Source organism: Stegostoma tigrinum, chromosome 46, assembly GCF_030684315.1.
Source record: "Stegostoma tigrinum isolate sSteTig4 chromosome 46, sSteTig4.hap1, whole genome shotgun sequence".
Classification (NCBI taxonomy): Eukaryota; Metazoa; Chordata; class Chondrichthyes; order Orectolobiformes; family Stegostomatidae; genus Stegostoma; species Stegostoma tigrinum.
Window position 1 is genome coordinate 7,344,848 of NC_081399.1, and position 70,000 is coordinate 7,414,847.

Here is a 70,000-nt window from a genome sequence, read left to right on the forward strand (position 1 = left end):
TGAACCCCCCAGCTCCCTGTACTCAATGCGCTGACCCATACAGGTCCCTACTCATGTCCCAAATTCCCTCCCAACATCTCGCCCCACCTCACTCTGAACCCAGTCTCAATCATTAACTATACAGAGATACAATGTCTCTACCTATGCCAGTCGGGGTGGGGGGTGTATTGAGTGTCGATGACCCTCACCACCTGGGGACTGGTTTGTGCAGAGTCAGAAATCGAGCAGTTCGACCCCCACAGGACACTGGGTCCCCCACTGCCCCGACACAAGGCACGCTCAATTCATCAGGAGGGTCTCCGCAAACTCTACACTCGATTGAGTGGTCGCTCTCACACTGCGGAAGGACTGAAAGCAGGGACAGTGTAGAGGGAGCTTCACCCTGTATCTAACCCCGTGCTGCATCTGCCCTGGGGAGTGTTTGATGGGGGACAGTGTAGAGGGAGCTTTACTCTGTATCTAACCCCGTGCTGTCCCTGTCCCTGGGGAGTGTTTGATGGGGGCCAGTGTAGAGAGAGCTTTACTCTGTATCTAACCCTGTGCTGCCCCTGCCCTGGGGAGTGTTTGATAGGGGACAGTGTAGAGGGAGCTTTACCCTGTATCTAATCCCATACTGTCCCTGTCCCTGGGGGCGTTTGAAGGGAGATAGTGTAGAGGGAGCTTTACTCTGTATCTAACGCCGTGCTGCCCTGCCCTGGGGGTGTTTGACGGGGGGGAGAGTGTAGAGGGAGCTTTACCCTGTATCTAACCCCGTGCTGCCCTGCCCTGGGGAGTGTTTGATGGGGGGTGGGGGTAGAGGGTAGAGGGATGATTTTGCCTGCCCTCTAACAGGAGATGTACGGATCAGTGTTTGGAATGAATGCTGCGATGGGACGATGATGCAAACGCAAAGCATCGAATACAGATAGCAGAGAGAGGTTGTAATGTACTGTAGTACAGGCTGTAATGTAGTGTAATGTACTGTAATACAGGCTGTAATGTAGTGTAGTGTACCGTAGTACAGGCTGTAATGTAGTGTAATGTACTGTAATACAGGCTATAATGTAGTGTAGTGTACTGTAATACAGGCTGTAATGTAGTGTAATGTAATACAGGCTGTAATGTAGTGTAGTGTACTGTAGTACAGGCTGTAATGTAGTGTAGTGTACTGTAATACAGGCTGTAATGTAGTGTAGTGTACTGTAGTACAGGCTGTAATGTAGTGTAGTGTACTGCAATACAGGCTGTAATGTAGTGTAGTGTACTGTAATACAGGCTGTAATGTAGTGTAGTGTAATGTAATACAGGCTGCAATGTTGTGTAATGTACTGTAGTACAGGCTGTAATGTAGTGTAGTGTACTGTAATACAGGCTGTAATGTAATGTACTGTAATACAGGCTGTAATGTAGTGTAGTGTACTGTAATACAGGCTGTAATGTAGTGTAATGTAATGCAATACAGGCTGCAATGTAGTGTAGTGTACTGTAATACAGGCTGTAATGTAGTGTAATGTACTGTAGTACAGGCTGTAATGTAGTGTAATGTACTGTAATACAGGCTATAATGTAGTGTAGTGTACTGTAATACAGGCTGTAATGTAGTGTAATGTAATACAGGCTGTAATGTAGTGTAGTGTACTGTAGTACAGGCTGTAATGTAGTGTAGTGTACTGTAATACAGGCTGTAATGTAGTGTAGTGTACTGTAATACAGGCTGTAATGTAGTGTAGTGTAATGTAATACAGGCTGCAATGTTGTGTAATGTACTGTAGTACAGGCTGTAATGTAGTGTAGTGTACTGTAATACAGGCTGTAATGTAGTGTAATGTACTGTAATACAGGCTGTAATGTAGTGTAGTGTACTGTAATACAGGCTGTAATGTAATGTACTGTAATACAGGCTGTAATGTAGTGTAGTGTACTGTAATACAGGCTGTAATGTAGTGTAATGTAATGCAATACAGGCTGCAATGTAGTGTAGTGTACTGTAATACAGGCTGTAATGTAGTGTAATGTACTGTAGTACAGGCTGTAATGTAGTGTAATGTACTGAAATACAGGCTGTAATGTAGTGTAGTCTACTGTAATGCAGGCTGTAATGTAATGTAATGTACTGTAATACAGCTGTAATGTAGTGTAATGTAATGCAATACAGGCTGTAATGTAGTGTAGTGTACTGTAATACAGGCTGTAATGTAGTGTAATGTACTGTAGTACAGGCTGTAATGTAATGTAATGTACTGTAATACAGGCTGTAATGTAGTGTAGTCTACTGTAATGCAGGCTGTAATGTAGTGTAATGTACTGTAATACAGGCTGTAATGTAATGTAGTGTAATGTACTGTAGTACAGGCTGTAATGTAAAGTACTGTAATACAGGCTGTAATGTAGTGTAGTGTACTGTAATGCAGGTTGTAATGTAGTGTAATGTACTGTAATATAGGCTGTAATGTAGTGTAGTGTACTGTAATACAGGCTGTAATGTGTGTTGTGTACTGTAATACAGGCTGTAATGTAGTGTAGTGTACTGTAGTACAGGCTGTAATGTACTGTAATACAGGCTGTAGTGTAGTGTACTGTAGTACAGACTGTAATGTAGTGTAAAGTACTGTAATACAGGCTGTAATGAAGTGTAGTGTACTGTAGTACAGGCTGTAATGTAGTGTAATGTACTGTAATACAGGCTGTAATGTAATGTACTGTAATACAGGCTGTAATGTAGTGTAGTGTACTGTAGTACAGGCTGTAATGTAGTGTAGTGTACTGCAATACAGGCTGTAATGTAGTGTAGTGTACTGTAATACAGGCTGTAATGTAGTGTAATGTACTGTAATACAGGCTGTAATGTGTGTAGTGTACTGTAATACAGGCTGTAATGTAGTGTAATGTACTGTAATACAGGCTGTAATGTGTGTTGTGTACTGTAATACGGGCTGTAATGTAGTGTAATGTAATGCAATACAGGCTGTAATGTAGTGTAGTGTACTGTAGTACAGGCTGTAATGTACTGTAATACAGGCTGTAGTGTAGTGTAGTGTAGTGTACTGTAATACAGGCAGTAGTGTAGTGTAATGTACTGAAATACAGGCTGTAATGTGTGTAGTGTACTGTAATACAGGCTGTAATGTAGTGTAGTGTACTGTAATACAGGCTGTAATGTAGTGTAATATACTGTAATACGGGCTGTAATGTAGTGTAGTGTACTGTAGTACAGGCTGTAATATAGTGTAATGTACTGTAATACAGGCTGTAATGTAGTGTAGTGTAGTGTACTGTAGTACAGGCTGTAATGTAGTGTAATGTAACACAGGCTGTTGTGAAATGTAATGCAATACAGGCTGTAATGTAGTGTAGTGTACTGTAATACAGGCTGTAATGTAGTGTAGTGTACTGTAGTACAGGCTGTAATGTGTAATGTACTGTAATACAGGCTGTAATGTAGTGTAATGTAACACAGGCTGTTGTGAAATGTAATGCAATACAGGCTGTAATGTAGTGTAGTGTACTGTAATACAGGCTGTAATGTAGTGTAGTGTACTGTAGTACAGGCTGTAATGTGTAATGTACTGTAATACAGGCTGTAATGTAGTGTAATGTAACACAGGCTGTTGTGAAATGTAATGCAATACAGGCTGTAGTGTAGAATGAAAGATGTTTACAGTTCCACGTTCTGAAAAACACACTCCCACATGGTCCTGGGGAACAGCACATCTCGCTGCACTCCTCCTCACTCAGTAAACAAAATCACTTCACCAAATGAGATCCTCTCACAAGCTGAACGATCGAGCCTGCGGCACACCCTTGGGGGTTGTGTTTGGAGTCTGCGTGCTGTTCTTTTCACATCTGTGGCCACGTCTTCGGGCTGTGCAGTACATAAACAAACCCTTCAGCGGAACTCGTCCACGCTGACCCTATATCCTACATTAATCCAGTCCCATTTGGCCCATGTCCCTCTAACCCCTTCCTATCCATGTCCCCATCCAGATGCCTTTTAAATGCTGTAACTGTACCAGCCTCCACCACTTCCTCTGGCAGCTCACTCCGTACACGCACCACCCTCTGCGTGAAATAGTTACCCCTCAGCTCCCTTTCCCGTCTCACCTTAAACCTATGTCCCTCTCGTTTTGGACTCCCCCTACCCCTGGGGGAATAGAACCTGTCTATCCCCCCTACCCATGCCCCTCATGGTTTTATAAACCTCTATAAGGTCGCCCCACTGCCTCAGCCCCCGACGCTCCGGGGAAAATAGCCCCAGCCTCTCCCTGTAGCTCAAACCCTGCAACATCCCTGTGAATCTTTCTGACCCTTTTCACAACATCCTTCCTGCAGCAGGGAGACCGGGATTGAGCGCAGTATTCCAGAAGTGGCCCTCACCAATACAGCCGCCACGTGAACCCCCCAGCTCCCTGTACTCAATGCACTTACCCATACAGGCCAGTGTACCCAACCCCTCCTTCCCCGCCCTGTCCACCTGCGACTCCATTTTCAACGAACCATGAACCTACCACCACTGCCCCCCCAAGGTCTCTGTGTTCAGTGACTCTCCCCAGGCCCTTCCCATTCAGTGTATAATTCCTGCCCTGAAGTCCCTTTCCAAAATGCAGCACCTCACATTTATCTAAATTAATCTCCGTCCGCCCCTCCTCGGTCCATCTGATCACGGCCCTGCTGTTCTCTGAGGTAACCTTCCTCACTGCCCACTACAACCTCCAAATCTGGTCTCATCTGCAAACTTACTAACCGTCCCATCTGTGTTCACATTTATATAAATGATAAAAAGCAGTGGACCCAGCACTGATCTGAGCGGGACGTCGCTGGTCACAGGTCCCCCAGTCTGAAAAGAAACCCTCCCCACACCCCCACCGCCCAACCTCTGTCTCCTACCTTCCAGTCAGTTCTGTATCTGAATGGCTCGTTCTCCCTGGATTCTGTGCGCTCTATCCTTGCTAACCAGCTTACCGTGAGGAACCGTGTCTAACATCTGGCTTAGAAGTTCTTACATACAATATCCACTGCTCTGCATTCATGTATCCTCTTGGTCACCTCTTTTGAAATCTCAAGTTAGTCAGACATGATTTCCCACACACAAAGCAATGTTGACTATCCCTCATCAGTCCTTGCCTTTCCGAATACACGTAACTCCTGTCACTCAGGATTCCCTCAAACAACATGGCCATCACCATGAGTCAGGCTCACGGGGCTCTACATTCCTGACTTTTCCTTACGGCCTTCCTCAAACAGTGGCATCATGGTGGATACCATCCTGTCTCACAGTACCTGATCTGCGGCTGTCGACCAGTTATCTCAGCAAAGTGGGTTGGGGGGAGCCGCAAAAAACACTTCCCGAGCGTCCCACACAGCTCTGATCAGGCCCCAGGGATTTATCCAACTGTAGGGGGTTCAGTACATCGAGGAGCAACTCCTCGACAAGATGGGCACTTGGTAGGATGACGCAGTGTAATCGCCAATTTCTTGAATGTTCCAGACACTCCTCCAGTGTAAGAGAGATAATGGGAACTGCAGATGCTGGAGACTCCAAGATAATGAAACGTGAGGCTGGATGAACACAGCAGGCCAAGCAGCATCTCAGGAGCACAAAAGCTGACGTTTCGGGCCTAGACCCTTCATCAGAGAGGGGGATGGGGAGAGGGAACTGGAATAAATAGGGAGAGAGGGGGAGGCGGACCGAAGATGGAGAGAAAAGAAGATAGGTGGAGAGAGTGTAGGTGGGGTGGTAGGGAGGGGATAGGTCAGTCCAGGGAAGACGGACAGGTCAAGGAGGTGGGATGAGGTTAGTAGGTAGCTGGGGGTGCGGCTTGGGGTGGGAGGAGGGGATGGGTGAGAGGAAGAACAGGTTAGGGAGGCAGAGACAGGTTGGACTGGTTTTGGGATGCAGTGGGTCGGGGGGAAGAGCTGGGCTGGTTGTGTGGTGCAGTGGGGGGAGGGGATGAACTGGGCTGGTTTAGGGATGCAGTGTACGCTGGGACGCAAAACACATGCTTGGAATTGCCGCCAGCTCCTACTGCACCACAGAGATGACATTGCTGATCTAGAAAGAACCTTATTCCCTCCCATGGCAGTCGTGTTTCCGAAATCTGTTTGCTTGAATACTTGCAATTCTGTTTAACCCAACTTGCTAATATTAAATCATCTCATGGTCCCGTCTGCGGACATATCCTCATGGAGTTCTCTCAAAACGAAACCCAACATTTGAGAAAAACAGCGGACCAACTCGACTCGTGGCTTGGCCAGCAATGTTTCAGCAAATTATTCACAACATCACATATGATTAAATACCCCCGTCACTGCCCCTAATCCTGTCGTAATATTAAATAACCCCGTCACCGTCCCTAAGCCTGTCGTAATATTAAATATCCCCGTCACCGTCCCTAAGCCTGTCGTAATATTAAATATCCCCGTCACCGTCCCTAACCCTGTCGTAATATTAAATATCCCCGTCACCGTCCCTAACCCTGTCGTAATATTAAATATCCCCGTCACCGTCCCTAACCCTGTCGTAATATTAAATACCCCCGTCACCGTCCCTAACCCTGTCGTAATATTAAATATCCCCGTCACCATCCCTAACCCTGTCGTAATATTAAATACCCTGTCACCGTCCCTACCCCTGACGTAATATTAAATATCCCCGTCACCGTCCCCAACCCTGTCGTAATATTAAATAGCCCCGTCACCGTCCCTAACCCTGCCGTAATATTAAATATCCCCGTCACCGTCCCTAACCCTGTCGTAATATTAAATACCCCGTCACCGTCTCTACCCCTGTCGTAATATTAAATATCCCCGTCACCGTCCCTAACCCTGTCGTAATATTAAATATCCCCGTCACCGTCCCTAACACTGTCGTAATATTAAATATCCCCGTCACCGTCCCTAACCCTGTCGTAATATTAAATATCCCCGTCACCGTCCCTAACCCTGTCGTAATATTAAATATCCCCGTCACTGTCCCTAACCCTATCGTAAGATTAAATATTCCCGTCACCGTCCCTAACCCTGTCATAATATTAAATACCCCTGTCAGGGTGGGTTGGTCATGCTAAATTGTCCCATAGTGCCCAGGGACGTGCAGGTTAGGGTGGGTTGGCCGTGCTAAATTGTCCCGTAGTGTCCAGGGATGTGCGGGTTAGGGTGGGTTGGCCGTGCTAAATTGTCCCATAGTGCCCAGGGATGTGCGGGTTAGGGTGGGTTGGCCGTGCTAAATTGTCCCGTAGTGCCCAGGGATGAGCGGGTTAGGGTGGGTTGGCCGTGCTAAGTTGTCCCGTAGTGCCAGGGATGTGCGGGTTAGGGTGGATTGGCCGTGCTAAATTGTCCCGATAGTGCCCAGGGATGTGCGGGTTAGGGTGGGTTGGCCGTGCTAAATTGTCCCATAGTGCCCAGGGATGTGCAGGTTAGGGTGGGTTGGCCGTGCTAAATTGTCCCGTAGTGCCCAGGGATGTGCGGGTTAGGGTGGGTTGGCCGTGCTAAATTGTCCCATAGTGCCCAGGGATGTGCGGGTTAGGGTGGGTTGGCCGTGCTAAATTGTCCCGTAGTGCCCAGGGATGTGCGGTTTAGGGTGGGTTGGCCGTGCTAAATTGTCCCGATAGTGTCCAGGGATGTGCAGGTTAGGGTGGGTTGGCCGTGCTAAATTGTCCCGTAGTGCCCAGGGATGTGCGGGTTAGGGTGGGTTGGCCGTGCTAAATTGTCCCGATAGTGTCCCAGGGATGTGCGGGTTAGGGTGGGTTGGCCGTGCTAAATTGTCCCGTAGTGCCCAGGGATGTGTGGGTTAGGGTGGATTGGCCGTGCTAAATTGTCCCATAGTGCCCAGGGATGTGCAGGTTAGGGTGGGTTGGCCGTGCTAAATTGTCCAGTAGTGCCCAGGGATGTGCGGGTTAGGGTGGATTGGCCGTGCTAAATTGTCCCGTAGTGTCCAGGGATGTGCGGGTTAGGGTGGATTGGCCGTGCTAAATTGTCCAATAGTGCCCAGGGATGTGCAGGTTAGGGTGGCTTGGCCGTGCTAAATTGTCCCATAGTGCCCAGGGATGTGCAGGTTAGGGTGGGTTGGCCGTGCTAAATTGTCCCGTAGTGCCCAGGGATGTGCAGGTTAGGGTGGATTGGCCGTGCTAAATTGTCCCGTAGTGCCCAGGGATGTGCAGGTTAGGGTGGATTGGCCGTGCTAAATTGTCCCGTAGTGCCCAGGGATGTGCAGGTTAGGGTGGGTTGGCCGTGCTAAATTGTCCCGTAGTGCCCAGGGATGTGCAGGTTAGGGTGGGTTGGCCGTGCTAAATTTGTCCCGTAGTGCCCAGGGATGTGCAGGTTAGGGTGGATTGGCCGTGCTAAATTGTCCCATAGTGCCCAGGGATGTGCAGGTTAGGGTGGGTTGGCCGTGCTAAATTGTCCCGTAGTGCCCAGGGATGTGCAGGTTAGGGTGGGGTTGGCCGTGCTGTCATTTCCAGGATGTGCGGAATCATTGGATGGGTGTTGGATGCTCTGTGGGCGTGTGTTGACATGTTGGGCTGAAGGGCCTGATTTCATACTGTCGGGATTCTCCCAACTTCCCTGGCCATCTTCCCAGGCGTATCATCCCAGAGTGCACTCTGATCAAAAGTACCACTTCCCCTGCTCTCTTGGCCCTCACCTTTCTGTCCTTCCTGTCGCATCGAGACCCTGGAGCATTAAGCTGCCAGTCTTGTCCATCCCTGAAGCAAGTCTCTAGAATTGCTGTGATATCGCAGTCCCATGTTCCTCACCATGCCCTGAGTTCATCTGCCTTACCCGTTAGGCCTCTTGCATTGAAATAACTGCTTTTAATCAGTCCTACCTTGTTCTCTACGTTGATTTTGACTGTTGGACTTTCTCATTTTCCCAACTATTTCAGCCTCAACCTGACCTCTTTCCTCACTGTCTTCCAGGGTCCCAAAACCCCTCTCCCCACCTTACTAGTTTCTATCCTTCTGGGCAGTTCTAGCAAATCTCTCTGACAGTATGTTAGTCCCCTTCGAATTCAGGTCCAATCTGTGCTTCTAATACCGGTCACTTCTATCCTAGAAGAGATTCCAAGGATCCTCCTCCACACTACCAGCTTTTCAGCCGTTCATCTGCTCTATCCTCCTATCCTTCCCCTCACTGGCTCATGGCACTGGGAGTAATGCAGTTGTTACCACCCTCAAGAACCTTCTTTTTCAAGTCCTTCCCAACTTCCTATACTCTTCCCTCAGAACTTCATCCTCTTCTCTCTTCCTATGCTGTTAGTTCCAAGGTGCCCGACAAACTTCTACAGGTCCCTCCCCACTTTGGGAATATTCCGCACTCTCTCTGAGATATCCTTGACCCTGGCACCTGGGAGGCAACATACCATTCTGATTTCTCGCCGTCACCCACAGAAATGCCTCTGACTGGAGAGTCCCCTATCACGATTGGCCCCTGGGAACCTAGCGTACCCCTCATTACATTAGAGTCTCGATCCCAGAAACCTGACTGTCCGTGCTACATTCCCTTGACAGTCCATTATCCTCTACATTTTCCAAAGCAGCATACTTGTTTGAGATGGGGTTAGCCTCGGGAGACTCCTGCCTCCCTCTCCTCGAGGTCACCCATTTACCTGACTGTGTCTGCGATTTTTCTCCTTCCCGACAACTGCCATCCATCACGTTCCCTAGCTCCTGTAAATTCCTCATCGCCTCTAACCGCTGCTCCGACAGATACATCCAGCCCAGTAGGATTCACGGCCAAACACACTTCCTGCTGACATAATTGGTTGACACTCAAATGCCCTCCAGGCAATTAGGGATGGGCAATAAATGCTGGCCTGGCCAGGGAACAGCCACATCCCACAGAGAAATGATTGGAAATGCTCCACAACTGGGTTCCCTTCAGCTGGCAGACAATCCCAGAGCTGGATCGAGGTAGGTCAACCAGATGGGAGCGGCAGTGGAGGGAACGCTGAGGGGTCAGCGGTCGTTGCTTGGTGAGGCTGAGGACAACGGTGCTGGAAAAGGGCCGACCTGGAATAGGAACAACCCGCTGGCCGAGAGCAGGTCTCAGCAGGGCGGGGAACAGAGCTGGGGCCGAGTAGCCTGGAACTACTGCGTGGCGGGAGAAACAGCAGCCGAGCACCAGGCTACCTTCAGAGAGAGACAGGAACTGGTTCGGCAGCAGTCGACGGTCGCTCCCGGGAGAGGGAGGACAAACCAGAGGTCCTCGGCTGACAAAGGAGGTGGAAATTAAGAAGTTGTACCCGAGTCGATAAAATCAAGACAGAACGCAGCCTAACACACGAGAGAGAGAGACCTGAAGGCGCAAGGTTCCACGCAGAAGGAGCAAAGATGGATGATAACATAAAGAAAGAATCTCAGAAGTCTCCCACTGGCCCACCAACACTAAAAGGAGCAGAGCTAATTAGGAGTGGAAAAAAATTTACTCATAGAGGCAGTGTCAACAGTTACGGTATTAGCACACTGAACATAGAAAAGTACAGCACGGTACAGGCCCTTCGGCCCACGATGTTGTGCCGTGGAATAATCCTAATCCAAAAATAAAATAACCTAATCTACATTCCCCTTAATTCACTGCTGTCCATGTGCATGTCCAGCAGTCGCTTAAATGTCACTAATGACTTCGCTTCCACGTCTACCACTGGTAAACTATTCCCTGCTCTCACAACTCTCTGGGTGAAGAACCTCCCTCTGACGTCTCCTCTATACCTTCCTCCTAACACCTTAAAACTATGACCCCTCGTGGCAGTCAATCCTGCCCTGGGGAAAAGTCTCTGGCTATCGACTCTATCCATGCCTCTCATTACCTTGTACACCTCGATCAGGTCACCTCTCTTCCTCCTTCTCTCCAGAGAGAAAAGTCCGAGCTCAGTCAACCTCTCCTCGTAAGACAAGCCCTCCAGTCCAGGCAGCATCCTGGTAAACCTCCTTTGCACCCTCTCCAAAGCCTCCACATCTTTCCTATAATAGGGCGACCAGAACTGGACACAATATTCCAAGTGTGGTCTCACCAGGGTTTTGTAGAGCTGCAGCATAACCTCGCGGCTCTTAAACTCGTCCCCCTGTTAATGAAAGCCAAAACACCATATGCTTTCTCAACAACCTTATCCACTTGGGTGGCAACTTTGAGGGGGCTATGCACTTGAACACCAAGATCCCACTGTTCCTCCACACTGCCGAGAATCCTGCCTTTAATCCTATATTCAGCATTTAAGTTCAACCTTACAAAATGCATTGCCTCGCATTTATCCAGGTTGAACTCCATCTGCCATTTCTCAGTGTTAAATGGACACTTTGCATGGGTCTTTATGTTTGAGGCAGATGCTGGTCAGGCATGTGGTCATGACAAGGGAGGAGGTTCAGCCACTGGGAGGGGATAAGAGTGAGGGCATTAGACAAGACCCATGAAGAATCTCTCCTGGTCTCACCACACCCCGAAAGACTCAGAAGCTGGTACTCAATCTAGTATCAAGGCACCTCATCCGAGTGACTGATCGGTTGGGCCTGTGCTCAGTGGAGCTAAGAAGGGCGAGACGCAAACTGATCGAAACTTTACAAGAGGGCTCGACAAGGGAGGCGTGAAAACGGCTGTTTCTCCTTGAGGGAGGGTCTGGGGGGGGGGCAGAGGGTGGTGAATCTAGCCAGAGGCTGGGTCACTGAGGTATGTTCACGATTGAGAGAGAGAGAGATTTTTTTTTAAAACAGGAAGGGGACCGAGGCGAAAAGGCAGGAAAGTGGGGAGAAGCAGGACCAGGTATGACCTCAACAGGCTGAATATCATCAAAGCAAGCTGCCAAGAGTGGAAACGGGGAGTTTTATGAAGGCGGGAGTTCGAGAGTTAAATGCCAGGGGTTTCTCAGTAAGATCAACGGGGTCTAAGTTGAAGCGTAGAGATTTAAGAAACTTAAGGGCAGTACAAGGAGCTCTCCTGGTGGGTGGGGATTCCAGAATTTGGGAAATTCATTGAACTATCAATTAGGTATTCCTGTGGCTGCTGGCATGGTGGTAGTGTATCTGTCTTTGAGCCAGGATCCCAGGTTCAAGTCCCTCGAGATGATCTGTGAACGGCCCTACTAGAAAATAGTGCAAACTGGCTCCTCGTTTAGGCACTGTATTTCTGTGGCTGGCCTAGTTAAAGGGCAACCCCCAAGATGCTGTTTGGGGCTGGGGGGGCGGGTGGAATTCAGTGATGGTAACACCGTTGAATATCAAGGGGCACTGGTTGGTTAGTTTGTCTCTTATTAGTGATGGGCACAGCTTGGGCATTTGTGTGGCCCGAATGTCACTTGCCCCTTGTCAGACTAAGCCTGGATACTGCCCAGATCTTGCATTTGAACACGGGCTGCTTCAGTATCTGAAGCGTCACGAATGGGGCTGAACGCTGTGAAATCATCAATGAACATCCCTATCTCTGACCTCATGATGGAGGGAAGGTAACAGATGAAACATCTGAAGGTGGTTGGGCCTGGGGCTGGGACGAAACAGATAAAATAAAACCTCCACTGAAAATTGCGGGCTTTTTGCAGTTTTATTTTTAGAAAAAAAAACACACACGCAACCTTCACAGTACTTTGGAAACGATTTCATCAACAGGCACCAAGGGGCTTGGCAGCTAGCTCCATGCTATCAGGGCCCCCCCACTCCAAAGATGGGGAGGGGGCAACTATTGAACGCTCAATACCTATTTGTCAGCCTCACTCGCTCGCTCGCTCTCTCTCTCTACCTCTCCCCGTCCTGTTACTGAGTTACAGCAGGAGACTGGGATTCCACCAATTCCTTTCCACCCCAGGGAAGGGAAGGGCACATGCTTGCTGGGGGGGAGGTGGTGGTCAGAGTGTGCGAGGTATGGAGAGGGAGGAAATACCAGCTCCATCTTTCCAGAAACAGGGGGTGGTATGTTGCATGGGCTGGGTGCGAGCTGGGCTGTGGAATGGGGGTGAGGGCGTGTGGATGTGTGTCTGTGCATGCATGTACATGTGTGTTGCGTGTGTAAGTTGTGTGGGTGTGCGCATGTGTGCAAGTGTCTGCATGTGAGAGCATGGGCGTGTGTACGTGCATGTGAGAGTATATCCATGTGCACATGCATGTGTGTGTATGTGTTAAGTATGTGTGCACATGTAAGTATGCGCGTGTGCGCACGTGTAAGTATGCGCGTGTAAGCACGTGTAAGTATGCGTGTGTAAGCACACATGTATGTATGTGTGTGTAAGCACACGTGTATGTACGTGGGTGTGTAAGTACATGTGTATGTACGCGGGTGTGTTAGCACACGTGTATGTACGCGGGTGTGTTAGCACACGTGTAAGTATTTCTGTCAGTCAGAACAACTCGCGGTGGCTTCCTGAGTCAGGAACTACTTGGGATCCAGCTGCTCTCCAGGTGTTGGAGGTTTCGGGACGGGTACGTGGAATGGTACGTGTTTGTGTGCGTGTGCAGGACAAGCAGGCTGTTGGCAGAATTCCACCCCAATGCGGTCCCATCACTCAGAGTCAGACCACCCGTCTCCCGTACCCCAACTGGGTTCGAGGGGAAGAGGGAGAGGCACGAGGCCAGCATCCGGGTGGGTGGAGGGGAGGTGGAGAAGGGAGAGACGCAACCCGGGCGCGGTGCCAGAGCGAGCTCAAGGCGGAACGGGAATTGTGCTGAACAAGATGGGGACCAGGAGTGAGAGTGCAGAGGGAGGGAGCACGGGGAGATGGAGGTGGAACGGAGAGAGTGTGAGGGGGGTGGGGGTTACCAGAGGGAGAAGGGGCTGGGGTTACAGATGAAGGGGAAGTGTCCATGGCGGCAGGTTACCAGGGAAACACGGTGACTACTGGCTGTAGAGTTTGAGGCTACGATCCATGCTGCTCGAAGCGAGGAACCGAGAATGTTCACCAAACGACACTCCTGTGGTCTGCGCACTGTGCTCTGTGTGGGAGCAAATAGGAAAGTCACAGTCATTCATCCATTCACACTCTGACCCACTGCTGTAGATACAGGGCAGGAGGGACTGGGCTACAGGGCTGGAAACGGGGAGACGGAGAGAGAGAGAGAGACAGGCACAGGAGTGGGGGAATAGACAGCGAGATATGTGAAAGAGTGAGAGACACGAGAAAAAGAAAGAGACAGGAGAGAGAGAGATTGAGAGAGACAAAAAAAGAGGGAGGGAGACGGACACATACAGGAGGGAGAGAGAGACAGTATGCTCCCTAGCCAAGGCTGACAGGGAGAGAGAGCGAGAAAGAGAGACAGACAGGGAGAGGTGTGGTGGGGGGGTTGGGAGACAGGCACACAGTGAGAGATAGAGACAGAGAGATGTGGATGTAGGGGGGGGGAGGGAGGTAGAGAGAGGGAGGGGAGGGTGGGAGGGGGAGACAGAGAAAAAGAAAGAGACAGGCAGGCAGACATATAGGCACAGGGAAAGAGTGGTGGGAAGAGAAATAGACAGACAAACAGATAGGCAAGCAGAACGAAAGGAGAGACGGGGAGCGAGGCAGACAGACACAGAGAGGGAGTGGAGGGAAGAGACAGGCATACAGGGACAGAGACAGACAAGCAAACAAATGGGGGGGATAGAGAGAAAGAGAGAGAGAGAGAGAGGGAGAGAGAGGGAGAGAGAGATAGACAGACAGACAGAACACACCCCAGGTAAGGCAGACAGAAAGAGGAAGAGAGAGAGAGAGAGGGTAGAGAGAGAGAGAGAAGAGAGAGTGAGACAGCGCGCGCGCACTATGTGTGAGGCAGACAGAGTAAGCCCAGGCAAGGAGGAGACAGAAAAAGAAAGACATGGCCAGCAAGCTTCATGGAGAAAGGGGTGAAGCTAAGTGTGAAGGTGGGGAGAACAGAGGGGGAGCGTGGAGAGAACAGGGTGAGCAAAGCACATGGAAGGGACGGGGGGGAGGAGGTGAGAGACGGCATAGGTGTAAGTGATGGTCAGATAGGCTGAGCCTGCCACTGCTTACCTGTGAAATGTAACACCTCGGCCCACTGTTTACACACGTACACTCGAATGTCAGTGCCTCCCACTGCCAGGTAGGTGCCACTCTGGTCAAAGGTCAAGCATTTCACCTGAAGAGAGGCATGAGAGAGACGACAGTGAACACTCCCAAAACAAAAACCCCCACAATGTTGCTGGAAGAGCTCAGCAGGGCTGGCAGCATCTGTGAAAGAAAAAGGGAGTTAATGTTCAGGGTTTGGGGGCCCTTCCACAGAACTCATGGTGGTTGCGAGAACGTCAGTTTATACGCCAAACATGATCAAACAGGGCTGGAGTAAAGGGTGGGGGGAGGGTGCGCAGGCTGACTGGACCCACTGCCTGGATGTGAGGGACTAGCCTGGCAGTGAGTGTGAGGCAGGCCATTCAAACCCATGGGCTAGCAGCTCTGTCACAAATGCAGTGATCTCACTGAGCAGGCTGGAGGGGAAGGAGGAGATCTGTCTATAATGTGAGATGGTGCAAAGATATATGAGGCTGGACTCTCGGTTTCTTCATATCTCTAATTTATTCCTAAGAATCTGCACAGAGGTAACTTCGTACAGAACAGGGGCATCAAGCAGCAATTTGTAAACTTAAGATGTGAGCACCTGTGACAATAAACCTAATATAATTCTGTACTTCCCCAACTCCCTCAGAACCTCATGCCCACCCTCAGCACCGACCCTCCGACAGTGCCCACTCCCTCAGCACTGACCCTCCGACAGTGCGCGCTCCCTCAGCACTGACACTCCGACAATGCCTGCTCCCTCAGCACTGATCCTCCGACAGTGCCCGCTCCCTCAGCACTGACCCTCTGACAGTGCCCACTCCCTCAGCACTGACACTCCGACAACGCCCGCTCCCTCAGCACTGACCTTCGCACAGAGCCCGTTCCCTCAGCACTGATCCTCCGACATTGCGGCGCTCCCTCAGCACTGACCATCCGACAGTGCCTGCTACCCCAGCACTGACCCACCGATAGCACCCGCTCCCTCAGCACTGACCCTCCGACAGTGCCCACTCCCTCAGCACTGACCCTCAACAGTGCGCGCTCCCTCAGCACTGACCCTCCGACAGTGCGGTGCTCGCTCAGCACTGACCCTCCAACAGTGCCCGCTCCCTCAGCACTGACCCTCCAACAGTGCCCGCTCCCTCAGCACTGACACTCCGACAATGTCCGCTCCCTCCGCACTGACCCTTCAACAGTGCGGTGCTCCCTCAGCATGGACCCTCCGACAGTGCCCGCTCCCTCAGCACTGACCCTCCGACAGTGCCCACTCCCTCAGCACTGACCCACCGACAGTGCCCGTTCCCACAGCACTGACCCTCCCACTCCCTCAGCACTGACCCTCCGACAGTGCCCACGCCCTCAGCACTGACCCACCGACAGTGCCCGCTCCCTCAGCACTGATCCTCCGACAGTGCCCGCTCCCTCAGCACTGACCCTCCGACAGTGCCTGCTCCCAGAGCACTGACCCTCCGACAGTGCCCACTCCCTCAGTACTGACACTCCAACAGAGCCCGTTCCCACAGCACTGACCCTCCGACAGTGCCCGCTCCCTCAGCACTGACCCTCCAACAGTGCCCGCTCCCTCAGCACTGACACTCCGACAATGTCCGCTCCCTCCGCACTGACCCTTCAACAGTGCGGTGCTCCCTCAGCATGGACCCTCCGACAGTGCCCGCTCCCTCAGCACTGACCCTCCGACAGTGCCCACTCCCTCAGCACTGACCCACCGATAGTGCCCGCTCCCTCAGCACTGACCCTCCGACAGTGCCCGCTCCCTCAGCACTGACCCTCCGACAGTGCCCACTCCCTAAGCACTGACACTCCAACAGAGCCCGTTCCCACAGCACTGACCCTCCCACTCCCTCAGCACTGACCCTCCGACAGTGCCCACTCCCTCAGCACTGATCCTCCGACAGTGCCCGCTCCCTCAGCACTGACCCTCTGACAGTGCCCACTCCCTCAGCACTGACCCACCGACAGTGCCCGCTCCCTCAGCACTGACCCTCTGACAGTGCCCGCTCCCTCAGCACTGACCCTCCAACAGAGCCCGTTCCCACAGCACTGACCCTCCGACAGTGCCTGCTCCCAGAGCACTGACCCTCCGACAATGTCCGCTCCCTCCGCACTCACCCACCAACAGTGCCCGCTCCCTCAGCACTGACCCTCCAACAGTGCCCGCTCCCTCAGCACTGACCCTCCGACAGTTTTACCTCGTAATGATCGTCCAGTTGGATGGTCTTGAAGTTCTTCAGCTTGCGCAAGTCCCAGAGTTTGACCTGGGAGTCATCGGCAGCTGTGGCCAGATAGTACCCGTTCTCGGAGAAGGCGATGCTCGTGATGGGGCCGGAGTGCCCGGGGAAATTGGCAACGTTTGTTCGTTCCTGAGGACAGGGAGCGAAAGAGTGAGAGCCTGAACCTAGGAACATGTTAGGGGGTTTGGGTTGGTACATAGCCCTGAGCGAGTGGGATAGCCCAGCGGAGGGTCCAGGGAAACATGATTACAACATAACGAGAGGAGTGAGCCGATCTGGAGCGAGGGGAGGGGTCGAGATGCTGTGTGCTGACATTGCTGTCTTACATTGATCCCAGAGGGGCAAGTTTGACGTACCTTTAAGTCCCAGATCTTGATCTGTGAGTCAATGGTTCCTGTGCCGAAGATGAGGCCATCAGGGTGGAACTGGGCGCAGGTCAGGGCTGGATAGGACAGCAGAGAGGAATGTCACTGCGTACATACATGACTCAGGAAATCAACAGGCCAACACATTCTCCTAAAACACAGCGCAATGTGAACGGGCACCCCCGCTGTTACCCCTCCCCACCCTGTGCTCTGCATTAAGGATCCCACTCTCGACTGGAACTTCATGAGAACATTAACCCCAGGCTCTAACTGTCCGTTTGGAAAGCTGACATCGACTTTCCTCACTCATGTCTTGCAAACAAACGCTCCTGCAGATTAGAAACAGGCCATTCAGCCCATCATCTCCGTGCCAAAGCACCTTCCCATCTCCGTTCCCTCCTGTTCCTTTCTTCGTGTTGTTACCCAGCTTTCTCCTTTAACATAACCACACTGTGACCTCCCCACGTCAACAATATTCATATGGCTAGTCCAGTTTTGATTGACGGTAATGTCCAGGGGAAAATCGGTGACTGTAACGCTTAGAACTGTCTGGTATTGGTGATGGGCACAGCCTGGCATTTGTGTTGCCCAAATGTTGCTTGCCCCTTGTCAGCCCGAGCCTGGATACTCCCCAAATCTTGTTGTATTTGGACACGGGCTGCTTCAGTATCTGAGGGGTCATGAATGGGGCTGAACGCTGTGTAGTCATCGGTGAACATCCCCACTTCCGGCCTTAGGATGGAGGGAAGGTCATTGAGGAAGCTGCTGCAGATGGTTGGAGTGAAGAGATTCAGAGCTGCCTTGTTAAGGTCTCTTGCAGCACAGGAGACCTGTGCTCTAATTCCCACCTGCATTCTGGATGCCCATGCACAGTTAAAGCATCCCGCTACTCTCAGCCTCTCTCTCTGTCAGTCTGTCTTCCAGAAACAGCTCTGCACTTGCCCAGGGAAAAAAAAGAACGGACGAACGAGGTGACCAGGCAGACAGATACTGCTGCGGCTGCAGTTTTGTTCAGCTGCATCACGAGGGGGAATTCTTTCAAACCAACAGACAACTGCACACCACGGCTCCTGAGCGAGTGTGTAGGGGGAGGTGATGCGGTTGGATTGGTGTCTCTAACAGAGACTTACCACAGCCAGCTGCTTCATCTGTCACCTTAGTGAGAACACGGCCAGTACGGATATCAGAGAACGCCCAGTACTGCAAGGACAGAGAGACAGACAGACAAGACAACACAATTTATTCAGTGTACATTTACAAAACAAGCTGGGATTGCCCTCTGTCGATACTATCCAGACCAGACCCAGGGACTGACCCTAACCCACCTCAGGTCAGAGCGCAATGGACATGGGACAGAGAGACAAGCAGTGCACTCCCTCAGCACTGACCGTCCAATAGTGCCCGCTCCCTCAGCACTGACCCTTTGACAGTGCAGCGCTCCCTCAGCACTGACCCTCCGACAGTGCGGCGCTCCCTCAGCACTGACCCTCCGACAGTGCCCACTCACTCAGCACTGACCCTCCGACAGTGCGGCTCTCCCTCAGCACTGACCTTCCGACAGTGCCCGCTCCCTCAGTACTGACCCTCCGACAGTGTGGCGCTCCCTCAGCACTGACCCTCCGACAGTGCGGCACTCCCTCAGTACTGACCCTCCGACAGTACCCACTCCCTCAGTACTGACCCTCCGACAGTGCGGTGCTCCCACAGCACTGACCCTCCAACAGTGCGGCGCTCCCTCAGCACTGACCCTCCGACAGTGCCCGCTCCCTCAGTACTGACCCTCCGACAGTGTGGCGCTCCCTCAGCACTGACCCTCCGACAGTGCGCCGCTCCCTCAGCACTGACCCTCTGACAGTGCGGCGCTCCCTCAGCACTGACCCTCCGACAGTGCGGCACTCCCTCAGCACTGACGCTCCGACAGTGCCCGCTCCCTCAGCACTGACCCTCCGACGGTGCCCGTTCCCTCAGCACTGACACTCCGACAGTGTGGCGCTCCCTCAGCACTGACCCTCCGACAGTGCGGCACTCCCTCAGTACTGACCATCCGACAGTGCGGTGCTCCCACAGCACTGACCCTCCGACAGTGCGGCGCTCCCTCAGCACTGACCCTCCGACAGTGCGGCGCTCCCTCAGCACTGACCCTCCGACAGTGCCCGCTCCCTCAGTACTGACCCTCCGACAGTGTGGCGCTCCCTCAGCACTGACCCTCCGACAGTTCGGCACTCCCTCAGCACTGACCCTCTGACAGTGCGGCGCTCCCTCAGCACTGACCCTCCGACAGTGCGGCACTCCCTCAGCACTGACGCTCCGACAGTGCCCGCTCCCTCAGCACTGACCCTCCGACGGTGCCCGTTCCCTCAGCACTGACACTCCGACAGCGCCCACTCCCTCAGCACTGACCCTCCGACAGTGCCCGCTCCCTCAGCACTGACACTCCGACAATGCTTGCTCCCTCAGCACTGACCCTCCGACAGTGCCCGCTCCCTCAGCACTGACACTCCGACAGTGCCCACTCCCTCAGCACTGACCCTCCGACAGTGCCCGCTCCCTCAGCACTGACCCTCCGACAGTGCGGCACTCCCTCAGCACTGACCCTCCGACAGTACGGCGCTCCCTCAGCACTGACCCTCTGACAGCGCCCGCTCCCTCAGCACTGACCCTCTGACAGTGCCCGCTCCCTCAGCACTGACCCTCCGACAGTGCCCGCTCCCTCAGCACTGACCCTCCGACAGTGCCCGCTCCCTCAGCACTGACCCTCCGACAGTGCCCCGCTCCCTCAGCGCTGACCCCCCGATGATGCAGGGGGGACAGGGTGAGGGTCACTGACTGTGTCACTGTCCATGTTGTGGATTATTTCCCCTAATTTATTTCGCTGGTTTGTACTACAATGATGGGGTTGCTGCCAAAGCCATCATTCCTGACCACTGAACTGTGCACCTTGTTTGGTCATGTCAGAAGGGACAGTCGAGTCAGTGAGATTGCTATGCGTCTGCAGTAGCATAGGACCCTACAACGATGAGGGTGACACACTAATTTACCCAAAGGGCCACTGTGAACATCGTGTGTAGCACGCTCAATCCAATCATTGCTTTTCCGTTGCACAATTAATGAGAGCGGCGAGAACTGGGCCAACACCTTCCACTAGGTTCCCAACCGAGTGGTTTTTTGGACAAAAACCCGGCTCCCACATCAAGAGATTTCACCAGGGAAGGGGTACTCACTGTGCAATCAAACAGCTGAAGTGACAACCCCACACAAAGGGTCTCAAAGAAACAACTGACTGCGTCAGCATGCACAAACATCCCTCCAACACGTGCCCAACCATCGCAAACACTCTCTCCTAAGATACAGGGGCAAAGTTCGGCCATTCGGGCCCACTGAGCCTGCTCTGCCATTCGATCGCGGCCGAAAACATTCTCACGCTAAGTTTTGATCCCTTTACGAATCAAAACCCTCTCTAGATCTGTCTTAAATGCTCTTATATTCACAGCTTTCCACCGCAACGAGTTTCACAGAGTCGCCTCCTCCTCATTTCAGTTCGATAGGATCGTCCCTTCACCCCGAGGCTGGGCTCTCGGGTCCTAGTCTCTACTCGTCATGGAGACATCTTCTCCATGTCCACTCCACCCAGTTCTCCCAGTATTCGGTAGGTATCGATCAGATCCTCCCTCATCCCTCTAAACTCCATCAAGTACAGACTCAGAGTCTTCAACCACTCCTCATATGACAAGCCCTTTATCCCAAGATCATTCTTGTCGACCTCCTCTGCAGCCCCTCCAAAGCCAGCACATCCTTCCTTAGAGACGGGACGCAAAACTGCTCACAATATTCTAGGTGTGGTCTGACCAGAGCCTTATACAGCTCTATCAGTATGCCCCTGCTCTTGTATTCTAACGCTCTAGAAATGAATGCTCACGTTGCATTTGTCATCCTGACGACCAACTGAACTCGCGCGTGAACCAGAAGAGAATTCCGACCTCAGGCTCCAGATTTCCTTTCTGCTTCAGATTTTCGAAGCCTTTCCCCATCTCCAGGGCGAGAAAATGGCTCACGCCTCTATTCTTCCCACGTGCATAACCCGACGCCACCTCACGCTGCATTCTGCCTGGCACTTGGGTGCCCAGTCTGGTGGCCGCGTCCAACCTCCCCAAACGCAGCCCCACCCCACCCCACCCCGCCCCTGCCGCGCACGTGCGGCCCAGGCACCTAACCTGGTCGTCGGAAGCGCTCAGCAGGTAGTCGCCGGTGGCGTGGAGACTGAGGCCAGTGACGGAGCCCTCGTGAGCCCGGACCACTTGGACACAGGACGTGCTGGAGACTGACCAGATGCGGATTGTTGTGTCGGGGGAAGCTGAGAAGACGATGTTCTGTTGGGGCCGGGGAGGGGTTAAAGAGAGAGAGAGTTGCGGTTAAAGTCCTTGATCGCCCGAGATGGGGGTGGGGGGGGGGGGGGGGTGACGCGAGTGGTTCAACAGCAGCTTACCTCGCTGGGATGGTATACCACACTTGTCACCTTCCTGCTGTGACCTTTCAGCGTGGCCAGGATCTGCTCCGAGTTCTTATCAAACACCACCACATTCTTGTCGGCTCCACCTGAGCACGGTTCCGTTCGGGATTTGTTGGGGGGGGGGGGAAGGGGGAATGAAAGGTAGACACAGAGGTGAGAACTGGAGAGACACAAGAGGGTAAAAGCAGAGCTGTGAGGACAAACAGCCTGTCCGCACCTACACGTCATCAGCCCCCATCGCCCCTTAGCACTTCAGAAAACTGCAGCGGATACCAGCCCACACTGTCCCTTTATTACAGAAGAATTTTTTTTAATCGCAGAATCCCCTACAGTGTGGAAATAGGCCCTTCGGCCCAAAAAAAGTCCACACCGACCCTCACAGCATCCCACCCAAACATGTTCCCCCATAATCCACCCTAACCCGCACATCCCTGGGACACTACGGGACAATTTAGCACGGCCAATCGACCCTAACCTGCACATCCCTGGGCACTATGGGACAATTTAGCACGGCCAATCCACCCTAACCCGCACATCCCTGGGACACTACGGGACAATTTAGCACGGCCAATCGACCCTAACCTGCACATCCCTGGGCACTATGGGACAATTTAGCACGGCCAATCCACCCTAACCCGCACATCCCTGGGCACTACGGGACAATTTAGCACGGCCAACCCACCCTAACCCGCACATCCCTGGGCACTATGGGACAATTTAGCACGGCCAATCCACCCTAACCTGCACATCCCTGGGCACTACGGGACAATTTAGCACAGCCAACCCACCCTAACCCGCACATCCCTGGGCACTACGGGACAATTTAGCACGGCCAATCCACCCTAACCCGCACATCCCTGGGCTCTATGGGACAATTTAGCATGGCCAATCCACCCTAACCTGCACATCCCTGGGCACTATGGGACAATTTAGCACGGCCAATCCACCCTAACCCGCACATCCCTGGGCACTATGGGTCAATTTAGCACGGACAACCCACCCTAACCTGCACATCCCTGGGCACTACGGGACAATTTAGCACGGCCAACCCACCCTAACCCGCACATCCCTGGGCACTACGGGACAATTTAGCACGGCCAACCCACCCTAACCCGCACATCCCTGGGCACTACGGGACAATTTAGCACGGCCAATCCACCCTAACCTGTACATCCCTGGGCACTATGGGACAATTTAGCACGGCCAACCCACCCTAACCCGCACATCCCTGGGCTCTATGGGACAATTTAGCACGGCCAATCCACCCTAACCTGTACATCCCTGGGACACTATGGGTCAATTTAGCACGGACAACCCACCCTAACCTGCACATCCCTGGGCACTACGGGACAATTTAGCACGGCCAACCCACCCTAACCCGCACATCCCTGGGCACTACGGGACAATTTAGCACGGCCAACCCACCCTAACCCGCACATCCCCGGGCACTACGGGACAATTTAGCACGGCCAATCCACCCTAACCTGTACATCCCTGGGACACTATGGGATAATTTAGCACGGCCAACCCACCCTAACCCGCACATCCCTGGGCTCTATGGGACAATTTAGCACGGCCAATCCACCCTAACCTGTACATCCCTGGGACACTATGGGATAATTTAGCACGGCCAACCCACCCTAACCTGTACATCCCTGGACACTATGGGACAATTTAGCACGGCCAACCCACCCTAACCCGCACATCCCTGGGCTCTATGGGACAATTTAGCACGGCCAACACACCCTAACCCGCACATCCCTGGGCACTATGGGACAATTTAGCACGGCCAATCCACACTAACCCGCACATCCCTGGGCACTATGGGGCAATTTAGCACGGCCAACCCACCCTAACCCACACATCCCTGGGCACTACGGGACAATTTAGCACGGCCAACCCACCCTAACCCGCACATCCCTGGGCACTATGGGACAATTTAGCACGGCCAATCCACCCTAACCCGCACATCCCTGGGCACTACGGGACAATTTAGCACGGCCAACCCACCCTAACCTGCACATCCCTGGGCACTATGGGGCAATTTAGCACGGCCAACCCACCCTAACCCGCACATCCCTGGGCACTACGGGACAATTTAGCACGGCCAACCCACCCTAACCCACACATCCCTGGGCACTATGGGACAATTTAGCACGGCCAACCCACCCTAACCCGCACATCCCTGGGCACTACGGGACAATTTAGCACGGCCAACCCACCCTAACCTGCACATCCCTGGGACACTATGGGACAATTTAGCACGGCCAATCCACCCTAACCCGCACATCCCTCGGACACTATGGGACAATTTAGCACGGCCAACCCACCCTAACCTGCACATCCCTGGACACTATGGGACAATTTAGCACGGCCAACCCACCCTTACCTGCACATCCCTGGGCACTATGGGACAATTTAGCACGGCCAATCCACTCTAACCTGCACATCCCTGGGCACTATGGGACAATTTAGCACGGCCAATCCACCCTAACCCGCACATCCCTGGGCACTACGGGACAATTTAGCACGGCCAATCCACCCTAACCCGCACATCCCTGGACACTATGGGACAATTTAGCACGGCCAACCCACCCTAACCTGCACATCCCTGGGCACTATGGGACAATTTAGCACGGCCAATCCACCCTAACCCGCACATCCCTGGGCACTACGGGACAATTTAGCACGGCCAACCCACCCTAACCCGCACATCCCTGGGCACTATGGGGCAATTTAGCACGGCCAACCCACCCTAACCTGCACATCCCTGGGCACTACGGGACAATTTAGCACGGCCAATCCACCCTAATCCGCACATCCCTGGGCACTATGGGACAATTTAGCACGGCCAATCCACCCTAACCCGCACATCCCAGGGCACTACGGGACAATTTAGCACGGCCAACCCACCCTAACCCACACATCCCTGGACACTATGGGACAATTTAGCACGGCCAACCCACCCTAACCCACACATCCCTGGGCACTATGGGACAATTCAGCACGGCCAACCCACCCTAACCCACACATCCCTGGACACTATGGGACAATTTAGCACGGCCAATCCACCCTAACCCGCACATCCCTGGGCACTATGGGACAATTTAGCACGGCCAATCCACCCTAACCTGCACATCCCTGGGCACTATGAGACAATTTAGCACGGCCAATCCACCCTAACCCGCACATCCCTGGGCACTATGGGACAATTTAGCACGGCCAATCCACCCTAACCTGCACATCCCTGGGCACTATGAGACAATTTAGCACGGCCAACCCACCCTAACCCGCACATCCCTGGACACTACGGGACAATTTAGCACGGCCAATCCCACCCTAACCCGCACATCCCTGGGCACTACGGGACAATTTAGCACGGCCAACCCACCCTAACCCGCACATCCCTGGGCACTATGGGACAATTTAGCACGGCCAATCCACACTAACCCGCACATCCCTGGGCACTATGGGGCAATTTAGCACGGCCAACCCACCCTAACCCACACATCCCTGGGCACTACGGGACAATTTAGCACGGCCAACCCACCCTAACCCGCACATCCCTGGGCACTATGGGACAATTTAGCACGGCCAATCCACCCTAACCCGCACATCCCTGGGCACTACGGGACAATTTAGCACGGCCAACCCACCCTAACCTGCACATCCCTGGGCACTATGGGGCAATTTAGCACGGCCAACCCACCCTAACCCGCACATCCCTGGGCACTACGGGACAATTTAGCACGGCCAACCCACCCTAACCCACACATCCCTGGGCACTATGGGACAATTTAGCACGGCCAACCCACCCTAACCCGCACATCCCTGGGCACTACGGGACAATTTAGCACGGCCAACCCACCCTAACCTGCACATCCCTGGGACACTATGGGACAATTTAGCACGGCTAATCCACCCTAACCCGCACATCCCTGGGACACTATGGGACAATTTAGCACGGCCAACCCACCCTAACCTGCACATCCCTGGACACTATGGGACAATTTAGCACGGCCAACCCACCCTTACCTGCACATCCCTGGGCACTATGGGACAATTTAGCACGGCCAATCCACTCTAACCTGCACATCCCTGGGCACTATGGGACAATTTAGCACGGCCAATCCACCCTAACCCGCACATCCCTGGGCACTACGGGACAATTTAGCACGGCCAATCCACCCTAACCCGCACATCCCTGGACACTATGGGACAATTTAGCACGGCCAACCCACCCTAACCTGCACATCCCTGGGCACTATGGGACAATTTAGCACGGCCAATCCACCCTAACCCGCACATCCCTGGGCACTACGGGACAATTTAGCACGGCCAATCCACCCTAACCCGCACATCCCTGGGCACTATGGGACAATTTAGCACGGCCAACCCACCCTAACCCGCACATCCCTGGGCACTATGGGACAATTTAGCACGGCCAATCCACCCTAACCCGCACATCCCTGGGCACTACGGGACAATTTAACACGGCCAATCCACCCTAACCTGCACATCCCTGGGCACTACGGGACAATTTAGCACGGCCAACCCACCCTAACCTGCACATCCCTGGACACCATGGGACAATTTAGCACGGCCAACCCACCCTAACCCGCACATCCCTGGGACACTATGGGACAATTTAGCACGGCCAACCCACCCTAATCCGCACATCCCTGGGCACTACGGGACAATTTAGCGCAGCCAACCCACCCTAACCTGCACATCCCTGGGCACTATGGGACAATTTAGCACGGCCAACCCACCCTAACCTGCACATCCCTGGGCACTACGGGACAATTTAGCACGGCCAACCCACCCTAACCCGCACATCCCTGGGCACTACGGGACAATTTAGCACGGCCAACCCACCCTAACCCGCACATCCCTGGGCACTACGGGACAATTTAGCACGGCCAATCCACCCTAACCCGCACATCCCTGGGCACTATGGGACAATTTAGCACGGCCAACCCACCCTAACCCGCACATCCCTGGGCACTATGGGACAATTTAGCACGGCCAATCCACCCTAACCCGCACATCCCTGGGCACTACGGGACAATTTAACACGGCCAATCCACCCTAACCTGCACATCCCTGGGCACTACGGGACAATTTAGCACGGCCAACCCACCCTAACCTGCACATCCCTGGACACCATGGGACAATTTAGCACGGCCAACCCACCCTAACCCGCACATCCCTGGGACACTATGGGACAATTTAGCACGGCCAACCCACCCTAATCCGCACATCCCTGGGCACTACGGGACAATTTAGCACAGCCAACCCACCCTAACCTGCACATCCCTGGGCACTATGGGACAATTTAGCACGGCCAACCCACCCTAACCTGCACATCCCTGGGCACTACGGGACAATTTAGCACGGCCAACCCACCCTAACCTGCACATCCCTGGGCACTACGGGACAATTTAGCACGGCCAACCCACCCTAACCTGCACATCCCTGGACACCATGGGACAATTTAGCACGGCCAATCCACCCTAACCCGCACATCCCTGGGCACTATGGGACAATTTAGCACGGCCAACCCACCCTAACCCACACATCCCTGGGCACTACGGGACAATTTAGCACGGCCAACCCACCCTAACCTGCACATCCCTGGGCACTACGGGACAATTTAGCACGGCCAACCCACCCTAACCTGCACATCCCTGGACACCATGGGACAATTTAGCACGGCCAACCCACCCTAACCTGCACATCCCTGGGCACTACGGGACAATTTAGCACGGCCAACCCACCCTAACCTGCACATCCCTGGGCACTACGGGACAATTTAGCACGGCCAACCCACCCTAACCTGCACATCCCTGGACACCATGGGACAATTTAGCACGGCCAATCCACCTAACCTGCACATCCTTGGACTGTTGGAGGAAACCCACACAGACAGTCAGTCACACACACACACACACACACACACACAGGGTGGGATTGAACCCGGGTCCCTGATGCCGTGAGGCAGCAACGCTAACCACAGAGCCATCATGCCACCCCCCCCCCCCATAGGTTGTTTTGGGTACTAGTCTAGTAATCGCTCTCTGAATTGTTTTTAACAAATTTCCACCTCTCCTCAAATCAGGGCCGAACACCGCACATAGCATTCCCGATGCAGTCTCACTGGTGTTGTGTATAACCGAAATAGGTGCTTCTATTTTCAACCCTCTCTGGGATGAATGATTACACCCTAAGGCCTTTCTCGATGACCTGCTGTACGCGTGTAACAGACCAGTTGTGACTCATGTACCAGGATTGCCCAGATCCCTCTGCACTGCGGGACTCTCGCTGTTTAAATAAATTCCTTCTACCAAAGGGAGAATTTTGCATTTCCCGGACAGTGGAGGGCATTTCCACATCTCTGCACGTTCGCTTAACCTGCAGCTTCAGGGAGAGCCTGCCCCTGCTTCATACGTCTGATGGCCAGGCTACAGGAGCACTAGGCCGAGGTGAGGTACTCGCACCTCACTGAGGCTGGCGTCCCTTACTGCGTCCGGTACCACCAAAAAAACGCAATATCAAGGGCCGCAATCGGCAAGAGGTCGGCCCGCAGCACGACAGGCATGCAGGCCTGACAGGCCAAGGAGGGAGCTGGCAGGACCCCCTGACGCACCACCTACCAGTAAGCACTTTGGCCGTGTCCGATGGGCAAAGGTCGAGAGCCAGGATGCCAGGGACACTGGCGCTGTGCAGACCCTGTAAGTGACAGAGAGAGAGATAGCACGGTGAGAGGAGATGGATCACAGCCTCAGTCACACACAAGCACCAAGTGTACCTGGTGGGCGGGGAGGCCGAACGTCGACCCACGCACACCCCGAACTAGCGCTTCCACCTCATCGTCACGGATTCCCACCACTCCGTTTATCGCCTCAGCGTCTCAGACCTCAAAACCACAGTCAGAATACTCATTCACACTGCATCCGCTACATTCCCTCCCTTTCTCTGGAACCCCCTCCACCCCCCTCCCTATCTCTGTAACCCCCTCCATCCCCTATACCCCTCCCTATCTCTGTCACCCCCTCCATCCCCTATACCTCTCCCTATCTCTGGAACCCCCTCCACCCCCCTCCCTATCTCTGTAACCCCCTCCATCCCCTATACCCCTCCCTATCTCTGTCACCCCCTCCATCCCCTATACCCCTCCCTTTCTCTGGAACCCCCTCCACCCCCCTCCCTATCTCTGTAACCCCCTCCATCCCCTATACCCCTCCCTATCTCTGTCACCCCCTCCATCCCCTATACCCCTCCCTATCTCTGTCACCCCCTCCATCCCCTATACCCCTCCCTATCTCTTTCACCCCCTCCATCCCCTATACCCCTCCCTATCTCTGTCACCCCCTCCATCCCCTATACCCCTCCCTATCTCTGTCACCCCCTCCATCCCCTACACCCCCTCCCTATCTCTGTCACCCCCTCCATCCCCTATACCCCTCCCTATCTCTGTCACCCCCTCCATCCCCTATACCCCTCCCTATCTCTGTCACCCCCTCCATCCCCTACACCCCCTCCCTATCTCTGTCACCCCCTCCATCCCCTATACCCCTCCCTATCTCTGTCACCCCCTCCATCGCCTATACCCCTCCCTATCTCTGTCACCCCCTCCATCCCCTATACCCCTCCCTATCTCTGTCACCCCCTCCATCCCCTACACCCCCTCCCTATCTCTGTCACCCCCTCCATCCCCTATACCCCTCCCTATCTCTGTCACCCCCTCCATCCCCTATACCCCTCCCTATCTCTGTCACCCCCTCCATCCCCTATACCCCTCCCTATCTCTGTCACCCCCTCCATCCCCTCCCTATCTCTGTCACCCCCTCCATCCCCTATACCCCTCCCTATCTCTGTCACCCCCTCCATCCCCTACACCCCCTCCCTATCTCTGTCACCCCCTCCATCCCCTATACCCCTCCCTATCTCTGTCACCCCCTCCATCCCCTATACCCCTCCCTATCTCTGTCACCCCCTCCATCCCCTATACCCCTCCCTATCTCTGTCACCCCCCCCATATCTCTGTAACCTCCTATAATCCTTTGAGATCTCTGGCCACCACTCCTGCGCCCAGTTCCACTCTCTAGTTCCTCCTGTGGTTTTAATCGCTCCACCAGTGGGTGGTTAGAGGCAGTCACCAGCCTTTGCCCCCCCCCTCAGGTCTTGGAACTCACTCTGTTATCCTTTCCCTTCGACAGAATATGCCTTTCACCAAAGCTGTTGCTCACCCCATCCTCGTGGCTGCTAACCTGTTTCAGGAATAAGTCTGCTCGACAAAGGGCCCCAGGATGATTTGGGCCTGACCGGGCGCTACGGCCTCGCAACTTACTGGCGCAATTCGGGGAACTTACCACATGGGAGGCAACCTGCCGATACTTGCTGAAATCTTCACCCCTCACCAGCTCCTCGGGGACAGTCTTGCCTCTCTGGAAGAGACAGCCATGTAACAATGTCAGAGGAGCTACAGCACTTATGCACGGCTTGTGCCATGGATCTCCACCCCAACATCCGCACTCTCACTGCGCCAGTTCGCACAAGGTATGGCGTGTTCGAAATGACTGCTCCTTTGCAAACACGGCCTGGCCCTCAGCCATCACCCCAGCGCCATGCCTACCCCGCACCCCTTCAGAAAAATTGCTGTTCCATCGATCCCCCAGTTGAGACAACCAGCCCCATTCAGCCCGCCCCAGCATTTATTCCCCTGCCCCTAGTTGCCCCCCCTTGAGAAGGTAGTGGGGAGCTGCCTTCTTGAACTGCGGCAGTCCATGTGCTGTGGGTTGACACACAGTGTCCTCTCAGGGAGGGAATCCCAGGGATTCTGACCCAGCGACACTGAGGGAACGGCCCATATATTTCCAAGTTGGGACAGGGAGGGAGCTTATCAAAAAGACAGGGAGGGGGTGGGGTTGCCTTGTCAGTTAAGAATGAAATTAAATCTACGGCACTAAATGACATAGGGTCAGAAGATGTGGAGACTGTGTTGGAGGAATTGAGGAACCACAAAGGCAAAAAAACTATAATGGGAGTTATGTACAGACCCCCTAACAGTGATCAGGACCAGGGGCGCAAGATGCACCGAGAAATAGATAGGGCATGTCAGAAAGGGAAGGTCACAGTGATCATGGGGGACTTCAATATGCAGGTGGACTGGGTGAATAATGTTGCCAGTGGATCCAAAGAAAGGGAATTCATGGAATGTTTGCAGGATGGCTTTTTGGAACAGCTTGTGATGGAGCCCACAAGGGAGCAGGCTATTCTGGACTTAGTGCTATGTAATGAGCCAGACTTTATAAAAGATCTTAAAGTAAGGGAACACTTAGGAGGCAGCGATCATAATATGGTAGAGTTCAGTCTGCAGTTTGAAAGAGAGAAGGCAAAATCGGATGTAATGGTGTTACAGTTAAATAAAGGTAATTACAGGGGCATGAGAGAGGAATTGACAAAAATCGACTGGAAGCAGAGCCTAGCGGGGAAGATAGTAGAGCAACAATGACAGGAGTTTCTGGGTGTAATTGAGGACACAGTACAGAGGTTCATCCCAAAGAAAAGAAAGAAAAGAAAGATTATCCGGGGTGGGATTAGACAGCCATGGCTGACAAAGGAAGTCAGGAAATATATCAAAGAAAAAGAGACAGCCTATAAAGTGGCCAAGAGCACTGGGAAATCAGAAGATTGGGAAGGCTACAAAAACAAACAGAGGATAACAAAGAGAGCAATAAGGAAGGAGAGGATCAAATATGAAGGTAGGCGAGCTAGTAATATTAGAAATGATAGTAAAAGCTTCTTTCAATACATAAGAAACAAACGAGAGGCAAAAGTAGATGTTGGGCCGCTCCAAATTGATGCTGGAAGCTAGTGATGGGAGATAAGGAAATAGCTGAAGAACTTAATAAGTACTTTGCGTCAGTCTTCACAGTGGAAGACATGAGTAGTATGCCAACAATTAGGGAGAGCCAGGGGGCAGAGTTGAGTATGGTAGGCATTACAAAAGAGAAAGTGCTAGAAAAGCTAAAGGGTCTAAAAATTACTAAATCTCCTGGCCCCGATGGGCTACATCCTAGAGTTCTGTGGGAGGTGGCTGAGGAAATAGCGGAGGCTTTGGTTGTGATCTTTCAAAAGTCGCTGGAGTCCGGGAAAGTCCCAGATGATTGGAAAATTGCTGTTGTAAACCCCCTGTTTAAGAAAGGATCAAGGCAAAGGATGGAAAATTATAGGCCGATTAGCCTAACCTCGGTTGTTGGTAAAATTCTAGAATCCATTGTTAAGGATGAGATTTCTAAATTCCTGGAAGTGCAGGGTCAGATTAGAACAAGTCAGCATGGTTTTAGTAAGGGGATGTCGTGCCTGACAAACCTGTTAGAATTCTTTGAAGAGGTAACAAGTATGTTAGACCAGGGAAACCCAGTGGATGTCATTTATCTAGACTTCCAAAAGGCCTTTGATACGGTGCCTCACGGGAGGCTGCTGAGCAAGGTGAGGGTCCATGGTGTTCGAGGTGAGCTACTGGCTTGGACTGAGGATTGGCTGTCTGACAGAAGGCAGACAGTTGGGATAAAAGGCTCTTTTTCGGAATGGCAACCGGTGACAAGTGGTGTCCCGCAGGGTTCAGTGTTGGGGCCGCAGCTGTTCACCTTATATATTAATGATCTGGGGCATTCTGGCGAAGTTTGCCGATGACACGGGGATAGGTGGACAGGCAGGTAGTACTGAGGAGGTGGGGAGGCTGCAGAAAGACTTAGACAGTTTAGGAGAGTGGTCCAGGAAATGCCTGATGAAATTCAACGTGAGCAAATATGAGGTCTTGCACTTTGGAAAAAAGAATACAGGCATGGACTATTTTCTAAACAGTGAGAAAATTCATAAAAAAGTACAAAGGGATCTGGGAGTGTTGGTCCAGAATTCTCTAAAGGTTAACTTGCAGGTAGAGTCTGTGATTAAGAAAGCGAATGCAATGTTGTCGTTTATCTCAGGAGGGTTGGAATATAAAAGCAGCGATGTGCTTCTGAGACTTGATAAAGCTCTAGTTTTGCCCCATTTAGAATACTGTCCCCAATTTTGGGCCCCACACTTCAGGAAGGACATACCAGCCCTGGAGCATGTCCAGCGGAGATTCACACGGATGATCCCTGGAATGGTAGGTTTAATGTATGATGAATGGCTAAGGATCCTGGGATTGTATTCGTTAGAGTTTAGAAGGTTGAGGGGAGATCTAATAGAAACTTACAGGATAATGTATGGTTTAGAATGGGTGGACGCTGGGAAGTTGTTTCCGTTAGGCGGGGAGACTAGGGCCTGTGGGCACAGGCTTAGAATTAGAGGGGGTAAATTTAAAACGGAAATGAGGAGACATTTCTTCAGCCAGAGAGTGGTGGGCCTGTGGAATTCATTGCCACGGAGCGCAGTGGCGGCCGAGACGTTAGATGTCTTCAAGGCAGATTTTGATAAATTCTTGATCTCACAAGGAATCAAGGTCTACAGGGAGAGTGCAGGGAAGTGGAGTTGAAATGCCCATCAGCCATGATTAATGGTGGATTGGACTTGATGGGCTGAATGGCCTTACTTCCACTCCTAAGTCTTATGGCTTGGAGGGGAACTTGCAGGGGGTGGGAGTCCACCTTGTCCTTCTGGGTGCAAGTGGGTCGTGGAGTTTGGAAATGTGCTGTCTGAGGATCTTTGGTGAATCTCTGCAGCGCATCTTATAGATGGTACACACTGCTGCGGCTGAGTGTCGGGGCGAGGGGGCGGGATGTTTGTGGATGTGGTGTCAGTCGAGCGGGGGCTGCTTTGTCCTGGATGGTGTCGAGCTTCTTGAGTATTTGTTGGAGCTGCCCTCATCCAGGGGCAAGAGGGGAGTATCCCATCACCCTCCTGCCTTATACATGGTGGGACAGGCTTTGGGGTGAGTCAGGACAGGAGTTACTCGCTGCAGGATTCCCATCCTCTGTCCTGCTCTTGTAGCCGCTGTGTTTATGTGGTGGGTCCAGTTGAGTTTCTGGTCAATGGTAATCCCCAGGATGTTGACAGTGGGGGGATTCAGTGACAGTAACACCATTGAATGTCAAGGGGCAGTGGTTAGATTGTCTCATATCGGTGATGGGCACAGTCTGGCATTTGTGTGGCGTGAATGTCACTTGCCCCTTGTCAGCCCGAGCCTGGATATTGTCCAGATCTTGCTGTATTTCGACACGGGCTGCTTCAGTATCTGAGGGAGTCACGAATAGGGCTGAACGCTGTGTAATCATCGGCTAAAATCCCCACTTCTGACCCTATGATGGAGGGAAGGTCATTGATGAAGTAGCTGAAGATGGCTGGGCCGAGGACACTACCCTGAGGAACTCCTGCAGAGACGTCCTGGAGCTGAGATGACTGACCTCCACCAACCACGATCTCTTCCATCGTTCCAGCTAATGACCCCAGCCAATGAAATGTTTTTCCGATTCCCACTGCTTTCAATTTAGCTAGAAATTCTGAATGCCACATTAGGTCGAATGCAGCCTTGATATCAAGGGCTATAGCTCTCAGTTCACCTCTGGAGTTCAGCTCTTTTGTCCATGCTTGAACCGAGGCTGTAATGAGATCAGGAGCTGGGTGGCCCTGGCGGGACCCAAACTGGGTGTCACGGAGCAGGCTATTGCTGAGCAGATGCTGTGTGATAGCCCTGTTACTGACACCTTCCATCACTTTACTGATGGTCGAGTGGAGACTGATGGAGCTGGAATTGGCCGGGTTGGGTGTGTCCTGCTTTTGGGGTACAGACATACTCTGGGCAATTTCCCACCCCGTCGGGTAGATCCCAGTGCTGTAACTGTAGTGGAACAGCTTGGTTAGGGGTAGCAGCAAGTTCTGGAGCTCAAGCCTTCAGTCCTACTGCGGGAATGTTGTCAGGGCCCGTAGCCAGTGTCCAGTGTCTCTGACCGTTTCCTGATATTATGTGGAGTGAATTGAATTGGATGAAGCCTGGTTAATGTAACACTGGGGACCACTGGAGGAGGTCGGCAGTCGGCACTTCTGCTGGAGGACTGCTGCGGTTGCAACCCCCTACCTCATAAAATGGGCAGGTCAGTGCCCCCCCCCACCCGTTTATAAATGGACCATTCTGCTTCACTGATCCCTGATTCTTCCGCAATTTCCTCCGACTACATTTAAAGTGAGCTGCACCCTCGAAAGCCCATTCATGTGGGTCCACTCTTGTCCTTTAACTGGGGAGGGCTCCACTGAGCCCAACCCCTGGCCAAGGCTGTGCGCCAACAAGCACATTGCCTGAAGTCGGGCCACAGACACTGCTCGAGGGGCACAGGCTTCAGCGGAGGAGCTGCCCAGGAACGGATGCCCCAGTGTTACACCTACCTTCTTACGCTCCGTGGTCAGCACAGTTGCCTTATCTTGAAGCTGCATGAATAAAAAACAATAAGAGAGCATGAATATCTCCAGTAACCCACCCCCTCCACACCCCGCCCAGCCCTTACACCCCCTCCCTATCTCTTTAACCCCTCAAGGCCCTACGCCCCCTCTCTATCTCTATAACGCCCTCTGGCCCCTACACCCCCTCCCTATCTCTGTAACCCCCTCCAGCCCCTACACCCCCTCCCTGTCTCTGTAACCCCCTCCGGCCCCTACACCCCCTCCCTGTCTCTGTAACGCCCTCCAGCCCCTACACCCCCTCCCTATCTCTGTAACCCCCTCCAGCCCCTTCACCTCCTCCCTATCTCTGTCACCCCCTCCAGCCCCTACACCCCCTCCCTATCTCTGTAACCCCCTCCAGCCCCTTCACCTCCTCCCTATCTCTGTCACCCCCTCTAGCCCCTAGACCCCCTCCCTATCTCTGTAACCCCCTCCAGCCCCTACACCCCCTCCCTGTCTCTGTCACCCCCTCCAGCCCCTACACCCCCTCCCTATCTCTGTAACCCCCTCCAGCCCCTACACCCCCTCCCTATCTCTGTAACCCCCTCCAGCCCCTACACCCCCTCCCTATCTCTGTAACCCCCTCCAGCCCCTTCACCTCCGTCCCTATCTCTGTAATGCCCTCCCTGTCTCTGTAACCTCACTTAGGGTAAGGTCTGGAATTTCCTTCCTAATTTCTCTCTCTCGCTCTCCCTTCACGATGCTGCCTGAAATCTCCCCATGGGACGCAGCTGGAGGTCAGTCTACACCCCAAAAGAACCTGGTTTGTTTTTGTACTGGGTTTGCAAACCGTTTCTCTGACCCATTGTCCTGACAATGAGGATCCTCAACAGCTCGCTGGACCCACCTTCTGAATGATCTCTGGAGTCATTCCGACCTGCTCCCCGACCTCCATCGGTTCTCCTGCGCCCTGTGTTGGAAGACGAGGCAGAGGATAAGAGTTCGGGCTGGCCAGGAGTCCGGGCCTGAGCAAAAAGCGCAGCCGTGCTGGGCGGGGCTGTTCTCGTTCTCATCAAACCCCCGAGCCCGGACTGGGCCTCGAGGCTCAGGCGTACTGTCTCCAGGCTGGCTGCAGACCTGCCTCAGCACCTCATGGTGGGGATGTCGATGGGGATAACGTGGGGAAAACTGGGATCGTTCTCCTGGCAGCCGTGGCGTCGGAAGTCACGAAGGCAGCGAGGGAAGAGGCCTGTCGGAATGCCTTGAGACTATCATGGCACCACTTCCCCCTGGGTACGGGTCCACCTTTGCCTTGAGCCTTTCCCAACAGCACGATACCGAAGACCAGGCCACGCTGTTGAGTGGGCAGATTCCTGCTCCAAGTCCTTTTGGAGGAGCTGCCTGGGCCGAATCCAACCACAGCAGGGGGTCATGGGCAGGAGAAATCTCTGGACTGACGGGTGGGGGAAGCCGACTTGTTTTTTTTAAAAATCCCCGCGACAAAGCGTGCGGTCGTGACCTGGAACGCGGCGAAAGCAGATTGCACAGCGACATTCCCAAGGTGGGAAGTGGGTAAATATGGGAACGTGGGAGAGGCAGGAGGAAAGGGGGAGAGGGAAGAGCGTGGGGGTAAAGTGATAAAGCTGACCGAGAGAGATGCGTTGCGGGAATATAAAGGGAGAAGGGAAGACCGCCGAGCACACAGTCTTTGGGTAAGCCACGGGTGGCAGCGGTGACACCCCTGACCGACACACACACAGACAGACAGACAGACACAGACACACCTCCCCACCGCAGGATGCGAAACCAGGAGGCAGGTTGTACTTACAGGAGCTGCAGCAGGAGTAACTGGTGGTGCTTGGGGCACGGCCAAGCCGGCCTGGGGCTTCAGCGTTGCCAGAGCTGTGAAGAGAGTGAGAGTTACAGACAAGAACACAACAAAGATTTCAGCAGAGATGGTCGGTTGGCCGGGGGGGGGGAGTTTAACCCCACGGGGCGTTCTCCCAGGCGTCTCATATCTCATCACCTTGCAACTGACCCATCGGCACTCCCTCTTTCCCAGGACCACAGGCTGACCTCAGGCACTGCTCATCACTCTAAACAACCCACAGTCTCGCTCCCTCTATATCTCTAACCTACACCCCGACCTTCTCTGTCTAAACTCCGGTGCTCCCTCTCTATTCTCTATCACCCCCACACTCTAACCCCCTCGGTCTCTCTATCTCTCTCCAACCCATACTGTCACAGCTCATCTCTCCCTATAATACAGTCAGACCCTCTCTGTCTCTCTCTCTCTCTCTAACTCACACTCTGACCCTCTCCATCTCGCTCTCGCTCTGCCTAACCCCCACACCCTGACCCCCCCTCTCTGTCTAACCCACACTCTGACCCCCCCTCTGTCTAACCCACACCCTGACCCCCCCCCTCTGTCTAACCCACACTCTGACTCCCCCTCTGTCTAACCCACACCCTGACCCCCCCTCTCTGTCTAACCCACACTCTGACCCCCCCTGTCTAACCCACACTCTGAACCTCCCTCTCTGTCTAACCCACACTCTGAACCTCCCTCTCTGTCTAACCCACACTCTGACCCTCTCTCTTTGTCTAAACCACACTCTGAGCCCTCCTCTCTCTGTCTAACCCACACATTGACCCCCCTCTCTGTCTAACCCACACTCTGGCCTCCCCTCTCCCTGTCTAACCCACACTCTGGCCTCCCCTCTCTCTGTCTAATCCACACTCTGGCCTCCCCTCTCTCTGTCTAATCCACACTCTGGCCTCCCCTCTCTCTGTCTAACCCACACTCTGACCCCCCCCCCCCGTGTCTAACCCACACTCCGGCCTCCCCTCTCTCTGTCTAACCCACACTCTGACCCCCCCCTCTCTGTCTAACCCACACTCTGGCCTCCCCTCTCTCTGTCTAACCCACACTCTGACCCTCTCTGTCCGTCCAACCCACACTCTGACCTCCCCTCTGTCTAACCCACACTCTGACCCTCTCTCTCTGTCTAACCCACACTCTGACCCTCTCTCTCTCTGTCTAACCCACACTCTGAGCCCCTCCTCCCGTGGGCGAACACAGGCCTTACCTTCTCGAGCTGCAGTCACCTCCTTGGTCAGACGTGCGATGACCCTGCAGGCAGCATCATGCTGGTAAAGGGCATGAGATAATTCCTGGCGTGTGGTCTGCAGCTGCTGCCGGAGAGTGAAGCTGTGTAACATCACTGCATCCTACAGACAGACAACACAGGAAACACACTGCTCAGGACCATTCTGCTGGTAGCAGACCCCGCCACCTTCCCAAAGATGGGCAATGGGTGTTGGGCTATCACCAGGGAGGGGCAGAGAGAGAAAGACAGGCATAAATAAATATACACAGCAATAAAGTATCCTCTTGGGTATCTGTTATTCTGTGTAGAACCCACCCTGAACCCCTCGATCAGATTCCAGTCTGTAACTCACTCCCGGGTATCTGTTATTCTGTATATAATCCACCGTGAACCCCTCAGTTAGATTCCAGTCTGTAACTCACTCCCGGGGTATCTGTTATTCTGTATATAACGCACCCTGAACCCCTCAGTTAGATTCCAGTCTGTAACTCACTCCCGGGAATCTGTTATTCTGTATATAACCCACCGTGAACCCCTCGATTAGATTCCAGTCTGTAACTCACTCCCGGGGTATCTGTTATTCTGCGTATAACCCACCCTGAACCCCTCGATTAGATTCCAGACTGTAACTCACTCCCGGGGTATCTGTTATTCTGTATATAACCCACCCTGAACCCCTCGATTAGATTCCAGTCTGTAACTCCCTCCCGGGGTATCTGTTATTCTGTATATAACGCACCCTGAACCCCTCAGTTAGATTCCAGTCTGTAACTCACTCCCGGGAATCTGTTATTCTGTATATAACCCACCGTGAACCCCTCGATTAGATTCCAGTCTGTAACTCACTCCCGGGGTATCTGTTATTCTGCGTATAACCCACCCTGAACCCCTCGGTTAGATTCCAGACTGTAACTCACTCCCAGGGTATCTGTTATTCTGCGTATAACCCACCCTGAACCCCTCGGTTAGATTCCAGTCTGTAACTCACTCCCTGGTGTCTGTTATTCTGTATATAACTCACCCTGAACCCCTCGATTAGATTCCAGTCTGTAACTCCCTCCCGGGGTATCTGTTATTCTGTATATAACCCACCCTGAACCCCTCGGTTAGATTCCAGTCTGTAACTCCCTCCCGGGGTATCTGTTATTCTGTATATAACCCACCCTGAACCCCTCGATTAGATTCCAGTCTGTAACTCCCTCCCGGGGTATCTGTTATTCTGTATACAACCCACCCTGAACCCCCTCGGTTAGATTCCAGTCTGTAACCCACACCAGGGTTCCTGTTATTCGAGCTAACCTGCCCTCACTAGTGTGTGCAGAGAAAGATGTGTAAGTTGCAGGAGAGGTTGCAGGTTGCACAAACTGAGAGTATGAAGAGGGTGAGCGATGGACAGATGGAAAGGAAAGGGGGGGGGGTGCTGTTTCAAGGGGTTGACTTACCCACTCATCCTGCAGAGCTTTGAGGATTGCTGGGATGCTGGTGGCTGACGGAGGCTTTGGTCTGATAGGATGGCTTGCTGCAGGCATAAACAGAAAAAAAGAACAATCTGATTTAGAAACCCCTCGGGACCTCTGGTCAGTGCCAGCGAAACACAGGGCCCAGCACTGTTGGAGGGGCTGCACTACACTGGGTACAAGACTACACAAAACTGGAATGGTTCCAGCACGGGAAGGTCAGGAGCAGGCCATTTAGAGTCATACAGCACAGAAACAGACCCTTCGGTCCAACGTGTCCTACTGGCCATTTGCCAGCATTCGGTCCATATCCCTCTAAACCCTTCCTACTTTTACAATGTTGTAACTGTACCGGCCCCCACCACTTCCTCTGGCAGCTCATTCCACACACGCACCACCCTCTGTGTGAAAAAGTTACCCCTCAGCTCCCTTTTAAATCTTTCCCCTCTCATCTTAAACCTATGCCCCTCTCGTTTTGGACTCCCCTACCCCTGGGGGAAAGGCCTTGTCTATTCACCCTCTCCATGCCCCTCATGGTTTTATAAACCTCTATAAGGTCACCCCCCTCAGCCTCTGACATTCAGGGAAAATAGCCCCAGCCTATTCAGCCTCTCCCTGTCGCTCAAACCCCCCCAAACCCTGGCAACATTCTTGTAGACCTTTTCTGAACTCTTTCAAGTTTAGTAACATCCTTCCTATTACAGGGAGACCAGAATTGAACGCAGAATTCCAAACGTGGCCGAACCAATGTCCTGTACAGCCGCAACGTGACCCTCCCAAATCCTACACTCGATGCACTGACCCATACAGGTCCCTACTCATGTCCCAGATTCCCTCCCAACATCTCGCCCCACCTCACTCTGAACCCAGTCTCAATCATTAACTATACAGAGATACAATGTCTCTACCTATGCCAGTCGGGGTGGGGGGTGTATTGAGTGTCGATGACCCTCACCACCTGGGGACTGGTTTGTGCAGAGTCAGAAATCGAGCAGTTCTACCCCCACAGGACACTGGGTCCAGCTCAACGCACTGGTGAAGACAGGCAGGCATACCTAACCCATCTATGTGCGGCTTCACTTCACCGCCCCGAAGGTATCACCTCCACCTGCCTCCTGGAGGTTGAATTCTTTTGACACTGGCCAGCCCACTGAGCTCTCCCTGCAAGCTGCAGCTTCTCACTCGCACCACATCCAGAAAACTGTCTTTCCTGTGATTCACAAACCTCTTGATCAAGGCCAGGGTACATACCTCGAAACCAGAAGCAGGGGCGCTGTAATCGACCTGGTGGGCACCCACCTTGGACATTTCGGTCTCAAAGAAACACCCATCCAATTTGACCCTCTGGTCACTAAGCAAATGTTGTGTTTGACTTGTTCCATTCCCCTGGGTCCTATGGGCTTTCATTTCTTTCTTTTTTAAATATTCAAAACAGCCTCCCACCTGGGACCTTCATTTAAAAAAACACTTGATTAACTCCACGTCGATGACATGACTGACCCTGCTGGTGAACCCTTGTTATTTTCTCAACTGATTTGACCAAGTTAAAAGAGACTCAATTTCCCTTGCCCCATCTTTGGTTAATACACACCTTTTGTTCATCCTATCCCTCAGGGCCGAGTTCAACCATTTGCCTGCGATTAAAGGCTGCTCTGTAATTATTCAGAGTACCCCTCGCTGCCTTTGTAAAAGAGATGTCCAGATCCAGGGGCTGCAGTCTGAAGATACAGGGCAGGCTGGAGATGGGGGAGAACTGTCTTTGCCTGGAGAGTTGGGGGGAAGCCTGTGGAATTCCCTGCCACAGAAAGCGGTTGAGGGCAAAACACTGAACGTTTTCAACAAGAAGTTAGGTACAGTTCTCAGGGCCACAGGGATCAAAGGGTGTGGGGGAGAAGGTGGGACCGAGTTGGATGATCCGCCACGGTCCGGCTGAATGGCAGACAAGACTTAAGCGGCCGGCTCCTGTTGTCGAGATGTTCCTACCTAAATAAAAGCATGCTATCAGCAGTCTCCGAGACCACGCTGTAGCCTGGGAGGATTGGGAAATGACAGTCACACCTCCTGCTGTTTGCGCTCTCGTTGTTTTGAAATGACACAGAATGGCGGTGGTGAGCTGTCTTCTTGAACTGCCGCAGTCCATGTGCTGGAGTTGGACCCACAATGAGGGATGGAATTCCAAGCATTCTGACCCAGCTACACTGAAGGAACGGCTGATAGGTTTCCAAGTCAGGATGGGGAGTGGCTCGGCGGGCAACTTGCAAGGGATGGTGTTCCCATGTAGCTGATTGAAATGGCCACGGGTTTGGGAAGGTGCTGTTCTGAGGTGAATTTCTCCATGGCATCTTGTAAATGGGAGGAAAATCTTGGAAGCTGCCCACCAACAGCGTTGTGGGTTACCCCACAGCCTAGAGAATGCAGCAGTTCAACAAGGCCGCTCACCACCACCTTGTCAAGGGGTAACTAGGGATCTGGGGACAAATACCGCATTCCACTCATGAACAAATAAAAATTCATCTTGCTCCGTCTTTGCCCCTATCTCCTGCAGAGCCCTCCCCTCTTTATTCTTTTTCCCATTCATTTCCTACTGTCACTCCTCTGTCAGTACAGTCCAGGAGGTATAGTGAGCACCTGTTGCGTTCTGACGGACTTCCAAGGAAGTTCATGCGCTGATGCAGCAATAAACTGCATGCCACTGGAGTGGAAGTGAAGATAATCAATCTCCTCAGATACGCTGAAAGGGTCTTGGAGGGGAATAACAATTGCCGGGCAACAGGGGGATGGGGGCTAACTGGATTGCTTTAGGAGGGGCTGGCGAGTACGCACTGGGCCAAATCGGTCCTCAGGGGCAGGACAGACTCGCAGGATTTGGCTTGCCCCGACACCCCCACAATGCACTTTCTCAGCTGTTTGGCGAGCTGCTCCAGCTGTGCACGTGGGGCACAGTGTGTTCGGCTCGAGGCTGGGGTCTTACCTTTGATGTCGATGAGTTGGTCCTCAGACAGGGGCTGCCCGTTGATGGGGTCTGTCCCATTCTCCGCGATGTACTTCTCAATGAGCCGTCGCTCAAACACGTGGTTAGAGACTGGAGAGACACAAGGGTGCTCCGGAACCTCATTCGAAACTGAAAGCAGAGAAAAGTTTCAGATTCGCAACGCCTGCTGAATCCTGGAGAAGGGGCTGAATGGCTTCCTTCTGTCCCTATCAGAATAAGTATCTTTGAGGGATGCAAATGGGAGTGCACAGCTCAGCAGCCCGATGTGCCCTGATGGAGCCTATAGGATGAGATGTTCAAGGAGACAGCACCTTCTCTCTGGACCGTTCGGACAAGCATGGCTGGGACCACAGCTCCACTCGCTCTCCACCATACTCTGATCCAAACTCTCATCATATGCCCAACCCAGTCCCTGCTCACCAACCATGTTAAACCGAATAAACACGTTCCCGTTTCCATAGCCTCCGGCAGCTCCTGGACCCCTCCCCATCTCCATACCCCCCTCCAGTCCCTATAACGCCCTCCCCATCTCCGTAACCTCCTCCATTCCCTGCACCCCCTCCCTATCTCTGTAACCCCCTCCAACCTCTACACCCCCTCCAATCCCTACACCCCGTCCCTATCTCTGTAACCTCCTCCAGCCCCTACACCCCCTCCCTATCTCTGTAACCTCCTCCAGCCCCTACACCCCCTCCCTATCTATGTAACCTCCTCCAGCCCCTACACCCCCTCCCTATCTCTGTAAACCCCTCCACCCCCTCCCTATCTCTGTAACCTCCTCCAGCCCCTACACCCCCTCCCTATCTCTGTAACCCCCTCCAGTAACTACACCCCCTCCCTCTCTGTAACCCCCTCCAGTACCTACACCCCCTCCCTATCTCTGTAACCCCATCCAGTACCTACACTCCCTCCCTATCTCTGTAACCTCCTCCAGCCACTACACCCCCTCCCTATCTCTGTAACCCCCTCCAGTACCTACACCCCCTTCCTATCTCTGTAACACCCTCCAGTACCTACACCCCCCTCTATCTCTGTAACCCCCTCCAGCCCCTATACCCCCTCCCTATCGCTGTGACCTCCTCCATCCCCTACACCCCCTCCCTATCTCTGTCACCCCCTCCAGCCCCTCCCTGTCTCTGTAACCTCAAACTTGGTCTCCTTCCTGCTTCTGTATTGCACCTGTGTCATTATCGTACATTTAGGACAGCACACAGAAGGGAAACTCACCTTCCCAAATGGACAAGGAGGTCTGCCATCAAATAAAAAGCAGTGATGGAAGAGCATTAAAAACAAGTATTCTGTTTTCCGGGAGGAAATCCTGGCCCTCATACACACACCCACGCGGACACTGACACCTTGTGCAGTAACATGGGAACATCAGGCCTGAGATGCCTCTGGCCGGACGTGCTGGTGCTTGGGAGGTACAAACGACATCAGCAAATGTTTACAGCTCACACCAAGTGGGTTTCAAACTGACACAGAAAACGCCGGAGAAACGCCAACAGCATCCGTGCTAAGGCATGATCCCTGGAAACACAGCTCCCGTCAGACGAAGCAGTGGAGACATAGAAACAGGATGACGCCCATCGGCCAGGGTGTGTGTGTGTGTGTGTATTTGTGTGTGTGTGTGTGTGTATTTGTGTGTCTGTGTGTGTGTGTATTTGTGTGTCTGTGTGTGTGTGTATTTGTGTGTGTGAGCGTTTGTGTGTGTGTGAGCGTTTGTGTGTGTGTGTGTGTGTGTGTATTTGTGTGTGTGTGTGAGCGTTTGTGTGTGTGTGTGAGCGTTTGTGTGTGTGTGTGTGTGTGTGTGTGAGCGTGTGTGTGTGTGAGTGTGTGTGTATTCTCTCTCCCACAGCACTGCAAAGTTTCCCTCCCAGCACATAGCCAAGTGCCCGGTTGCAGTGATTCAGTAGAATCTGCTCCCGCCTGTGCCCTCAGGAAGTGGGTTCCAGATCACATCAACTGACTGAGGCAACAAATACAATTCATTTTCCCTCTTAATCCCTGTCTCCCTGCTCCCCACGACCCCCGGAACTGGAAATGGTTTCTCCCTACTGACTCAGAACCCCCTTCCTGAATGGGAATGTCTCGATTCAATGTCCCCATTAACTTCTTCCTCGTCCTCCTTCTCTGAGTACAGCAACTGCAGTTTCTCATGTTCACTTCATCCCTGGCACCACCCTGACCAAATGTTCCTGCTTGCCTTTAACCTTTGGCCCTGTTGTCACAGCCAAGAATTTACATCCCACCACCTCAAAAAATAATACAATGACCCCGCTACCCACTGTTCCCCATAAGCCCATGGCCCTTAAAGAGAAAAATATTGTTCCTTAAACGCCACATTATTAAATTTCGTTCCACAAGGGGAAGTTCTTGTGAGGATTTGTAACTCGGGTTGTGGATGGGTTTGTTGGCTTGCTTGCTGAGCTGGGTGGTTATCGCACAGACGTTCCGTCACTGAGCTGGGTACCATCATGAATGCAGCCTCTGATGAAGCAATGTTGTTCTACTCCATTAGGTATTTCTATGATCCGGCCTGTTAAATTGGGTTGCGTCGTTTCTGCATGGGTTTGTGTACGGGGTCTAATTCCACATGATTGTTGATTACATTATGGGACCAGGCCTGCAGGAATTCCTGTGCATGTCTGTGTTGGGCTTGAGCACATTGTCCCAGTTAAATTGATGGCCTTCATTATCTGAGTGCTCTGAGATGAGGGAAAGTCTGTCACGCCATTTTGCTGCCAGCTGGTGTTTGTGTATATAGCCATCAGCTTGGTGACAAAACGCCTATAAAATAACCAGCCAGCTCGGCGAGCAAGCAAACAACCTCGAGAAACCACCGTGTGGCATCCATGATGTCAAACCCCTCCCCCGACAAGCCTAGCATGCCCCATTAAGTTCACCTTTCATTCTTCTAGGCTCCAATGAAACCCACACCTAACCTGCATCCCAGGAATTAGTCTAGAGAGAACCAAAGAAAAACAGAATGGTGCAGGAATCAGGTCTGGCAGAACGCGGAATAGAGTTTACGCTTCCAGTCCTGTGACTCTCGAGACACCCAACTCTTGTCTTCTCTCCACAGATGCTGGCCAGACCCGCTGAGCTTCTCCAGCCTTCTCTGTGCTTGTTTGATCCAGATCTCCAACAACTGCATATATAGGTTAGCTAAGAGTGAATTTTCTCGGAGCTGCTTTCAATGTGATTACATTGGGTTTCTGAGTAAGGACAGCAAAACTGCTCATAGCGCGCTCCAGGTGTGGTCTCAGCTACCTCCTGTCCGTCTGGAACAAGACTTTTTGTTGAGGTGGGGTGGCTCGCCGAGCTGGTTTATTGTTCCGCAGACGTTTCGCTCCCGTGCTGGGTAACATCCTCAGTGCAGCCTCTGATGAAGCGTCGGTGTGTTTTTCCGCCTGGTTTTTAAACTCTGGGGACCATGGCGATGGATTGCCTCACTTTCAGGTTTCCTCCATCATGGAATGTATATGGGGTCGAGTTCAATGTGTTTATTAATAGCATGCTTCGTGGCGTGCCATGCTTCCAGGAATTCTCATGCTTCTCTCTGCCTAGCCTGTGTTGTCCCAGTCGAGGTGATGATTCTCCTTCTCCATGTGGATTGAGATGAGCGAGTGTCGGTCGTGTCTTCTTGTAGCTGGTTGGTGCTCATGTCCTCTTGTTGTCAGTTTCCTTCCTGTTTGTCTGATGTAGTGTTTACAAGAGTGCCTGAAGAAGAAAGCTATCAACAAACACATTGAACTCGGCCCCAAACAGATTCCGCTACGGAGGAAACCCGGACGTGAGGCCATCCATCGCAACAGACCCCAGGGTTTAAAAACCAGGCGGGAAAACACACTGGCGCTTCATCAGAGGCTGCACTGAAGATGTTACCAAGCATGGTACGGAATAACAAACCCGCTCGGCGAGCCACCCCACCACAACACCCACAACCTGAGCTACTCCAAAGCTTTATAAGACTTTTAGATTTCATTCCCACCCACCAACCTCATGTTCACACAGTGAGTCCCTTTCACAATCCCTCAATACACTAATATACACTATACTCACTCCACAACTCCACTCCACGAGCTTTGAATTCTCTCCTGAACCTTTCTCTACTTCACACTCCCTTTTAAGCTGACCTTCTGTCAATGCGACCTAACATCTCCTGATACGCCCTGCTTTGGTCTAAAATGTGCTCGGGAAGCACTGGAGATTTGGGGGTGCGTTTGACTGAACGAATAATTGAATGATATCTAAATACCAATTGGTGTTGCTGTTACAGATACTGAATAAATTCAGACTGAGACACTGACTACATTTTGTGAAATACTTTTTCACATGCATGTAATTATGTTTCAGATACTAATGTGAAAGAACAAATTTACAGTGAATACATTTATGCATGTGGGAAAACCCTGTGATGAGGCCGATCAGGCCATGATGAAGTAGCAACGTCACTGGATTAGTGGTCCCTCAACACCAGGTTAACGCTTGTGGGACATGGGATTAAATCTCACCAATGGCAGAGAGTGAGAGCTGAATTCAAGTAAGAGCTAGCTTAATGGTGACCATTTAACCACAGCTGGTTCAGTGATGTCCTCTAGGGAGGGAAATCTGCCTTCTTTACCTGGTCTGGCCTATGGGTGACTCCAGACACAGAGTGATGTGGTTGACCCTTAACTGGGCAATTAGGGATGGGCAATAAATGTTGGACTAGCCAGCGATGCCTTCATCACATGAATAGTTTTTCTAAAATCTATATTTATACACACATATCATTCATTTACATATTAACTGAACCATTATTTTTAAGAAGCTCCGAAGCAAATTTAGACACAGGTGAATTTGAGGATGCACAACGGGTCATTTTATATTAGTACATGATTTGAATGTGGATTCTGGACTGTCTGCTTTAGCAAAGGTGTAGTTAAATTTGAAAGGGTTCAGAAAAGATTGACACAGACATCACCAGGGTTGGAGAGTTTGAATAGGCTGGGGCTGTTTTTCCTGGAGTGTTGAAGGCTGAGGGATGGCCATATAGAGGTTTATAAAATCACGAGGGGCATGGAGAGGGTGAATAGGCAAGGTATTTTCTTCAGGGTAGAGGGAGTCCACAACTGGAGGACATAGGTTTAAGGTGAGAGGAGAAAGATTTAAAAGGGAGCTGAGGGGTAACTTTTTCACACAGAGGGTGGTGCGTGTATGGAATGAGCTGCCAGAGGAAGTGGTGGGGGCTGGTACAGTTACAGCATTTAAAAGGCATCGGGATGGGGACATGGATAGGAAGGGGTTAGAGGGACAGGGGCCAAATGGGATCCAGTTAATTTAGGACATCAGGTCAGAATGGACTGAAGGGTCTGTTTCCGTGCTGTATGACTCTGCAATTGGTAGATTTGTACTGCTAGAAATTAACAAGCACTATCTGAAATTTGAAAGAACAGAAAGCAAGAATTATTGGAAATGATGTTTTCTCTTGACGTATATGCACTTTTCACTGCGTAACTGGATGATCGGGCAGAGAAATAAAGGGACTGTTTTGCACACAAAGCAGCATGTGAGTGATATCTACATGGGATTTGCTGCCAGGAGTGGGCAGTCTGCACTGCTGCTTGTTAGTGAATCAGAGACAGTGAATGCTGAAATTGCCCACGTGAGACATTCATTGTGCTGTCTTGTTGAGGGGTGCTTCGAGATCTCCTGGATATGATGTAGGCGTGCACTTATTTTGAGGGGGAGGGTATTAAAGTAAGCTCCCTCCCCAAATGATGGTCTGCCCCTCGCTTTCCTGTGAGCTTGGGGCTGGGCCGGGTGTCAGTCAGGCTGAGCAACATTTCCCCCACCTTCACCGGCGGCTCCTCTCCCACTGTGTGTGTGTGTGTGTGTGTGTGTGTGTGTGAGGGGGGTGGTTGTCGGGTACAGACATCTGCTGAGGGTGGCAGCACCAGGGATAATGGGGACTGCAGATGCTGGAGAATGTGAGATAACGCAGTGTGGGGCTGGATGAACACAGCAGGCCCAGCAGCGTCAGAGGGGCAGAGGGGTAACAGGAGCTGCAGATGCTGGAGAATGTGAGATAACAAGGTGTGGGGCTGGATGAACACAGCAGGACAAGCAGCATCAGAGGGGCAGAGGGGTAACAGGAACTGCAGATGCTGGAGAATGTGAGATAACGCAGTGTGGGGCTGGATGAACACAGCAGGCCCAGCAGCATCAGAGGGGCAGAGGGGTAACAGGAGCTGCAGATGCTGGAGAATGTGAGATAACACGGTGTGGGGCTGGATGAACACAGCAGGACAAGCAGCATCAGAGGAGCAGAGGGGTAACAGGAGTTGCAGATGCTGGAGAATGTGAGATAACAAGGTGTGGAGCGAGATGAACACACCAGGACAAGCAGCATCAGAGGAGCAGAGGGGTAACAGGAACTGCAGATGCTGGAGAATGTGAGATAACATGGTGTGGGGCTGGATGAACACAGCAGGACAAGCAGCATCAGAGGAGCAGAGGGGTAACAGGAACTGCAGATGCTGGAGAATGTGAGATAACATGGTGTGGGGCTGGATGAACACATCAGGCCAAGCAGCATCAGAGGAGCAGAGGGGTAACAGGAGCTGCAGATGCTGGAGAATGTGAGATAACATGGTGTGGAGCTGGATGAACACAGCAGGACAAGCAGCATCAGAGGGGCAGAGGGGTAACAGGAGCTGCAGATGCTGGAGAATGTGAGATAACAAGGTGTGGGGCTGGATGAACACAGCAGGACAAGCAGCATCAGAGGAGCAGAGGGGCAACAGGAGCTGCAGATGCTGGAGAATGTGAGATAACATGGTGTGGGGCTGGATGAACACAGCAGGACAAGCAGCATCAGAGGAGCAGAGGGGTAACAGGAGCTGTAGATGCTGGAGAATGTGAGATAACATGGTGTGGGGCTGGATGGACACAGCAGGCCAAGCAGCATCAGAGGGGCAGAGGGGTAACAGGAGCTGCAGATGCTGGAGAATGTGAGATAACATGGTGTGGGGCTGGATGGACACAGCAGGCCCAGCAGCATCAGAGGAGCAGAGGGGTAACAGGAACTGCAGATGCTGGAGAATGTGAGATAACAAGGTGTGGGGCTGGATGAACACATCAGGCCAAGCAGCATCAGAGGGGCAGAGGGGTAACAGGAGCTGCAGATGCTGGAGAATGTGAGATAACAAGGTGTGGGGCTGGATGAACACAGCAGGACAAGCAGCATCAGAGGAGCAGAGGGGTAACAGGAGCTGCAGATGCTGGAGAATGTGAGATAACAAGGTGTGGGGCTGGATGAACACAGCAGGACAAGCAGCATCAGAGGAGCAGAGGGGTAACAGGAGCTGCAGATGCTGGAGAATGTGAGATAACACGGTGTGGGGCTGGATGAACACAGCAGGACAAGCAGCATCAGAGGAGCAGAGGGGCAACAGGAGCTGCAGATGCTGGAGAATGTGAGATAACAAGGTGTGGGGCTGGATGGACACAGCAGGACAAGCAGCATCAGAGGAGCAGAGGGGTAACAGGAACTGCAGATGCTGGAGAATGTGAGATAACAAGGTGTGGAGCTGGATGAACACAGCAGGCCCAGCAGCATCAGAGGAGCAGAGGGGTAACAGGAACTGCAGATGCTGGAGAATGTGAGACAACATGGTGTGGAGCTGGATGAACACAGCAGGCCAAGCAGCATCAGAGGAGCAGAGGGGCAACAGGAGCTGCAGATGCTGGAGAATGTGAGATAACAAGGTGTGGAGCTGGATGGACACAGCAGGACAAGCAGCATCAGAGGAGCAGAGGGGTAACAGGAACTGCAGATGCTGGAGAATGTGAGATAACAAGGTGTGGGGCTGGATGAACACAGCAGGACAAGCAGCATCAGAGGAGCAGCGGGGTAACAGGAGCTGCAGATGCTGGAGAATGTGAGATAACAAGGTGTGGGGCTGGATGAACACAGCAGGACAAGCAGCATCAGAGGAGCAGAGGGGTAACAGGAACTGCAGATGCTGGAGAATGTGAGATAACACGGTGTGGGGCTGGATGAACACAGCAGGACAAGCAGCATCAGAGGAGCAGAGGGGCAACAGGAGCTGCAGATGCTGGAGAATGTGAGATAACAAGGTGTGGAGCTGGATGGACACAGCAGGACAAGCAGCATCAGAGGAGCAGAGGGGCAACAGGAGCTGCAGATGCTGGAGAATGTGAGATAACAAGGTGTGGGGCTGGATGAACACAGCAGGCCAAGCAGCATCAGAGGAGCAGAGGGGTAACAGGAGCTGCAGATGCTGGAGAATGTGAGATAACAAGGTGTGGGGCTGGATGAACACAGCAGGCCAAGCAGCATCAGAGGGGCAGAGGGGTAACAGGAGCTGCAGATGCTGGAGAATGTGAGATAACATGGTGTGGGGCTGGATGAACACAGCAGGCCCAGCAGCATCAGAGGAGCAGAGGGGTAACAGGAGCTGCAGATGCTGGAGAATGTGAGATAACAAGGTGTGGGGCTGGATGAACACAGCAGGACAAGCAGCATCAGAGGAGCAGAGGGGTAACAGGAACTGCAGATGCTGGAGAATGTGAGATAACACGGTGTGGGGCTGGATGAACACAGCAGGACAAGCAGCATCAGAGGAGCAGAGGGGCAACAGGAGCTGCAGATGCTGGAGAATGTGAGATAACAAGGTGTGGGGCTGGATGGACACAGCAGGACAAGCAGCATCAGAGGAGCAGTGGGGTAACAGGAGCTGCAGATGCTGGAGAATGTGAGATAACAAGGTGTGGAGCTGGATGAACACATCAGGCCAAGCAGCATCAGAGGAGCAGAGGGGTAACAGGAACTGCAGATGCTGGAGAATGTGAGATAACAAGGTGTGGAGCTGGATGAACACATCAGGCCAAGCAGCATCAGAGGAGCAGAGGGGTAACAGGAGCTGCAGATGCTGGAGAATGTGAGATAACATGGTGTGGAGCTGGATGAACACAGCAGGACAAGCAGCATCAGAGGAGCAGAGGGGTAACAGGAGCTGCAGATGCTGGAGAATGTGAGATAACAAGGTGTGGGGCTGGATGAACACAGCAGGACAAGCAGCATCAGAGGAGCAGAGGGGTAACAGGAGCTGCAGATGCTGGAGAATGTGAGATAACATGGTGTGGAGCTGGATGAACACAGCAGGACAAGCAGCATCAGAGGAGCAGAGGGGTAACAGGAGCTGCAGATGCTGGAGAATGTGAGATAACAAGGTGTGGGGCAGGATGAACACAGCAGGACAAGCAGCATCAGAGGAGCAGAGGGGTAACAGGAGCTGCAGATGCTGGAGAATGTGAGATAACAAGGTGTGGAGCTGGATGAACACAGCAGGACAAGCAGCATCAGAGGGGCAGAGGGGTAACAGGAGCTGCAGATGCTGGAGAATGTGAGATAACATGGTGTGGGGCTGGATGAACACAGCAGGACAAGCAGCATCAGAGGGGCAGAGGGGTAACAGGAACTGCAGATGCTGGAGAATGTGAGATAACAAGGTGTGGGGCTGGATGAACACAGCAGGCCAAGCAGCATCAGAGCAGCAGAGGGGTAACAGGAGCTGCAGATGCTGGAGAATGTGAGATAACATGGTGTGGGGCTGGATGAACACAGCAGGACAAGCAGCATCAGAGGAGCAGAGGGGTAACAGGAGCTGCAGATGCTGGAGAATGTGAGATAACAAGGTGTGGGGCTGGATGAACACAGCAGGACAAGCAGCATCAGAGCAGCAGAGGGGTAACAGGAGCTGCAGATGCTGGAGAATGTGAGATAACATGGTGTGGGGCTGGATGAACACAGCAGGCCCAGCAGCATCAGAGCAGCAGAGGGGTAACAGGAGCTGCAGATGCTGGAGAATGTGAGATAACAAGGTGTGGGGCTGGATGAACACAGCAGGCCCAGCAGCATCAGAGGAGCAGAGGGGTAACAGGAGCTGCAGATGCTGGAGAATGTGAGATAACAAGGTGTGGGGCTGGATGAACACAGCAGGACAAGCAGCATCAGAGGAGCAGAGGGGTAACAGGAGCTGCAGATGCTGGAGAATGTGAGATAACATGGTGTGGGGCTGGATGAACACAGCAGGACAAGCAGCATCAGAGGGGCAGAGGGGTAACATGAACTGCAGATGCTGGAGAATGTGAGATAACATGGTGTGGGGCTGGATGAACACAACAGGACAAGCAGCATCAGAGGAGCAAGGGGGTAACAGGAGCTGCAGATGCTGGAGAATCTGAGAAAACAAGGTGTGAGGCTGGATGAACACAGCAGGACAAGCAGCGTCAGAGGGGCAGAGGGGTAACAGGAACTGCAGATGCTGGAGAATGTGAGATAACGCAGTGTGGGGCTGGATGAACACAGCAGGACAAGCAGCATCAGAGGGGCAGAGGGGTAACAGGAGCTGCAGATGCTGGAGAATGTGAGATAACAAGGTGTGGGGCTGGATGAACACAGCAGGACAAGCAGCATCAGAGGAGCAGAGGGGTAACAGGAGCTGCAGATGCTGGAGAATGTGAGATAACAAGGTGTGGGGCTGGATGAACACAGCAGGACAAGCAGCATCAGAGGAGCAGAGGGGTAACAGGAGCTGCAGATGCTGGAGAATGTGAGATAACAAGGTGTGGGGCTGGATGAACACAACAGGACAAGCAGCATCAGAGGAGCAAGGGGGTAACAGGAGCTGCAGATGCTGGAGAATCTGAGAAAACAAGGTGTGAGGCTGGATGAACACAGCAGGACAAGCAGCGTCAGAGGGGCAGAGGGGTAACAGGAACTGCAGATGCTGGAGAATGTGAGATAACGCAGTGTGGGGCTGGATGAACACAGCAGGACAAGCAGCATCAGAGGGGCAGAGGGGTAACAGGAGCTGCAGATGCTGGAGAATGTGAGATAACAAGGTGTGGGGCTGGATGAACACAGCAGGACAAGCAGCATCAGAGGAGCAGAGGGGTAACAGGAGCTGCAGATGCTGGAGAATGTGAGATAACAAGGTGTGGGGCTGGATGAACACAGCAGGACAAGCAGCATCACACCCAGGTTCAGATGTGTTCATCCAGCCCCACACCTTGTTAACTCCCAACACCAGGCCCAGGATCAGGCTCAGACCCAGGCTAAGGTTCAGTCCCAGGCCCAGGCCCCAGTTCAGACCCAGGCCCAGGCCCCAGTTCAGACCCAGACCCAGGCCCCAGTTCAGGCCCAGGCCCATGCCCCAATTCAGGCCCAGGCCCAGGTCCCAGTTCAGGCCCAGGCCCCAGTTCAGACCCAGGCCCAGGCCCCATTTAAGGCCCAGGCCCAGGCCCCAGTTCAGACCCAGGCCCCAGTTCAGGCCCAGGCCCATGCCCCAGTTCAGGCCCAGGCCCAGGTCCCAGTTCAGGCCCAGGCCCCAGTTCAAGTTCAGGCTCAGGCCCAGGCCCCAGTTCAGGCCCGGGCCCTGTGCTCCCACTGTCCATGAGGCGCAAGGCCCACTCCGCTCCTTGAGTTCCCGGTCTCCCCCCACACCCCGGCCTCTCTCTCTCTCTGCCCCGCTCCCGGGGGAGGGGGGTATCTTCCTGCCCCCGGCCCCCGCTCCCACTTACTCCAACACAGCAGCGACATGATGGCGGCGGCGGCGGCTCCCGGGGCAACTGGGAAATGGCGGGAGGAGAGGTCACGTCATTGGAGGGGCGTGGCCAGAGCGTGGCGTCATTACGCCGCGTGGGGTGGGCGGGGAAACAGGGACATCATCACGCGCGTGGGGTGGGCGGGGAAGAAGGGACGTCGTCACGCGCATGATGGGTCGGGAGGGAGGTAGGAGACGTCATCGGTGTTGAGTTGCAGGGGAGGAGACTGGAGAACGTCATCACGTTTGGGGAACGGGGAATGTGAGAGATAGTGGGAACTGCGGATGCTGGAGAATCCGAGATAACAAGGTGTGGGGCTGGATGAACACAGCAGGCCGAGCCGGCGTCATCACGCTTGGGTTTTGGGGTGGAGAATGCAGCGAACGTCATCTCGCCCGTGGCGGGAGGCCGGGGTGAAGAATGTAGTAACGTCATCACGCTGGGTGAAAAGGGGCGGAGACTGTAGGAGCCATCCCGCAAGGATTGGGCGGAGTGGGGGGGGGGTGCGGAAGTGACGTCATCAAAAGTGGGGGGAAAGGGGCGGGGACAATAGGAAACGTCTCAACGCTCGGTGACAAAAGTGCGGTGGACTGCAGAGAACGTCATCACCTAGCTGCGGCTGCGTGGGAATGGTTTGGGGCGGGGGGGGAGGGAGAGCGTGACCCCTAGCGGTGGGGTGGTGACCTAACAGGCAGTTCACAGGAGCAGGTCATTCGGCCCCTCAATACTGCTGTACCATTACATAAGATCATGGCCAACCTCTTCCTGTGGGTAAAGCCCAGCTTACCCGCACCCCTCACCATGACCCTAACTCCCTTTACTGGTCAAACATCTGCCTTTGCCTTATCGAAGCTTTCAACATGGTCCCCTCAACTGTGCAGGGGATCCCACGGGTTTCCTGACCCATTGGGAGAAGATGGTCCTCCTCAACTCTGCCCCCCGGCTCCTCGTCTCAGCTTCCAGTGGGAGCAGCCTCCTGCTCCCTCCTTACCCATTCCCTTCATCGTTTTACCCTCATTCTTCCCAACTCCGCTGAGTATAGACCCAGACAGCTCAACCTCTCCTCGTCTTCCGACCCTCCCGACCCCGGGGTCTCTCCCCGTCATCCGGCCCTCCCAACCCCACGGTCTCTCCTCGTCATCCGGCCCTCCCAACCCCACGGTCTCTCCTCGTCACCGACCCTCCCGACCCCGGGGTCTCTCCTCGTCACCGACCCTCCCGACCCCGGGGTCTCTCCTCGTCACCGACCCTCCCGACCCCGGGGTCTCTCCCCGTCATCCGGCCCTCCCAATCCCACGGTCTCTCCTCGTCACCGACCCTCCCGACCCCGGGGTCTGTCCTCATCATCCGACCCTCCCGACCCCGGGGTCTCTCCCCATCATCCGACCCTCCCGACCCCGGGGTCTCTCCTCGTCATCCGACCCTCCCGACCCCGGGGTCTCTCCTCGTCATCCGACCCTCCCGACCCCGGGGTCTCTCCCCATCATCCGGCCCTCCCAACCCCACGGTCTCTCCTCGTCATCCGACCCTCCTGACCCCGGGGTCTCTCCTCGTCATCCGACCCTCCCGACCCCGGGGTCTCTCCTCGTCACCGACCCTCCCGACCCCGGGGTCTCTCCTCGTCACCGACCCTCCCGACCCCGGGGTCTCTCCTCGTCACCGACCCTCCCGACCCCGGGGTCTCTCCTCGTCATCCGACCCTCCCGACCCCGGGGTCTCTCCTCGTCATCCGACCCTCCCGACCCCGGGGTCTCTCCTCGTCATCCGACCCTCCCAACTCCGGGATCAACCGGGTGAGCCCCCTCTGCAAACCCCTGCAGTGCCAGTACATCCTTTCTCAAGGGAGGAGACCAAAACTGGATGCAGTCCTCCAGGAGTGGCCTGATCAGCTGCAACATAAACCTCCCTGCTTTTAAACGCCATCCCTCTATCGCACTGATGGACAGCATCCCCATTTACCACCTTAAGTACCCACTGCACCTGCAAACCAGCTTCCTTGTTGTGACTCGCGCACAAGGACACCCAGATCCCTCTGCACAGCACACCCTGCAATCCTTCACTGCTTAAACGATGGAGCATTTCTCTGTTATTCCAAGCGAAACTTCCCGATTGCAACCTCGCCCACTGGCCCGACTTATCTGCGATGACCCCATGGCAGAATTTCAGGGTCCCCTGCACACTTTGCGCATCATCCAGCAAAGCTTTGACGAACATGACGTGAGGGTGCAAGGTACGCTGTCCACGCACCCCCCCACCCCCACAACCCCGTGTTGAGAGCGGGGAGAGATGCAACAGTGTGAGTTCGATTCGCCAGCTCACCAATGCCAGGCAGTGACTGTTGGGCACAGAGTCTGTTTACAAACCCATAGGGAACTACCACTATTCACAGAATGTATAACATTACAGCGCAGTACAGGCCCTTCGGCCCTCAATGTTGTGCCGACCTGTCATACCGATCTGAAGCCCATCTAACCTACACTATTCCATGTACGTCCATATGCTTGTCCAATGACGACTTAAATGTACCTAAAGTTGGCGAATCTACTACCGTTGCAGGCAAAGCGTTCCATTCCCTTACTACTGTCTGAGTAAAGAAACTACCTCTGACACCTGTCCTATATCTTTCACCCCTCAATTTAAAGCTATGCCCCCTCGTGCTCGCCGTCACCATCCTAGGAAAAAGGCTCTCCCTATCCACCCTGTCTAACCCTCTGATTATTTTATATGTTTCAATTAAGTCACCTCTCAACCTTCTTCTCTCTAATGAAAACAGCCTCAAGTCCCTCAGCCTTTCCTCGTAAGACCTTCCCTCCATACCAGGCAACATCCTAGTAAATCTCCTCTGCACCCTTTCCAAAGCTTCCACATCCTTCTTATAATGCGGTGACCAGAACTATACACAATACTCCAAGTGCGGCCGCACCAGAGTTTTGTACAGCTTCACCATAACCTGTTGGTTCCGGAACTCGATCCCTCTATTAATAAAAGCTAAAACACTGTATGCCTTCTTAACAGCCCTGTCAACCTGGGTGGCAACTTTCAAGGATCTGTGTACATGGACACCGAGATCAAGGGTATCTGAGCACCACCATGCTATAATACTGGCTGGAACACCAGTAATACTGGTCACGGTGCCGATCATACCATTCTGGAGTCCAGTTGTACTGGTCGTGGGGCCGATCATACCATTCTGGAGTCCAGTTGTACTGGTCGTGGGGGCCGATCATACCATTCTGGAGTCCAGTTGTACTGGTGGTGGGGCTGATCATGCCATTCTGGAGCCCAGTTGTACTGGTCGTGGGGCCGATCATACCATTCTGGAGTCCAGTTGTACTGGTCGTGGGGCCGATCATACCATTCTGGAGCCCAGTTGTACTGGTCGTGGGGCCGATCATACCATTCTGGAGTCCAGTTGTACTGGTCGTGGGGGCCGATCATACCATTCTGGAGTCCAAGTTGTACTGGTCGTGGGGCCGATCATACCATTCTGGAGTCCAGTTGTACTGGTCGTGGGGCCGATCATACCATTCTGGAGTCCAGTTGTACTGGTCGTGGGGGCCGATCATACCATTCTGGAGTCCAAGTTGTACTGGTCGTGGGGGGCCGATCATACCATTCTGGAGTCCAGTTGTACTGGTCGTGGGGCCGATCATACCATTCTGGAGTCCAGTTGTACTGGTCGTGGGGGGCCGATCATACCATTCTGGAGTCCAGTTGTACTGGTCGTGGGGCCGATCATACCATTCAGGAGTCCAGTTGCACTGGTCGTGGGGGGCCGATCATACCATTCTGGAGTCCAGTTGTACTGGTCGTGGGGGCCGATCATACCATTCTGGAGTCCAGTTGTACTGGTCGTGGGGCTGATCATACCATTCTGGAGTCCAGTTGCACTGGTCGTGGGGGCCGATCATACCATTCTGGAGTCCAGTTGTACTGGTCGTGGGGCTGATCGTACCATTCTGGAGTCCAGTTGTACTGGTCGTGGGGCTGATCATACTATTCTGGAGTCCAGTTGTACTGGTCGTGGGGGGCCGATCATACCATTCTGGAGTCCAGTTGCACTGGTCGTGGGAGCCGATCATGCCATTCTGGAGCCCAGTTGTACTGGTCGTGGGGGGCCGATCATACCATTCTGGAGTCCAGTTGTACTGGTCGTGGGGGGCCGATCATACCATTCTGGAGTCCAGTTGCACTGGTCGTGGGGGCCGATCATACCATTCTGGAGTCCAGTTGTACTGATCGTGGGGGGCCGATCATACCATTCTGGAGTCCAGTTGTACTGGTCGTGGGGGCCGATCATACCATTCTGGAGTCCAGTTGTACTGGTCGTGGGGCCGATCATACCATTCTGGAGTCCAGTTGTACTGGTCGTGGGGGCCGATCATACCATTCTGGAGTCCAGTTGTACTGGTCGTGGGGCTGATCGTACCATTCTGGAGTCCAGTTGTACTGGTCGTGGGGGGCCGATCATACCATTCTGGAGTCCAGTTGTACTGGTCGTGGGGGCCGATCATACCATTCTGGAGTCCAGTTGTACTGGTCGTGGGGCCGATCATACCATTCTGGAGTCCAGTTGTACTGGTCGTGGGGCCGATCATACCATTCTGGAGTCCAGTTGTACTGGTCGTGGGGGCCGATCATACCATTCTGGAATCCAAGTTGCACTGGTCGTGGGGGCCGATCATACAATTCTGGAGTCCAGTTGTACTGGTCGTGGGGCCGATCATACCATTCTGGAGTCCAGTTGTACTGGTCGTGGGGCCGATCATACCATTCTGGAGTCCAGTTGTACTGGTCGTGGGGGCCGATCATACCATTCTGGAGTCCAAGTTGTACTGGTCGTGGGGGGGCCGATCATACCATTCTGGAGTCCAGTTGTACTGGTCGTGGGGCTGATCATACCATTCTGGAGTCCAGTTGCACTGGTCGTAGGGCCGATCATACCATTCTGGAGTCCAGTTGTACTGGTCGTGGGGGCCGATCATACCATTCTGGAGTCCAGTTGTACTGGTCGTGGGGGCCGATCATACCATTCTGGAGTCCAGTTGTACTGGTCGTGGGGCTGATCATACCATTCTGGAGTCCAGTTGCACTGGTCGTGGGGGCCGATCATACCATTCTGGAGTCCAGTTGTACTGGTCGTGGGGCTGATCGTACCATTCTGGAGTCCAGTTGTACTGGTCGTGGGGCTGATCATACTATTCTGGAGTCCAGTTGTACTGGTCGTGGGGGGCCGATCATACCATTCTGGAGCCCAGTTGCACTGGTCGTGGGAGCCGATCATGCCATTCTGGAGCCCAGTTGTACTGGTCGTGGGGGGCCGATCATACCATTCTGGAGTCCAGTTGTACTGGTCGTGGGGGGCCGATCGTACCATTCTGGAGTCCAGTTGCACTGGTCGTGGGGGCCGATCATACCATTCTGGAGTCCAGTTGTACTGGTCGTGGGGGGCCGATCATACCATTCTGGAGTCCAGTTGTACTGATCGTGGGGGCCGATCATACCATTCTGGAGTCCAGTTGTACTGGTCGTGGGGCCGATCATACCATTCTGGAGTCCAGTTGCACTGGTCGTGGGGGCCGATCATACCATTCTGGAGTCCAGTTGTACTGGTCGTGGGGGCCGATCATACCATTCTGGAGTCCAGTTGTACTGGTCGTGGGGCCGATCATACCATTCTGGAGTCCAGTTGTACTGGTCGTGGGGGGCCGATCATACCATTCTGGAGTCCAGTTGTACTGGTCGTGGGGGCCGATCATACCATTCTGGAATCCAGGTGTACTGGTCGTGGGGGCCGATCATACCATTCTGGAGTCCAGTTGTACTGGTCGTGGGGGCCGATCATACCATTCTGGAGTCCAGTTGTACTGGTCGTGGGGCTGATCGTACCATTCTGGAGTCCAGTTGTACTGGTCGTGGGGCTGATCATACTATTCTGGAGTCCAGTTGTACTGGTCGTGGGGGGCCGATCATACCATTCTGGAGTCCAGTTGCACTGGTCGTGGGAGCCGATGATGCCATTCTGGAGCCCAGTTGTACTGGTCGTGGGGGGGGCCGATCATACCATTCTGGAGTCCAGTTGTACTGGTCGTGGGGGGCCGATCATACCATTCTGGAGTCCAGTTGCACTGGTCGTGGGGGCCGATCATACCATTCTGGAGTCCAGTTGTACTGGTCGTGGGGGGCCGATCATACCATTCTGGAGTCCAGTTGTACTGGTCGTGGGGGGCCGATCATACCATTCTGGAGTCCAGTTGTACTGGTCGTGGGGCCAGTAATACTGGTCCACCTTCAGTGCATCTGTACTCATCTCTTCAAACCACTTCCTGTGACCTTGAGGTCCAGCCCAGCTGTTGATCCTTTCCTAATATGTATACTCTCTTAATTTTGGTATCGTCCATGCAAGTTGTACCCATGCTGTCTCTGATGACTTCCAATCCCTTTTTGTAACATTGTGCCTGGAGCTACGCACACAATCCGAGATCTAACCAAGGTTCAATACAGTTTGAAGCAACTTCCCTACTCTTCGATTCTAACCTTCTAGAAATAAACCCTTAGTGCTTGGTCATTTTAATCATGGCTGAAGATTAGCATGGATACAATCGTCCTTTTTGCACTCTGTATAGCCAAAAACTGACATTTTCCTAGCTCAGAGATAACGGGAACTGCAGATGCCGGAGAATCCGAGATAACAAAGTGTGGAGCTGGATGGACACAGCAGGCCGAGCAGCATCTCAGGAGCACAAAAGCTGACGTTTCGGGCCTAGACCCTTCATCAGAGAGGGGGATGGGGTGAGGGTTCTGGAATAAATAGGGAGAGGGGGACGCGGACCGAAGATGGAGAGAAAAGAAGATAGGTGGAGAGGAGATAGGTCAGCCCAGGGAAGACGGACAGGTCAAGGAGTCCTTGACCTGTCCGTCTTCCCTGGACTGACCTATCCCCTCCCTACCTCCCCACCTATACTCTCCTCTCCACCTATCTTCTTTTCTCTCCATCTTCGGTCCGCCTCCCCCTCTCTCCCTATTTATTTCAGAACCCTCTCCCCATCCCCCTCTCTGATGAAGAGTCTAGGCCTGAAACGTCAGCTTTTGTGCTCCTGAGATGCTGCTGGGCCTGCTGTGTCCATCCAGCCTCACATTTCATTATCTTCCAAGAATTAATGACCTGTGTGCTCTTCCTACTGAAATGTATTACCTCTGTACCTGTACTGTCCACCATCTGTGTTGAACTTCATTTGCCAATTATTTGCCCATTCTAGAAGGTTATTAATGGTCTCTTGTAATATGTTGCAGTGCCTAGCAATGATTATCTTTCACAAATGGGCAACATTATCCAAGGAACTATGTAGTTGTGAACAATGTTATTTGTTGAGATTTTTGTACAGAGTTGTCCTCCCCTCGCCCTACTCGTTCTCCCTCAAATTTTGTGTACCGTGTATTCTGTGGCATGCACCTTGTTTGGGGTTATTTTCTCAGGTTGTTCTTAGAGATTTATTCCGACTGCAAAATGTAATCAGTAGCTGGAGTTCTTTTCTGCTTGCCTTTCCATTGTAGGGGAACCATGTTACATTGGGAAATGTAAACCGGAAAATGGACCTTTAGACTGTTTTCAGAAGGAAAAAGTGGAATTGTGCTCACTTAATGGTTGCACAAGAGCATATCATTTTGTTGGAAGCTGGATTTTTGTACTTTTGAGGCCTATCCCAGTACAGAAACAGATCCCGTCAGTCCAACCTGTCCATAAACCTCAAACTAAATGAATCTCCACCTGCCTGCTCCTGGCCCATATCCCTCCAACATTTCTTACTCACGTACTTACCAAAATGTGTTTTAAACGCGGTAACTGTACCCACAGTCACCACTTCCTCTAGAAGTTCCTTTCACACACAGACCACCCTCTCTGTAAAGAAGTTATCTCTTTGAGTCTTTATTAATCTTTCTTCTCTCACCTGCAAAAACATGTCCTCATAGTCATGAAATCCCCTACCCCTGGGGGAAAGACCCTGTCTGTTCACCCTATCCCTGCCCCTCATGGTTTTACGAACCTCTATAAGGTTCCCCCCGCCCTCAGACTCCGACGCTCCGGGAAAAATAGCCCCAGCCTCTCCTTAATAACTCACACCACCCACCCCCATTCCCGGCAACTTCCTGGTAAATCTCTCCCGAACCCCTCTCCAGTTTAATAATATCCTTCCTGTAACAGGGAGACCAGAACTGCTCCAGGAGAGGCCTCACCCACGTCCCTGTGCCACCTCAACGAGACGTCCCCAGCTCCTGTACTCCAAAGTCTGAGCGATGAAGGTAAGTGTGTTAAACACCTCCTTAACACCCCCCCACCCCGTCTACCTCCGATGGAAACTTTCAAAGAATTATGTACCTGGACCCCTGGGTCCCTCTGTTCGAAAACACTACCCGGGGCTTTCCCATTAATGCTATCAGTCCTGTCCTTGTTTCCCCCAAAATGTAACACCTCGCATTTATCCGAATTAAACTCCATCCGCCACACCTCAGCCCATTGACTGAGTTGATCAAGATCCCTTTGTAATCTTGTGTAATCCATCTGACTACACACTACCCTCCAATCCGAGCGACACCCGCAAACCTACTGACCGTTCCTCCTGCATTCTCACCAAAGTTGATGCACATTTCAACTCCACCTCCCTGCACTCTCCCCGTGTTTCCCAAGCTGGCTGTGGTGCCAGGAATGCTTACTAGGAATCCTCAACACAGTGCCAACATCTGCCATCAGTGCTAATTAAAGAGGCCAGTAACACTCGTTATGATAAGCGCGAACCCGTTTATGACGCCAGTCTGGGTCTGGAGCCAGTAATACAGGTACGACAACTTTTACATCTGTGAAAATACCCGGTATTCTGGACGTGCTGATGCTGGTTATTATCAAAGTAATAGAGTGGCACAGAGGCTCAGAGGTTAGCCCTGTTGCCTCACGCCGACAGGGACATGGGTTCGATCCCACCCTCGGACGACTGTCTCTGTGGAGCTTGCACATTCTCCGCGTGTCGGCGTGGGTTTCCTCAGGGTGCTCCGGTTTCCTCCCACAGTCGAAGGTGTGCAGGTTAGGGTGGGTTGGCCGTCCTAAATTGTCCCATAGTGTCCAGGGATGTGCGGGTTAGGGTGGATTGGCCGTGCTAAATTGTCCTGTAGTGCCCAGGGATGTGCGGGTTAGGGTGGATTGGCCGTGCTAAATTGTCCTGTAGTGCCCAGGGATGTGCGGGTTAGGGTGGATTGGCCGTGCTAAATTGTCCCGTAGTGCCCAGGGATGTGAGGGTTAGGGTGGGTTGGCCGTGCTAAATTGTCCCGGAGTGCCCAGGGATGTGAGGGTTAGGGTGGGTTGGCCGTGCTAAATTGTCCCGTAGTGCCCAGGGATGTGCGGGTTAGGGTGGATTGGCCGTGCTAAATTGTCCTGTAGTACCCAGGGATGTGAGGGTTAGGGTGGGTTGGCCGTGCTAAATTGTCCCGTAGTGCCCAGGGATGTGCGGGTTAGGGTGGATTGGCCGTGCTAAATTGTCCTGTAGTGTCCAGGGATGTACAGGTGAGGGTGGGATTGGCCGTGCTAAATTGTCCCGTAGTGCCCAGGGATGTGCGGGTTAGGGTGGATTGGCCGTGCTAAATTGTCCCGTAGTGCCCAGGGATGTGCAGGTTAGGGTGGATTGGCCGTGCTAAATTGTCCCATAGTGTCCAGGGATGTACAGGTTAGGGTGGATTGGCCGTGCTAAATTGTCCCGTAGTGCCCAGGGATGTGCAGGTTAGGGTGTGTTGGCCGTGCTAAATTGTCCCGTAGTGCCCAGGGATGTGCGGGTTAGGGTGGATTGGCCGTGCTAAATTGTCCCATAGTGCCCAGGGATGTGCGGGTTAGGGTGGATTGGCCGTGCTAAATTGTCCCATAGTGCCCAGGGATGTGCGGGTTAGGGTGGATTGGCCGTGCTAAATTGTCCCATAGTGCCCAGGGATGTGCGGGTTAGGGTGGATTGGCCGTGCTAAATTGTCCCATAGTGCCCAGGGATGTGCGGGTTAGGGTGGGTTGGCCGTGCTAAATTGTCCCATAGTGCCCAGGGATGTGCAGGTTAGGGTGGGTTGGCCGTGCTAAATTGTCCCGTAGTGCCCAGGGATGTGCAGGTTAGGGTGGGTTGGCCGTGCTAAATTGTCCCATAGTGTCCAGGGATGTGCGGGTTAGGGTGGGTTGGCCGTGCTAAATTGTCCCATAGTGGCCAGGGATGTGCGGGTTAGGGTGGATTGGCCGTGCTAAATTGTCCCATAGTGCCCAGGGATGTGCAGGTTAGGGTGGGTTGGCCGTGCTAAATTGTCCCATAGTGTCCAGGGATGTGCGGGTTAGGGTGGATTGGCCGTGCTAAATTGTCTCATAGTGCCCAGGGATGTGCGGGTTAGGGTGGGTTGGCCGTGCTAAATTGTCCTGTAGTGTCCAGGGATGTGCGGGTTAGGGTGGATTGGCCGTGCTAAATTGTCCCATAGTGCCCAGGGATGTGCGGGTTAGGGTGGGTTGGCCGTGCTAAATTGTCCTGTAGTGTCCAGGGATGTGCGGGTTAGGGTGGATTGGCCGTGTTAAATTGTCCCGTAGTGCCCAGGGATGTGCAGGTTAGGGTGGATTGGCCGTGCTAAATTGTCCCATAGTGCCCAGGGATGTGCGGGTTAGGGTGGGTTGGCCATGCTAAATTGTCCCGTAGTGTCCAGGGCTGTGCGGGTTAGGGTGGAATGGCCGTGCTAAATTGTCCCATAGTGTCCAGGGCTGTGCGGGTTAGGGTGGATTGGCCGTGCTAAATTGTCCCATAGTGCCCAGGGATGTGCAGGTTAGGGTGGATTGGCCGTGCTAAATTGTCCCATAGTGCCCAGGGATGTGCGGGTTAGGGTGGATTGGCCGTGTTAAATTGTCCCATAGTGCCCAGGGATGTGCGGGTTAGGGTGGGTTGGCCGTGCTAAATTGTCCCGTAGTGCCCAGGGATGTGCAGGTTAGGGTGGGTTGGCCGTGCTAAATTGTCCCATAGTGCCCAGGGATGTGCGGGTTAGGGTGGATTGGCCGTGTTAAATTGTCCCATAGTGCCCAGGGATGTGCGGGTTAGGGTGGGTTGGCCGTGCTAAATTGTCCCGTAGTGCCCAGGGATGTGCAGGTTAGGGTGGGTTGGCCGTGCTAAATTGTCCTATAGTGCCCAGGGATGTGCGGGTTAGGGTTGATTGGCCGTGCTAAATTGTCCCATAGTGCCCAGGGATGTGCGGGTTAGGGTGGATTGGCCGTGCTAAATTGTCCCGTAGTGCCCAGGGATGTGCGGGTTAGGGTGGATTGGCCGTGCTAAATTGTCCCATAGTGCCCAGGGATGTGCAGGTTAGGGTGGAATGGCCGTGCTAAATTGTCCCATAGTGCCCAGGGATGTGCAGGTTAGGGTGGGTTGGCCGTGCTAAATTGCCCCATAGTGTCCAGGGATGTGCAGGTTAGGGTGGGTTGGCCGTGCTAAATTGTCCCGTAGTGTCCCAGGGATGTGCGGGTTAGGGTGGGTTGGCCGTGCTAAATTGTCCCGTAGTGCCCAGGGATGTGCGGGTTAGGGTGGGTTGGCCGTGCTAAATTGTCCCATAGTGTCCCAGGGATGTGCGGGTTAGGGTGGGATTGGCCGTGCTAAATTGTCCCGTAGTGCCCAGGGATGTGCGGGTTAGGGTGGGTTGGCCGTGCTAAATTGTCCCGTAGTGCCCAGGGATGTGCGGGTTAGGGTGGGTTGGCCGTGCTAAATTGTCCCATAGTGCCCAGGGATGTGCAGGTTAGGGTGGGTTGGCCGTGCTAAATTGTCCCGTAGTGCCCAGGGATGTGCAGGTTAGGGTGGGTTGGCCGTGCTAAATTGTCCCATAGTGTCCAGGGATGTGCGGGTTAGGGTGGGTTGGCCGTGCTAAATTGTCCCATAGTGTCCAGGGATGTGCGGGTTAGGGTGGGTTGGCCGTGCTAAATTGTCCCATAGTGGCCAGGGATGTGCGGGTTAGGGTGGATTGGCCGTGCTAAATTGTCCCGTAGTGCCCAGGGATGTGCGGGTTAGGGTGGGTTGGCCGTGCTAAATTGTCCCGTAGTGCCCAGGGATGTGCGGGTTAGGGTGGGTTGGCCGTGCTAAATTGTCCCATAGTGCCCAGGGATGTGCAGGTTAGGGTGGGTTGGCCGTGCTAAATTGTCCCGTAGTGCCCAGGGATGTGCGGGTTCGGGTGGATTGGCCGTGCTAAATTGTCCCGTAGTGCCCAGGGATGTGCAGGTTAGGGTGGGTTGGCCGTGCTAAATTGTCCCATAGTGTCCAGGGATGTGCAGGTTAGGGTGGGTTGGCCGTGCTAAATTGTCCCGTAGTGTCCAGGGATGTGCAGGTTAGGGTGGGTTGGCCGTGCTAAATTGTCCCGTAGTGCCCAGGGATGTGCAGGTTAGGGTGGGTTGGCCGTGCTAAATTGTCCCATAGTGCCCAGGGATGTGCAGGTTAGGGTGGATTGGCCGTGCTAAATTGCCCCATAGTGCCCAGGGATGTGCGGGTTAGGGTGGGTTGGCCGTGCTAAATTGTCCCGTAGTGCCCAGGGATGTGCAGGTTAGGGTGGGTTGGCCGTGCTAAATTGTCCCATAGTGCCCAGGGATGTGCAGGTTAGGGTGGGTTGGCCGTGCTAAATTGTCCCGTAGTGCCCAAGGATGTGCAGGTTAGGGTGGGTTGGCCGTGCTAAATTGTCCCATTGTGCCCAGGGATGTGCGGGTTAGGGTGGGTTGGCCCTGCTAAATTGTCCCGTAGTGCCCAGGGATGTGCGGGTTAGGGTGGGTTGGCCGTGCTAAATTGTCCCATCGTGTCCCTGGGATGTGCGGGTTAGGGTGGGTTGGCCGTGCTAAATTGTCCCATAGTGCCCAGGGATGTGCGGTTTAGGGTGGGTTGGCCGTGCTAAATTGTCCCGTAGTGCCCAGGGATGTGCGGGTTAGGGTGGATTGGCCGTGCTAAATTGTCCCATAGTGCCCAGGGATGTGCAGGTTAGGGTGGGTTGGCCGTGCTAAATTGTCCCATCGTGTCCCTGGGATGTGCGGGTTAGGGTGGGTTGGCCGTGCTAAATTGTCCCATAGTGTCCCAGGGATGTGAGGGTTAGGGTGGGTTGGCCGTGCTAAATTGTCCCATAGTGCCCAGGGATGTGCAGGTTAGGGTGGGTTGGCCGTGCTAAATTGTCCCATAGTGTCCCAGGGATGTGCGGGTTAGGGTGGGTTGGCCGTGCTAAATTGTCCCGTAGTGCCCAGGGATGTGCGGGTTAGGGTGGGTTGGCCGTGCTAAATTGTCCCATAGTGTCCAGGGATGTGCGGGTTAGGGTGGATTGGCCGTGCTAAATTGTCCCATAGTGCCCAGGGATGTGCGGGTTAGGGTGGGTTGGCCGTGCTAAATTGTCCCATAGTGTCCAGGGATGTGCGGGTTAGGGTGGGTTGGCCGTGCTAAATTGTCCCAAAACATCAGCTTTTGTGCTCCTGAGATGCTGCTTGGCCTGCTGTGTTCATCCAGCTCCACACTTTGTTATCTTGGATTCTCCAGCATCTGCAGTTCCCATTAGCTCTGTTTTGCCTGTGGCCCTGAGCTGAAATATTTCCCTGTTTTTAAAAATTGCCCTCCTTTTGAAATCCAAACGTTGTGGTAACTGGTAGAGAAGCGGGAGAGGGAGCGGGTCACCACTTCGAGCAGTTACCGACTCCCATTAAACAGTAGACTGTACTTGAAACCTTTCACAATCATTTCAACATCCGTATAACTGCACGAAACGACTTTGCAAAATTCATCCCCCCTTAAATTACCAAGTAAAAATTCAAACATTGCCGGCAGTTTGTGGCTTTTGGGTTGAATAGAGATCTACGGAAGGAATTAAATTTCCTTCATCATCATCACTGACTTGTCCATCCTGGTCTCTCTCTCTCGCACTCTGTGTGTCTTTTGCTTTCTGTCTCATTCTCTCTCTCTCTCTCTCGCTCTCACTCTCACTTTCTCTGTCTCTATCTCACCCTCTCTTGCTTTCTCTCTCTCTCCATCTCGCTCTCACTCTCGCTTTCTCTGTCTCTATCTCACCCTCTCTTGCTTTCTCTCTCTATCTCGCTCTCACTCTCGCTTTCTCTGTCTCTATCTCACCCTCTCTTGCTTTCTCTCTCTCTCCATCTCGCTCTCACTCTCGCTTTCTCTGTCTCTATCTCACCCTCTCTTGCTTTCTCTCTCTCTCTCGCTCTCACTCGCTTTCTCTGTCTCTATCTCACCCTCTCTTGCTTTCTCTCTCTCTCCATCTCACTCTCACACTCGCTTTCTCTGTCTCTATCTCACCCTCTCTTGCTTTCTCTCTCTCTCTCGCTCTCACTCTCGCTTTCTCTGTCTCTATCTCACCCTCTCTTGCTTTCTCTCTCTCTCCATCTCGCTCTCACTCTCGCTTTCTCTGTCTCTATCTCACCCTCTCTTGCTTTCTCTCTCTCTCGCTCTCACTCTCGCTTTCTCTGTCTCTATCTCACCCTCTCTTGCTTTCTCTCTCTATCTCGCTCTCACTCTCGCTTTCTCTGTCTCTATCTCACCCTCTCTCGCTTTCTCTCTCTCTCTCGCTCTCACTCTCGCTTTCTCTGTCTCTATCTCACCCTCTCTCGCTTTCTCTCTCTATCTCGCTCTCACTCTCGCTTTCTCTGTCTCTATCTCACCCTCTCTTGCTTTCTCTCTCTATCTCGCTCTCACTCTCGCTTTCTCTGTCTCTATCTCACCCTCTCGTGCTTTCTCTCTCTATCTCACTCTCACTCTCACTTTCTCTGTCTCTATCTCACCCTCTCTTGCTTTCTCTCTCTATCTCGCTCTCACTCTCGCTTTCTCTGTCTCTATCTCACCCTCTCTTGCTTTCTCTCTCTATCTCGCTCTCACTCTCGCTTTCTCTGTCTCTATCTCACCCTCTCTTGCTTTCTCTCTCTATCTCGCTCTCTCTCTTGCTTTCTCTCTCTGTCTCGCTCTCTCTATCTCACACTCTCTCTCTCGCTTTCTCTCGCTCTGTCTCTATCTCGCTCCCTCTCGCTTCCTCTCTGTCTCTATCTCTCTCTCTCTTGCTTTTTCTCTCTCTCTATCTCATTCTCTCTCGCTTTCGCTCTCTATCTCGCTCTCTCTTGCTTTCTCTCTCTCTATCTCGCCCTCTCTCTTGCTTTCTTTTTCTCTCTCTCTCTTGCTTTCTCTCTCTATCTCGCTCACTTTCTCTCTGTCTCCATCTCACTCTCTCTCTCTATCTCGCTCTCTCTCTCTTGCTTTCTCTCTCTATCTCGCTCTCACTCTCGCTTTCTCTGTCTCTATCTCGCTCTCTTGCTTTCTCTCTCTCTCTCTATCTTGATCTCTTTCACTTTCTGTCTCTGGTCTCTATCTTGCTCTCTCTCTGGC

At 53.1% G+C, this 70,000-nt stretch overlaps 2 protein-coding genes across 2 annotated transcripts in view; one reads left to right on the forward strand and one right to left on the reverse strand.

Moving 5' to 3' along the window:
- Window positions 1–12,487: 12,487 nt before the first annotated feature.
- prpf19 (pre-mRNA processing factor 19) lies at window positions 12,488–54,653 on the reverse strand. The gene is made up of 16 exons (XM_059642827.1): window positions 54,582–54,653; window positions 42,969–43,118; window positions 39,983–40,059; window positions 38,520–38,661; window positions 37,259–37,332; window positions 36,338–36,400; window positions 35,437–35,478; window positions 30,441–30,515; window positions 28,722–28,797; window positions 22,042–22,151; window positions 21,770–21,925; window positions 18,689–18,758; window positions 17,550–17,635; window positions 17,152–17,322; window positions 14,918–15,023; window positions 12,488–13,883 (listed from the first exon to the last, which is right to left on the reverse strand). Exons 1-16 carry the CDS (start codon window positions 54,598–54,600, stop codon window positions 13,786–13,788), a joined length of 1,515 nt encoding a protein of 504 aa, XP_059498810.1. The 5' UTR covers window positions 54,601–54,653; the 3' UTR covers window positions 12,488–13,785.
- Window positions 54,654–62,900: 8,247 nt separating this feature from the next.
- The window catches only part of LOC125449618 (mediator of RNA polymerase II transcription subunit 19-like), a 111,243-nt gene continuing 104,143 nt past the window's right edge, over window positions 62,901–70,000 (forward strand). The window contains exons 1-2 of the mRNA XM_059642902.1: window positions 62,901–62,906; window positions 63,416–63,570. Coding sequence (XP_059498885.1) covers window positions 62,901–62,906; window positions 63,416–63,570 — 161 coding nt within the window. The remainder of the gene's footprint in view (window positions 62,907–63,415; window positions 63,571–70,000) is intronic.

Coding starts and splice junctions, on each gene's coding strand:
- prpf19 (XM_059642827.1), bottom strand. Junction 37,333..38,519: donor GGTGACTGCAGCTCGAGAAG/GTAAGGCCTGTG, acceptor CTCTCTTCACAG/CTCTGGCAACGCTGAAGCCC. Junction 28,798..30,440: donor GGCAGGTTGCCTCCCATGTG/GTAAGTTCCCCG, acceptor TGTCACTTACAG/GGTCTGCACAGCGCCAGTGT.